The following is a 72,089-nucleotide window of genomic DNA, read 5'->3' on the forward strand; positions in this document are numbered from 1 at the left end:
AAACAGCTTAGAAATACGGGGTAGACCATTTAGGACAGAGATGAGTAGAAACTTCTTCATCCAGAGAGTGGTGGCTGTGTGGAATGCTCTGCCCCACAGGGCAGTGGAGGCCCAGTCTCTGGATTCATTTAAGAAAGAGTTGGATAGAGCTCTCAAGGATAGTGGAATCAAGGGTTATGGAGATAAGGCAGGAAAGGATACTGATTAAGAATGATCAGCCATGATCATAATGAATGGTGGTGCAGGCTAGAAGGGCTGAATGGCCTACTCCTGCACCTATTGTCTATTGTCTATTCTGTTGGTCGAACTGTGATTCCAGTCAGAATCACAAATGTGTCACAAACCACCTTAGGTGTGCTGGCTCTCCACAGAGGTAAATGTGTTTCTCTTTTGGTACCATTCTCCTGCTTTCTCCCTGTAACACTGCACACTTTTACTTTCAACATAAACATCGAATTAGTTTTTTAATAACTAGATTGAAACTGCATCTTTGTCAATGCCAGGCATTGGTTTACAGACCCTAACCACTCCGATATGAAACCATTTCTCCTCATGGACATTTTTCTTATTTTATTAATGACTTTAAATTTCTGCCGATTCGTTCTCGATCCTTTCAGGCGTAGGGAGCATTCCCCCTTCCTTATTCCCTCTGTCCAAACCACTCATCTCTTGGAAAGGTTTAACAAGGCCACCGTTCGTCCTTCCGTTCTCCAAGGAGACCTGTCCCAACTTTCTAAATGACCTTTATTGTTGACATTCCTCATATACCACACCATTCCCATCTACCTCTTCAGCGCTGTTTCCAATCATTTCACGTCCCCACTTCCTCAAGTTTCACACCAAGAACTTTGCAAACATCCAGATATTGGTTGTATTCAGAGTGGGATTGTGTTGGTGAGCATCCTGAAACACTTGTTTCACTTTCACCACATGTGGTACTGTGCCATGCCCACTACAATGACACTTCTGACCCCAAAACTCAACGGTATTTCAAGGGGTGCAACTTAATGATTTACAGCTTTTTATCAAATAGTTGATAGGACGAACGAGCAAAAGTGAAATTAAATAACCAAGGCTCGATGGTGACTTGAAGTCAGGTATTCTCACATGCCAGCATTAACATAAGCTACTAAGCGACGATCATGCCCGAGACATTTCCAACACCAAACCAGCTGAGAGTCGTTCAGGTCCAACTACATCACACTGTGCTCTCGAATTTCTACGCACCAAAGTGTCTCAAGAATATCGCCTTCTCATTCGGTGCTCTTGTTCAGTGGACAGTGCTGTTTATTCCTTACTGGAAATGTGCTGTTGGAAACGCGCAGCAGGTCAGGCAGCATCCAAGGACCAGGAGAATCGACGTTCCGGCATTATTCCTTCTGCTTGGACTAAGTTGTCTCCATCGGCAGAGTATTCGGCTATTTCCCTCCACCTGCAAGCATTGTGAGGAGAGGCAAGCGCAGATACACTCTAAAGCTCGCTCTCATCGGCAGAGCCAGTTACATGAAGTACTGGAAATCAGCCAGTTTGATTAGGAACTTCCTCCAAACATCATTTATCTTGACAGCAATAAAGATGTTGAGCTGGTGGGAAAGACAGAAGTGTACTGCGGATTCTCTGACCTGAGGTAAATTTTTGTGAGGGCATCTTTGTGCAGTCTGTTGGGTGTTCAGAATCCATCTTCACACAATATTCCTGCAGAAAGGTTTTTGTAACAGTGACATCGGTTTCTTTGCTCAATCGGGCAGCAGTGAATACTTGAGCCCCAACTGTCCCACATGAAGACAATCCGAGTGAAATCCTCACTCACTGAGTCATCCCCACGGCCGTGAGATGCGGGGCTGCAGACTGTCTAAGGCAGACGATAATGTTAACAATGAAACATTGTTTAACCATCAGCCACTTTGTCCCAGAGACAGGAAGAGTGGCAGCATCAACGTGTGGCGTTACTCACGGGTCGACAGAAGGTGTTCAGCCCATCGAGTCCATGGCGACTCTCTGTCGCTTGTGGTTATTCATAGTTCGTGATGTATGTCATAATAATGCGAGCTGTGTCTGTATCGTAATGCAGTCTCCAATAAGTTGACCAATTGTCACTCACGGCTTTTCATTTCACGGGGACGACACTGCTGTGTGAAACAATGTGGTGAATAACTGCAAGGCGTCATGCGCAGAGAGCACTCTGCAACTGATATATCTCACATTCTCCAGTTTCTTCCCAGCTCTGGCAAGTTATTTTGCGAATCAGGCCAGAGCAGACCGACAGTGAACAGGAGAAGAGCTTCCAGAACTTCACAAGTGTGTTTTCTCACTTGTGTAAATTTTCCGGGTGTATCAGTACGAAATATTCATTTCAGATACATTAAGTGAAAGGAAGCAGAAAGCGACACACCATGCAATACGTGTAATGGAGCTCTGTTGGAGAGAAACACTGGCGGGGCAGTACACACACTGAAAGTGGGAATGATCAACGAGCAGAAGATGTTTTCAATCCATTAATTTTAGGGCTATCAGCCGAATACTCTCTCCCCTACACCGCAACCCCCCCCCCCCCCCCCCCCCCCCGGGCCGCTCTGTTATCGCTGACCATAGAGGTTTCACATAGGCTTCAGCTTTTCGTCTGGCGTGTGGCATCAACCTCAGAGGATGATTTCAAAAGGTCTTCACTATTACTGCGTGATACTCTCTGGCGCAGATGTATTTTGGCTGTGTCAATATAACCTGTGAGTAACTTCTCACATTCTGTTGGTTTAACTGTGATTTTACTCAGAATCCCAAAACTTGCCACAGTGCAAAGTGAGGCCATGCAGCCCGCCTTCGCTGTGCTGGCATCAAACAATAAGGAAATGTAGCGTGTAGGTTTGCTCGCTGAGCTGTAGGTCTGATATCCAGACCTTTCATTACCTGGCTAGGTAACATCATCAGTGGATACCTCCAAGTGAAGCGAAGCTGTTGTCTCCTGCTTTCTTTTTATATGTTTGCCCTGGATTGCGTTCCTGGGGTTTGTGGTGATTTAATTTCCTGTTCCTTTTCTGAGTGGTTGATACATAGTATCTCGATCTATGCATTTGTTTATGGCGTTGCGGTTGGAGTGCCAGGCCTCGAGGAACTCTCTGCCATGTCTTTGCTTAGCCTGTCCCAGGATAGATGTGCTGTCCCTGTCGAAATTGTGTTTTTCTTTTCATTCGTGTGTAGGGCTGGAAGGGAGAGAGGGTCGTGTCTTTTTGTGGCCAGCTGGTGTTCATGTATCCTGGTGTTTAACTTTCTTCCTGTTTGTCCTACGTAGTGTTTGTGGTAGTCATTGTATTGAATTTTGTAGCTGACGTCAGTTTTGTCCATGGGTTGTACTGAGTCTTTTAACTTTGTTAGTTTTTGTTTGAGAGTGTTGGTGGGTTTCTGTGCGAGTAGGAAATGTCTGTGTGGTTCGACTGATTGACGTTATTTGATTGATTGATTGTCACATGAACCCGAGTACAGTAAAAACCTTTGCTTGCGATTGGTAAAGGCAGATCATAGGAATCAAAGGCATGCAGATCGCACCATGAGAAAAACAAAACTTTGAACAGATTAAGGCTTTCAGTTACTCCGCACAGGACGTGCACTCGGCAAAGTCCACGTTAACAGGATCATCATCATTTGAAGTTAGAGAATCCATTTCTCCGCCGAGTAACGGCCTACAAGAAACTGCTGCTGTGTATCTTTAAGCTTCGGTACCTTGATCTGACCTCGATCTCATCAAAATTATACTTTCTGAATCAAACATGGAACTGGATGCAAAACTCCAGGGCTGAAGTGTAACTTCTCGCACTTACATCACCCACCCGAGGCGATATCACACCCAAGTTCAACAAGCCAGAACCGCAACAGAAGCATGATCCATAAACAAGGTGAATTTGCTTGTTTAAAAAAAACAATTCTGTTGCTTCGGAGTGAAGGTAGCACTTGAGTTTTAATAACAGTTCCTTACCATTCTGAATTCCGATTCCCCGGAGGCAGTGCGAGCCACTTTACCCGCGAGTGGGCCCCCACCAGTGGCAACTGGATGAACTAATCTCTTCTTGGCAATCAGTGTCGTGGGAGAGCAATGTGAGTCCGCTCTTCAGCTTCCTATCAAACACGGGCTTGTGGAGCGCGGGAGGGGGCGAGTGGGAGTGAGAGTTATGGAAATTCTGGAAAGTGGAACAAAATGGAGATCACGCATTCACAGGAGATCATATCCTTTTGGGAACCTTGAGCAAATAACGCCATCGGAGATAAATAGGAATGTGTAGAACTGCAGGGAAAGAGAGAATCTCTCTCAGTCATCGGGAAGAGTTTATGTGTCCTTCTCGAATTCACAGGAGGACTATGCTGTCTGAATCAGCATGGAATGTTACTGCAGAGAGTCCTGTCGCTCAGGCACATTGCACCTGATGTGTATAAGGTTTATCACGTTGCCCCCAGCTCAGAGAGTAGATTTCACAACTCACATCATCCCAGAGTGACAGGAAACAGAACAAGGCGATGCAGACCATCATCTTACCACCTGCTGGGGAGAAAATGGATGTAGTAGAGCAAACTGTCCCGACCAGTGCATGTTCCCAGCATTTACAATCTTGGTCTGTGTGACAACAAAAGGAGGAACCAGGAACTGATTGTCTTGCTTCTGAAAATAGGGGTGAAAATTTGCAGAGCATAGATACATCTACCTGCTGTTAGTGAAATGATGAACAGCAGAGTACAGTGCACGGAGTATGGTCAGCCCTCTGGGTTATGGGCTCAGCACGCTCCAACTATGACCCTCTGCTCACAGGATTTGAGCACAAACAAAGGAATGACTCAGTGACAAAATCTGTTGAAACGGAGTCTGTGAGGAATTGAAAGAGATGGAATGAAAAGCCCCTTGATACAACATTATCTGTGTAGCGATTGTTTTCCAGACTGGAGGAGAGTGCACAGTGCTGTTTCCAAGGATCAATATCAGGATAGATAGACTGAATCAGCGTCGAATGTTATTTTAGGGAGCCCTGTCGCCGAGACCCACTCTTCCGTTTGTACAAGGGTGCAAAAGCACGGACGTTTTGTGTAGAGGGGACAACTTCAAAATCGTTACTGAAGCAAAATGCACAAATGAGCGAAACAATAAAGCAACCACAGGAACTGGTGTGACGTGACGGGGTAAACCTCCTCTGCTAATGTAAACCAACAAGACAGAAATGATTCGCCCCGTGCTGTCTTCTGTTAAAATTCAACAGGCAAAGAACGAACACAATATTCACTACTTAAAGTTAAAAAAATAACAACTTGATTGTTTTTTATTGACAGAGAACAATCAACGTACAACTCATTTCTCTAAACCATATGCTCTATAATACCTTCCCCAACCACGACCCCAATAACGTTTACAAAAACATTCAAATTTAAAAACTTGCTAGCTGTCGAATCTTGTCTTTGTATCGTCCTCTGTATATTTTTTTCTCCAGGTCGGTGTTGATGCTTTTTTTCTATGCAATCTATTCCTCCAGATAGGCACCTCTTGGAGATGTTACTAACATCCTACATCTGTTGGTCTTTTAGCTGCTCTCTTTGCTATTCTTTGCCGATCTTGGGTAATTGTTCAAAATGTCCGATATTTGTCCCACACAACGTTGGATCGTTTCATTGGTTTTAACATTGTAAAAATAAGAAATTCAAACTTGATTGGGGCATAATTTAAACTGATTGTCCAAATTCGAATTTGTTTTTTGTATCCATGTAACACAGCTCTTAGTTGTTTCGAGCAAATGTTATGTTGTTGCCTTGTTCTGGACTCCTTGTGCTAGCCAGACCTTTCAGCACCATTAAACGTACGTTACACCCACAAGTTCGTAACACTGGCATTTGCCAAGACAGTCTATTTCTCTCAACATCACTCTCTAACAGTCTGATGTGCCTGAGATTTGAACAATCTCTGGTGTATGTTAATCAAAACTGCCCTATTCTCATAACCTCAGATTTAACATGCCCCCTTACTTATGTCTAACAATATTAATTGATGTCTCACTGTGTTACCTCAGCACACACTGAGAAGGAATAAAAATGAGAACAGCAGTCACCTGTGTGACTGTGATTTGACCCAATGTTGCTACAGACAACAATTCAGCTGTAAGTGAAATAACCCTCATCTTTCCTGTACCGTTAATGAGATTGCATTGCAAAGTGGTAAGTTTTAATGAGTTGAATTAGACCCAACATCATTTCTCAGAACGACATTTACCGGGATATAAAGACATGATGAAATACACGGGGTTTGGGGGGTTCAATTTGGTTAAGAAGGATATGGTCAGAGTTCCCTTGATACAATATCGTTAGAGACGACGGAAATATGATTTACTGGGAGATAAAGACACGAGAAAAGAAAAGAAAGGGGTTTAATGGGATAGTGGAATAGATGAAGATTCATGCAACATAAATCAGGAATGACTGAGTTGTGACCTAATGGAGGTTTTCTTGCGGATGTGAGGTTGGTAAGGGCAAATAAGAGGGAAATTACCTCGTTCAGGTGAGTGTATAACTAGAGGTTAGAGCTTCAAAACCAGCGAGGAACGACAAAGACGTTTGCAGCAGGTACTTTTTGTCCTGAGTTTTTGAAATCGGTGATGATTTTTCAGAAAGAAAAAAATGCATTTTAGAAGATGATTCCAGCATATTTGAAAGGCCACATGCAGACACACAAGGGGCGAATTTAACCGGGGCAGGGATTCTGGGCTGCCTGGATGGGGAGGCAAAAGTGACACACTCAGGAATTGTTTAGCGTTCATCGGAAAGAAATTGTATAATATCTGCAACTGAACATGTTAAGTATAAGAAGAGCTGGTGGTGTTGAAAGGTGCAGCAGCTGGTTCGACGTGAACTACTACAAATTGTTAATGTACTGAGCTGTTTGTTTTAGCTTTGCATTAAATGGAAGCCGGTTAGCTCAGTCCGCTGGCTAACTGGTTTATGGGATAGAGTGAGACTAACAACATGGGATTAAATGCCACACTGTCTCAGGTTGCCATAAGCATCATCATCTCCACCACTCATGTGATCTGTAAAACAATTGTGACTCTAGTGAGTAGGAATGGACCTGTCGATGTCAAGCAACATTATCTTTGCCATCTGTTGCCTTGAACATTTGGTCACAATGACCAGGAACGGGACTGAGTCCATTTAATATCCACTGATCTCCTGATGAAAAATCCAGCGACAAGACACGTTCTTATTCCTGTTGCAACCCTCTGTTCTGCACAGCAGCAAAAATATTTGTCATGTCTTTACCAGATTCACTGACAACATTCAGTGTACCCAAAGAGATGAATCTACTTCCTTTCGAACGGTTGAATGAGCTGTGTGAGTTTGCAGCAAACAGGATTATAGGAAACGAGTTTAAGACCTTTTCAAGAATGTAATCCAGTCAGAGATTTGAAAAAGGTCATCAAGCTAAAATGTCACCTCGGTTTCTTGATCCACAGATGGACAATCACCTGGGGAATATGTGCAGTTTTACAGTTAATAATTGATATCTTTCCCAAAGACAGAACAATCCCACAAATCAGAAACTGGAGTTTTAGAATAGATGCTAATTTATTCGACATTATTCTTCAACTACCCTTCAGTCTGATGTTCCAATAATTCCTGATCAACGTCAGTAAAACCAGCGTTAGATAAGGATTGAAATTACAACTGTGGCATTTTAACACACTGTTAAGGACCAAGCGCTGATCAGTTGCTCCACTGGAGCCCACCGGCGGCAAGCCGATAACGTGCCCTACTTGTACCTCTGGGACCTTCGACCCGCCTGTTCTAATTTTGCTGTGGTTCTGAAGTTAAAGTTTAGGCAGAGGTGGAGGAACTGACATGGACCTGTGACTTTTCGAGCATCAGGTTCAGAAATGGGACACAGAAAAATGACGCGCAAAATAGACTCGATTGAAAACTGGGTTTCTGTCTATCGCTGCGTTGTTTACAGACAATGTTATATTGTCGCTGTCACAGGGCTTCTCATTCGGTCGGCTTCAATTTAGCACAGGATTCGATTCATCAACACTTCCCGAACTTCCTTCTGCAAGTCCTACGGACAACATGAAACATACTGCACTCATCATCAATCTTCATCATGGCTACATCCAAGGACATGATGCACAGTTTTCATCAATACTGAAGATATAAGAATGTCATGCAAGAGTAAATTGTATTTCAGTTTAAATTGTAAAATGATAAGAATCCAGAGTAAGATATTGAATTTCCCAAATTCATGATTATTACCGTGGCCAGAACTGTAGCCAGGCAAAGGGGAAATCTGTCCCTGAATCCCCAATATCCACACGGCCGTTTGCTCCATGTGCCCAGTTGGAAACCTGTGTGAAGGAGCATGCAGTCTGACAGAGCGCCTGGGAGAATCCTCCACTGTCTGATCTAAAGCTACAACAGGAGCTGTGTATTCCAGCTGTGAGAACAGTGGGATAAAGGGGAAGACCTTGGTATTCCATGGTGTAGATTCACAGGGTCCTCATCATGTTCTTGTTTAAAACCCTCTGTCAGAAACAGCACAGACACAGAGGAATAGGAGGGGGCCATTTCGCTCGCCAGTGCTACCCTGCCATTTCTTATCATCATGGCTGACCGAACACGTCAATGTCTTTTCCCAGCCCATCTACATCAACCTGTCGCCCAAAGGGAAAAAGACAATGAATAAACCGAGAAACTCTGCAGCTGTGGGAGGGAAATGTGTTTAGAAACAGTGAGCTTCTGCAGTGGGTATTGTGAATGTGAAGCCGATTCTGGGCTGATCATGTTTCAAGTGATATGATTCCCTCAAAACTCACCATCCAGAAAGTGAGGAATCTTCTCTGGTCATGGCAGGGAGGAGAAGTCCAGACGATGGGAACTGATGATGAATCAGCAGATCAATCATTCATTCAGCTTACATCTGAACTAAACTCCGATTCTGGTGGGACTCAAACCCACAAACTTTGAATCACAATCTTAACAATGCAGTCGAAGTCCAACACGTCTTTCATTGTGCCACAGAGCTGTACTAGCCTCCATTTTACTGCACCCAAAGTTACTGTGTTCAAGTCTTTCATCAAACATCTGTTTATCCTCGCCCCACTTTCCAGCACATGGTCCTTATCCGTGCATGCTCTAGCTACTCAAGTGTTCGGCTAAATACTCCTGAAGTGTTTTGGTGACCCTTAGCTTTACCACACGTTCAAACAGTGAGTTACAGACAAACAATACCCTCAGGATGTAAACATTCTTCCTAAATCTTCCCTGAACATCCTCTCTCTAGCTTTCTATCTATATCCCTGTTCATTAACCCTTTCCACAAGAAGTTTATTACTGTCGCACATATCTATCCCTTTATGTGCACGTTAATCAATTTCTCTCTCAGCTTTCTCCGCTCTCAGATGAAGAGCCCAAGTCTAGCTCATCTATCTTTGCATTGGCAAGAGTATAGTGCTTTCTAAGCACAACAAGTCAGGCAGCATCCGAGGCGCAAGAAAATCGATGTTTCGGGCATAACCCCTTCATCAGGAATGAGACTTTTGAGTCGGGGTTGAGGGAGGGGAATAGGGTTGGTTGTCAGGTAGCTGGGAAAGCGACAGGTGGATGAAGGTGAGGGAGAATGTGATAGTTCGGTGGGGGGAGATTGATGGCCGGCTCCAGAGAGCATCGCCTAGTTGGAGGCTTTGGACTGGGACAATGTAGGGGTAGGTGAAATGACGAAGCTGTTGAAATACACATTTACCCCCTGTAGTTGGAGAGTCCTAAGGTGGAATATGAGACGTTCTTCCTCCAGGCATCGGCAGATAATGGAATGGCAGTGGCTTGCGCTCAAAGCATCGATTTTCCTGCTCCTCAGATACTATCTGACGTGCTGTGCTTTTCCAGCACTACTGTCTCGACTCTGAGCTCCAGCACCTGCAGCTATCACTTTCGCTTCTCGAATGGTCGAGCTCAGATACCACCTTGGTAAATCTCCTCTGACCACCATCCTGTGCAAACACACTGTCCTGAAGGCTGGCGATCAGAACTGAATAAAGTTATCCAAAGGAAAGCAGAAATAACTGAACAAAACCAGCAGGTCTAGTGCATCTGGGGAGAAGTTTTCGAGCCAAACGATCCGCCTTTGCAATGACTGGTATGGGTAGGTGGGGACGGAACGTGAAAGAAGGTGGACATGGTCTAAAATGATTGAAGTCGATACTGGGTATTGAAGATTGCACGGGGTCTCAGCAGGAAATGACTTACCGCTCTTCCCACTTGCTCTGTGCTCTTCGGGAGCTCTGCAGCAGACCAAACTGAAATGGAGGCATGGGAACACAGTGGGATGTTGCAGTGACAGGAACCTGGAAGTTCAGGGTATTTTTTTGCTTGCAGACAGAATGTAGGTGTACCCACGTTTGTCACCAGTTCTGTTTTTCTCTCCCCAGTCTAGATGAGATCAGATTGTGAGCTGGAAATGCAGTTTACTACATTGAGTGATTAGCAGATAAATCATTGGAACCTTACACAATGAAGAGAGGCATCGTAAGCGAGCAGCATTACACATTCTGGGATTTCGTGGAATGGTGCCAGATTGGGAAATACTGGGGGGGGGGGGGGGGATTCTGGATTAGTAGTGCTGGAAGAGCAGATCAGTTCAGGCAATATCCGAGGAGCAGGAAAATCGACGTTTCGGGCAAAAGCCCTTCATCAGGAATACAGGCACAGAGCCTGAAGGGTGGAGAGATAAGTGAGAGGAGGGTGGGGGTGAGGAGAGAGTAGCATAGAGTACAATGGGTGAGTGGGGGGGGGGGGGCGGGGATGAAGGTGATAGGTCGGGGGGTGGAGTGGATAGGTGGAAAAGAAAATAGGCAATTAGGACAAGACATGGGGACAGTGCTGAGCTGGAAGTTTGGAACTAGGGTGAGGTGGGGGAAGGGGAAATGAGGAAACTGTTGATGTCCACATTGATGCCCTGGGGTTCAAGTGTTCCGAGGCGGTAGATGAGGCATTCTTCCTCCAGGCGTCGGGTGGTGAGGGAGCAGTGGTGAAGGAGGCCCAGGACCTCCATGTCCTCGGCAGAGTGGGAGGGGGAGTTGAAATGTTGGGCCACGGGGCGGTGTGGTTGATTGGTGCGGGTGTCCTGGAGATGTTCCCTAAAGCGCTCTGCTCGGAGGCGCCCAGTCTCCCCAATGTAGAGGAGACCGCATCGGGAGCAACGGATAGAATAAATGATATTGGTGGATGTGCAGGTAAAACTTTGATGGATGTAGAAGGTTCCTTTAGGGCCTTGGATGGAGGTGAGGGAGAAGGTGTGGGCGCAGGTTTTGCAATTCCTGCGGTGGCAAGGGAAAGTGCCAGAATGGGAGGGCGGGTTTTAGGGGGGCGTGGACCTGACCAGGTAGTCACGGAGGGAACGGTCTTTGCTGAAGGGTGGGGAGGGAAATATATCCCTGGTGATGGGGTCTGTTTGGATGTGGCAGAAATGTCGGCAGATGATTTGGTTAATGTGAAGGTCAGTAGGGTAGAACTTGAGCACCGGGGGGCGGGGGGGCGGGGGTTATGTCCTTGGTACGGTTGGAGGGGTGGGGTCTGAGGGCAAAGGTGCGGGATGTGGACGAAATGGGTTGGAGGGCATCTTTAACCATGTAGGAAGGGAAATTGTGTTCTCTAAAGAAGGAATCCATCTGGTGTATTCTGTGGTGGAACTTGTCCTCCTGGGAGCAGATATGGGGGAGGAATTGGGAATACGGGATGGCATTTTTGCAGGAGGTAGTGTGGGAAGAGTTGTAATCCCGGTAGCTGTGGGAGTCGATGGGTTTGTAAAAAATGTCAGTGCCAAGTCGATCATCATTAATGGAGATGTAGTGGTCCAGGAAGGGGAGGGAGGTGTCAGAGATGGTCCAGGTAAATTTAAGGTCAGGTTGGAATGTGTTGGTGAAGTTGATGAATTGCTCAACCTCCTCACGGCAGCATGTGGTGGTGCCAATGCAGTTATCAATGTAGCGGAGGAAGAGGGGGGGAGTGGTGCCGGTGTAATTATGGAAGATTGACTGTTCTACGTAGCCAACGAGGAGACAGGCATAACTGGGGCTCATGCAGGTGCCCATGGCTACTCCTTTGGTCTAGAGGAAGTGGGAGGATTTGAATGAGAAATTGTTAAGGGTGAGGACCAGTTCGGCCAAACGAATGAGAGTGTCAGTGGAAGGGTACTGTTGGGGACGTCGGGACAGGAAGAAATGGAGGGCTTGGAAGCCCTCGTCATGACAGATGGAGGTGTAGAGGGATTGGATATCCATGGTGAAAATGAGGCGTTGGGGGCCAGGGAAACAGAAGTCTTGGAGGAGGTGGAGGGCGTGGGTGGTGTCTTGAACATATGTGGCGAGATCCTGGACAGGGGGGATAGGACATTGTCAAGGTAGGTTGAGATGAGACAATGGGTCGGCTGGGGTGGTCAGGCTTGTTGATCTTGGGAAGGAGTTAGAATCGGGCAGTGCAGGGTTCCCGGACTATGAGGCTGGAAGCTGTGGTCGGCAGAGCTCCTGAGGTGATGAGGCTCTGTATGGTCTGGGAGATGATGGTTTGGTGATAGGGGTGGGGTCATGGTCGAGGGAGCGGAAGGGGGAGTTGCCTTCAAGTTGGCATCTGACTTCAGCATTGTAGCGGCCAGTGTGCCAAACTACCACTGCATCCCCTTTATCTGCTGGTTTGATGGTGAGGCTTGAATTGGAGCAGAGGGAGTGGAGCGCTGTGCGTCACGATGGTGAGAGTTTGGAGTGGGGGAGGGGTAGACAGGTTCAGGTAGTTAATGTCTCAGCGGCAGTTGGAAATGTAGACATCTAGGCCAGGGAATAGGCCAGCACGGGATATCCAGGTGGATGGAGTGTGTTGGAGGCTGGCAAAGGGGTCCTGGGAAGGTGGGCGGGAGTCCTGATTGTAAAAGTGAGCACAGAGGTGGTGGAAGAAGTGTTTGACATCACAGCCTGTATTAAATTCATTGATGTGGAGGGGGATAGACGTGAGGTGCTATTGTCTTGGAGATAATCCTGATAGACAGCCTCCATTCAAAACCATAAACCACAGAGTACTTTTTCCAGTGACACCGACATTTGTAATAATCATTCACAGACGGAATGCACACCTTTCCTTCCACAAGAAAAGGTCAATGATATTCAGCTGGCACAAGACTGAAGATTAGATGTAAGGTTTTGAGACAGCGGGAGATTAGCAAGTATGCCTGCTGACTGCATTGGCTGGAAATATGCAGAACATGCTGCCTGTTATGGTGATGTAAGTAGAGAAGATCAATGATTGATAAAAACAATGAAAACAGGTCTGAGGGAAATGAACTTGCTGAGTGTAGGGGACAGATGGGGCATGAGAATTTGGGATTCTGCTACAGAGAGCCAGCTTGGATTTGATGGGCCTCTTTTTGTGGTATAATGCATTTTATTTGGACTTGCTTGACTTGCTCTGGTCACTTGCCTTCATGGGGTTAAATTATCATTGAGGTAAATCTGCTCAGTGTTCCTTCTCAGACTAATGCAGGCTGTCCTTCCACAGCAGGAGATAATGTTTACTGCTTTATGCTAGCTTGTTGTTTTTTTTTTGGGGGGGGGAGCGGTTAGGATACACCGAACTGAACACCTGCTCCAGGATGGTCTACCCAGGATTGTAAATATCTCAGAACATCTACAGCCACACCAATACCTGAAATGCTTTCTTACAGATTGTGGAAATGAATATTGGTTCCTTCCACCGTCATCAGGGCGATGATATCTATATCCTGGTGCAAGGAATTACTACGTAATGCCTGTTTGGAATCTGCAAATCCATCCCATTTCATAGAGACGTGCCTTGAATGTCCCAATCCTGTGAAGGGCTGGGTCAAAGGATTCAGGCAAAACCACATCCAGCTCTGACAGTCATTCTGTTTATCAGTGTCATAAATTGTAGTGCTGGAAAAGCACAGCCACTCAGGCAGCATGTGAGGTGCAGGAGAATCGATGTTTCAGGCGTAAACCTTTCATCAGGAATGGGGGGGTGGGGGGGGGGGGGGGTTCACGGCCGCTAACAGATCATTGGAACCAAATTATCAAAAGGTTTTCAACAGGAAACAGCAGTATTCAGACTGGGCAGTAACACACCTACATGGTGTGTGTAACTGTCTGCCAGCATTTATCTGAAATGGCAAAACACCAGTGCAGCCACACCAGGGAGAGACTGTGGAAATGTGGGGAATGCCAGAAAGGAAATATTTACCTATCCCACCTGGAAACTGGACAAACCAGTCAGACTGGGGAGAAGCTATTCACCTGCTCTGTGTGTGGGTTAGAGGGATTCCCTCAGGCATCCATCCGGCTGAAACATCAGGGAATTTACTCATAACCACAGGAGACGGATATTCTTTCTCTTCCTCACACCAAGGAGTGAACAATAATTTTGGCAGTTTTAATGATAATAATGTTTTGTATATAGAGAACTAAGTTTTGGAAATGTTCACAACATTGTTGAACATGTACAGATTCACACTGGGTAGAGACTTTTATTTTCCTTTATTCATTCACAGGATGAGGATGTCACTGGCCCGGCAGCATTTACTGCCCATCCCTAATTGCCCAGAGGGTAGGTAAGAGTCAACCACATTACTGTGGGTCTGAGGTCACAATGTTGGCCAGACCAGGTAAGGATGGCAGCTTTCTTCCTGAAAGGGCATTGGTGAACCAAATGGGTTTTTCTGATAACCGATTAATGGTCACCATAAGATTCTGAAATTCCTGAGGTTATTCATTGAATTCAAATTCCCCCACCTGCTGCAGCAGGCTTTGGACCCAGTTCTCCAGAACTTTACCTGGGGCTTTCGATGAACTGTCTAGTGACAATACCACTCGGCCAATCCTTCCCTACATCGCTGTCTATCTGCACAGAGTGAACAGTGATTTTCTGGTTCATCAGGACTGATTAATCATGCATAAGTTTGCTGAATGATTACAGGAGTTTGAATGTTGATGGGCTATTAACATCCATCTCGGAACCGTGTATTCTCGGGTTTGTTTCTGATGATGATTGGAAACACTGTCAGTTTTGTTATCTTTTGTGAATAAAAACAGTTTGAATTAGCTTTCTATTAAATGCATGGCAATCAACTCGATCCCATAACTCTCAGGCAGATGAGTTTCTTTTGAAGGGCTCTTGACCTCCTCCATCCTCACCTCCAACAGTACAATAATCTCACAGACTCCCTTTGTGACTATGAATGAGACAATCTGATCAGCTGCTTCTTTCCCAACTCCTATGTCAAGTTGGCTCTTAATCTCCCCTTACTGCAGTTGTGATCCTGCATCATTGTACAGTGATGCTCTTTCATTTCATTTCTTGGCCTATCAGTGTTCATGATATTGCATGTAGCTTCTTGTATATCGGGCCTACGGTGTAAGGGTTTCATTCTTTACTTCCATCAATAGCAGTAGAATTGTACGCCAACAAAACTTACAGAATCACGGCCCAGCATATTCCCCCAATTTACCTCTTACCATCAAACCAGAGGATCAATCCTCAATCAACTGTGAGAATTCAGGAGGGCATGTCAGTTACAGCAGCATGAAAACCTAAAAATGAGCTGTTAACCTGATGAAGTTACCAAAGAGGACTACTTGTGTTCCAAACAGCATAAGCAGCAAGTGATAGACAGAGCAAAGTAATTCGGGAAACAACAGAATAGATCTAAGATCTCTATCCATCCACATCCAGTTGTGATTGAAGTCAAAGCACAGCTGGAGTTCTGAGGACAGTTCTCTCCAGGATATTAATCAACAAGAATGTCAGACTGGATTAGTTATCATAAAGCTCAAGTCCATTTGATATTCATACAATTACAATCAGTGTTCAATTCACCAGATGTAGCTGAAGGTAAAGATAATCTTAAAGTGATTGCAACAGTGAATACACCTGAATAATTGTTCATCAAATTCAACCCTGTTGTGTTTAGATAGCAATAATTTTAAAGAGATTTTAAGAAGTAAGGTGACTTGAGTATAATGAAAGAAGTTGATTGGTGGGTAGCTGATAATTATGTTTAAACCTGAAGTTAATTTAGGATTAGTTAACAATAAACACATGGTAGGGAATCCCAGTCCCATGGAGTGCACATCCAGTTCCATGCGGGAAAACCAGGATACTTCTTGTGTCAGCGACAACCACAAGAACACGGAGGTGACACTGGAAATGTCAGGAACACTAGTCTGACCACGGCTAAAGTCCTGCACTCACTTCTAGTCCCCACATTCCAGGATTGTTGTGTTCTGACCAGAGAGGGTACAGACGAGATTGATCAGATTGTTACTCAGAATGGACAAATTCTGCTCTGACGAAAGATTGGATAGGCTGGGGGTGGGGAGTGTATCCAAGGAAGATGTGCTGAGATTTAATTGAAGTTATAAAATGCTGAGGAATCCAGGAAAAGTGGAGAGGAAGCAGCCATTCATTAACAGAGCTGTCAGGAACTGAAGGTTTTAGATTGAAGGTAATTCTCAGAAAAAAAGGGGAATGGAGAACTCATTTCCCTCAGAGATGGTGGGGAGCAGGAACTCACTGATGGGCTGATAGAGGCAGTAACATGCATCACATTAGAATAAAAGGATATGGATGTAACTGAAATGCTGGAACATGCAGGGCTATGGACTAAAGTCTGCAGAATGGGATCGATGCGATTTATTTGACATTTCTCCAGAATATTAAACTCCAGTCCAATTTGAGAAGTTAAAGCTCATCTGACCTGAATTCCAAATGTCACAATACAATTATCAGAAAGTTATAGCACAAATCGAGGCCACTTGGCCTATCCTGTATGCGTTGGCTATCAGAGAACTACCCCGGATTTACGGTGTTCTGTACTCACCAATGAGAGCAACAATTTCAGACTGTGAACTCTGCCCTCTATGTTGTTATAATCTATTTTCTCAATGCATTTCTTTGGCAGCTCCACACCTTGTTTCCTTGTTTCTTTCCCAGCTCTAACTCCATTCCCCGTGGCCTTGAGGGACTACCATTTCTGCTGTTCAATCTCTCCTGCCTTCCCCCATGTGACAGACTGTCTTTTTGTCCTTGTCTCACCCTCACTTTACTCACAACCTGTTACATTTCTGATGGTTCCCAGACCTCTGTAACTTACACTGCACCCCCTGGGTCAGTGGCTCGAGTTTTGAATTCTCTTCCTCTAGAGATAATTGGAAATCTTTCTGGTTGCAGTTCCCCCCCGATTGTATTTTGAAAAATACAGCAATTGCATCAGCCAAAAGTATTTGTGCGCCTTCATCCACAATTCCGAGCATTTGGATGTAATCTGTGACCCTCCCACAGATGTGCAGGTTTGCTCTATTAGCCATGCTAACATGGTCTGTAGTGTACAATTTAGGTGGGTTGGGTAAGCCATGGTTAATGTGGAGTTATGGGGGTATGGTTGGACAGTTGGTCGTTGCCGACTCGATGAACCGAATAGCCTGTTTTTGTGCCTAAGGGATTGTGTGACTCGAACTAGCATTGATTGTCGTCACGTTTTCCTCAAGCCAGGTTCATTCAGCTCAGGTACACACGCTGCCTTTGTGTTTCTGTGGGTTTGCACTCATTCCACTCATTCTGTTTTACAGCAATTTCACACTGTACATGAGGGTGAGAATGAATTTGTAAATACAAATACTCCAACCAAAACTCCTAACAGATCAGGACCTGTTTCTGCTGATGGCATCACTCACAAGGATCAGGAAAATAAAGTTTCAGTCACAAATTCTACAGGAACACAGAGGTTATAATCACAAGGAAAGGCTAAACAACGTAAAACAATTTTCCCAAGAAAAGAGAAGGTTGAGAGACAGCCTGGTACAAATAGGAAGCTTTGTGCCTGTGTTTTCAGAGATTTGAGGTTGAAATCATTGACTGGAAACATGTTATATCTTACCCCAGGTCATCAAAGGTGCTATCTAAATGTGTATTCTGCTTTATGTCTATCTAACCGAGTTAACAATCAGATGGATAGGTCAGTCTCTGAGTGGTTTCCCAAATCCCTGATTGAATCTGCCTCCCCCACAATCTCCGGTGCCTCACCACTCACTGGGTCACGGAGAAACTCTGCCGTTACTTTGCTGTCACAGCTTCTCGTACCTGCGTAATCCCCACTTCCCTTCATTAAATCCCAGCTGCCTCTAGTCCACCCACATGGGCATGTTAAAGAGCATGACAGGAGAATGGATTGCAACCAAGAGGTCAATAGCCAGAATAAGAGAGGAAGAAGGAAATAAACGGGCTTTGTGGATCCCAGGGAATACAGACTCCAGCATTAGTCCTTGTGGGCATTCCCGCAGTAATACGAGACAGCATTCCATGATGAGAGTTAAACCCGGGTGGCAGGAGAGGGAGCCACTGAACATTAACAGGTTTAGTTCAAACACAGGAGGTTTGTTCAGTCAGTAACAGTGTGTTAGACATGGAGGGGAAGGGAGCAGTGAGGGGAAATGGTACCACAAGCTGCCGATGGATAACTTTCATCAAAACAGGAAGAGGCCATTTAGCCCCTTAACCCTGCTCTGCCATTCATGATCATCACAGCTGATGTGTGTCCTGACGTACGATTTTCTAAACCCTCCAAATTCATCAATAAACTCCACTGCAACAGACAAGATGAGTACAGGAAAACTAAACATCTGAAAATGCTGGAAAATCAGAAACAAAAACAGAAATTGCTGGAAAGATTCAGCAGGCCTGACAGCATCTGTGGAGAGTGAACCTTTCGGGTCTGGTGACTGGTCAGGTGACCAGCTGCAGCTGAGCATTCTGCCTTTCCTGCAACACTCTCTGGAACAGGTTCTGGTCCGAGCAGAATGAGATTGGGCTCAATTATAATTAGGAATTCACTTACCGCTCCCAGTGGGACATTCACCGACACAGTCACACTGGGGAGAGGCCGTTCACCTGCCCCACGTATGGGAAAGGATTTACTCGATCTTGCAATCTGCTGAGGTACCAGAGAGGGCACAGTGGATTTAGATTCTTCACCTGCTCCATGTGTGACAAAGGATTCATTCAAATCTCTTACTAGCGGAGACATCAGAGCATTCCCACCGGGGAGAGTCCATTCACCTGCTCCGTGTGTAAGAAAGGATTCACTCAGTGACCTGCTGAAACGCCAGCAATTTCACTCTGGGGAAAGGTCATTCACTTGCTGCCAATGTGGGGAGAGATTCACTCAAATGCAGCACCTGCTGAGACCCCAGTGAGCCCACACAGGGCAGAGGCCAATCAGATGGTTAGTGTGTGAGAGGGGATTCAGTGATTCATCCTGACTCCCTGAGACCCCAGTGAGCCCACACAGGGGAGAGGCCATTCAGATGGTCAGGGTGTGAGAGGGGATTCAGTGATTCATCCTGACTCCCTGAGACCCCAGTGAGCCCACACAGGGGAGAGGCCATTCAGATGCTCAGTGTGTGAGAGGGGAATCAGTGATTCATCCTGACCCCCTGAGACCCCAGTGAGCCCCCACAGGGGAGAGGCCATTCAGATGGTCAGTGTGGGAGAGGGGATTCAGTGATTCATCCTGACCCCCTGAGACCCCAGTGAGCCCCCACAGGGGAGAGGCCATTCAGATGGTCAGTGTGGGAGAGGGGATTCAGTGATTCATCGTGCTTCCCTGAGACCCCAGTGAGCCCACACAGGGGAGAGGCCATTCAGATGTTGTGTGTGTGAGAATGGAGTCAGTCACTCATCCTGCACCCTAACACTGGGTAGGAATTGTTTACCTCTCTGTGTGACAAGGGATTTGCACAGTCTTCAACACGACTGAGAGACTAGTAAGTGCACAAAGGGAAGTGGTCATCCACCTGCTGTGGGATAAAGTTCACACATCACTGCAGGGCTCTGATTCTGGAGTTACTGTTCATCAGAGTCAGGACTGGACCTTGTACATGATGACACTGTTGGAGTATTGATGTTGTTGTTAATCACATTAACTGGGCTGGAGGTGACTGAACTTACATTGCCGCTTTATGAACTTCAGGGTGTTTCTCTGGGCAGTAAGTCTCCAACAACAGCAATGTGACAATGAGCAATGATCATCTGTTTTTATTTAAATTATGATCGCTTCACAGCACCAGGTACAAGGTTGGAGTCCAGTTTTGGTCAACACACTGTGTGGAGTTCCCACATTCTCCCCAGGACAGTGTGGGTCCCCTCCAGGTGCTCTGGTTTCCTCCCACAGTCCAAAGTTGTGCAGGTTAGGTGGATCAGTCATGCTGAATTGTCCACAGTGTCCAGGATTGTGCAGACTAGGTGGATCAGCCATGGGAAATGCAGTGTTACAGGGATGGAGTGCTGTGGGCGTGATGTTCTTCGGATGATCGGTGGAGTCTGATGGGCCAATGCTCTCCTACCGCACTGTAGGGATTCTATTCTACGATTGAGGATAAAGGCGACGCAGCAGGGTGTCCTTGGAGAAGGAGCATGTGGTGTATATCAATGCTCTCGATTCCTTGAGATAGAGGTGGGCACAGCAGGGGATACAGTGCTTTATCTCCACCGCTGCCCCCTCACCTCCAACTCGACTTTGATTTAGTCGGTTCCCACTCTGTCACTTGTAATGGTTTGCTTTGCCCATAATGGGCTTTATTTCTAAATATTCAACTGATGACACTGGTGTGCTACTGCTGGTGATTATATGTTAACAAAAAGCAAAATAATGCAATAGTGATGTTGATGCTGGGAAGGTTGCTCAGCTGTGTGAGATAACATTTCTGGGTAAGAGAAATGGGGAATAAGAACGCTTCACAGCTCACAGAACGAGGACTGAAAAGCAGTTAAATCAAACCAAAGGCTCAGACAGGGAGGGAATACTTCACTGGAGTTTGAGTAACTGGAAAGTGGTGGTGTCCAGGAGTAGACAGGATTTTGTTCTCAAGTGAATTTGAAATTTTAAAAGCTGTTATATGCAGATAGTTTCGATTCTTTTCGATGTATTTATTGTGGAATAAACTTGTACATTTGCTTTAAAAAAACAAATTCAAAAACCTTGCTTTAAAGATAAATGTTAAATAAAATCCATCAAATCATCCCTCACTGAAAACTGTTGTGGAAGTGTTATCGCCTGGAGAATCCCTGCCCTGCCTACTTCTTCCTACCCAGGCTCCATGGCTATATACATACCTGGAAGATAGCAGCAGGAGAAGGCCATTTGGCCTTTCGATCCTGCTTCACCATTCAATGGGAAACAGCTGACCATCCCGCTCAGTTTCCTGTTCCTGTTGTATTCCAATCCCCTTTGATGACTTTACCTCGAAGAACTATATCTCAGTCCTCCTTGGACTTCACTGCCTTTTGTTCCAGTGACGTTGCTAAGTTACTGTGTGGGTGTAGGCAGGGGTAATGTGAGGGTGCTGCCTCCTGGAGAATGCACTCAGCGCCCCTCATCATCCTGCAGGAACATCAATTGGGTTTCAGCAACGAGAGATAGAAACCATTTCCAGGATATGGGCATCACTGGCTCAGCCAGCATTTATTCCCCATCTCTAGTTACCCTTGAGAAGATGGTCGTGAACTGTCATCTTGAACCATTCACAGTCCATTTGGCGCAGATAGACCGACAATGCTGTGAGGGGGAGTGTTGCAGGATTTTGGCCGAGTGATTCTCCATCTTTGGTTCTTCAAATGTTGTGTAACTTAATCACTATCTGCACGTGATTTTGAGATTTCAGTCTGCAAATCTTCACCATCTAGCACCCTGGATAAAAGGAATATGTACAGATTAGAAATTCAGAACAGACAATTCTAGTTTCTCTGGAATATCTTTTTACCATTTCTCCCCCCAAAGCTGTAACCCTCCAGCCCACTTACTCTCTCCCAACATTCTGACTCTGCTAACCCCTAATGTACACCCTCCCCATTCTCATGGAGTAACTGATAAACAGATCCATGCCACCACTTCCCGTCCCTGGTTAGACTCTGCACCCTTTCTGGGTTCACTTCCTTTCCCTTCAGTTGCTGCAAGTCAATAATGTAACAGCAGAATGAAACAAAAGGAAACAGAAAGGGAGGTGGCAGATCCTGGACAGAAGAGGAACCTTCAGTCTGGGAGAATGGGTCAGATCCTTCTGTGTTTCCCCTTGGTCGATTCCAAGCATTACAATGAGTTGGGGATGGAACTTGGTCCCACATGGGTGTGATGACACTTTAACGCACCAACAGATCAATACTACAAGCAGATGCATTCCTCCTCCAGCCAATCACAGTGTGAAATACTTTCCGCTATTAACCCCAAAGCACATGCTCCAAAATCGGCCCACAATGTGTACATGTGCAGTGCCGGGTTTCCCCTCACACGTGTAGTCCCTGTCTCAGGGATTGTGTGAGTTGTAGTCGACATGAAGCCACTGGAGCCCTATCTCTGGAAAGTGTGGGCTGGATGTTGTTGTGAAGAGAATCCCCATTCAGACACGCAGGACATATGGGCTGTCATTGGGTTTTGCTCAGACATCTGCTTCCATAACCTGATTTCTGACATAAGCAACATAGATTCGACCAATTTGGGGGTGGGGAGGTTAATGAGGCCAAGTAGATTTGTAGCAGAGGTGGCTCAGTGGATAGCACTGCTGCCTCAGAGCTTCAGGGACCTGGGTTTGGTTCCAGCCATAGGCGAATGTGTGGAGTTTACACGCTCTCCCCATGTCTGCGTGGGTTTCTTCTGGGTGCTCCAGTTTCCTCCCACAGTCCAAAGATGTGCAGGATAGGTGAATTGGCCATACTAAATTGCCATACATTTGCAGGTTAAGCCATTAGCCATTGCAAAAGCAGGGTTACAGGAAAGAGTGGGTCTGAATGGGATGCTCATCATAGGGTTGGTGTGGAATCGATGAACGAATACCCTGTTTCTGCACTATAGGGACTCTATTCTATTCTCATGAGGAAGAATGTACTTGTCTCAATGTGTTGTGAATCTGTGGAATCCCCTATTCAAAATGCGGTGGATGCCAGGGCAATGCGCAAATTTAATGAAGAGATACAGATGTTGAATTTGCAATGAGTTGAAGGGTGAGACAGAGCAGGCGGGAAAATCCAGCTGAGACCGAGGTGAGCTCAATCATTACCGTATTAAATGGTGGAGCTGGTTCGAAGGGCTGCATTGCCTCTCCTGTGCCCAATGCTTATCTTCTTACGGTAATGACTGCAAAACTGAATCCAAAACTCACCATCTTCACTAAAGGAGATTTTCGGAAAATGCAGGATAGTCAGGTGGATTAGCATTCCAAACTTAGATAGTGAGGACGTGTGTAGGAGATAATGATTTTGCAATTTTAAACTGAGGGGAGACAGTGATTTATGGTTTTAGACTGTGTAGTACATTCACGGCATTCAAAATTTTCTGTTGTGAATATCGATTCTATACTTTATTACAAAGCCAAGGTCTCTGACAATGAAAACCAAAACACCCAGGAAACATCGCCTCACCTCGTAATCTGATAAAAGACTTGTGAGAAGCCTGGTTGAATTTAGAACACCGATGGAAAGCGGGAAGATTAAGTCCAATCCCAAGATCCTGTGCTTAAACAAAGTAGACTACAACAGGATGAGGCAGTAATTTTTCAAAGTGCACAGCAAAATTATATATATCAGTGAAAAGGAAGGACTGTAGGAAAAGGAATAATCTGCCATTTGTGTCTAAGGAAATAAGGGAGTCTATCAAATTGAAATAGAAGGCATACAAATTGGCAAAGACCAAGGAGAAACTAGGAGATTAGAAAAACTTCAAAGGTCAACAAAAAGCTTGATGGGATTTTGACTGGGTATACAAATGGCTAGCTATCCCCAGGGCAAGAATAGCAGTTTACACTGCTCGAGGAAACCTATTGCATGGGGAACATATGGCCTATTTAATTGTTGAAGTACTTATCTGAAGAGTCTGTCAGCATAGAGATGCACCTGAAAGTTAAATATTACATCGTGCTTGGAAAGCTAGTGCTTCCTAATAAACCTGTTGGACGATAACCTAGTGTCGTGTGATTTTTAAATTTGTCCACCCCATTCCAAGACCCGCTCCTCCACATGAGAATCCTGACAGACAACCCCAACGAAACTGAAACACCTGTCAAGTACTTGACTGAGCCACGGAGGTGTTGGGGAGGGGTGTGTTGTTTAAACACAAAGTGCTGAATTGAACTAGACTTTTTGAACTGCCGTTGCCACAGAGATAATCCTGACAACCAGCCTCCTTTCAAAGCCACAAAGCACATTAACATGGACTTGGCTGTGTCTCAGTACGTTTTCCAGTCACACTGAGATTTGAAATATTCGCCCACGGACAGAATGTACACCTTTCCTTCCAGATGAAAAGGCCAATGATATTCAGATCGACACAGATCAAGTAAATATCAGATCAGAACATGAAGTTCAATTTGAATTTCTCATCTGCAAATCCACCCTTTCCGTACCCTACAACAGAAAAAAAACAAGTCACCATTTTTAATACAGGATGGAACTCTATAAGACAATGATAGTATTAAATTGTAGTTTCCTTGTTCCCCCAAAGCTTTAAATCTCAATCTCACAATTTCTCTCTCTTGTTAACTGAAATCCAAACCAATCTCGTCCCTCCTTTCCTCCACACCCAGTTCTCACAATCTCTCTCCTCGCCTTGAATTCAGTTTCCGAGTTGCTGTCTGCAGATGAAGAACCAAATCAATGAGTTTGACTTGGAGCCTCCAGGGTGTTGGTGAATCCTCCCCCCATCTCCCAGAACCCCCATTCTCTGATGAGAGCCATTCTGCACACACTGGCCAAATCATATCTGGTTGAACTAAAATTAACCAAATTAGAACTATAATTAGAGGCCCATCCTTGTCATTTTCCATAACAATCCTGACTATTCATAAGAGTTCTGACAACTTGCTGTAAAATGCTCCCCCATTGATACTTTGACCACTCGTCAGGACACCAGGCAAAGGGCTATTCCCCTGGGTCGTGTCCTCAGAAGAAAGAAGGAAGGGAGCTGCTAATGACAGATTAATCCCACACATCCACAGCCTCCCTCCCTGGCACTGACCTGCCCTGCACATACGCCACCAACTGGCCAGCACTGCGCCCGTGCACTGATCTCCTTTCCAATGGAACATGCTCTAGATCACACAGGAGCCTGGAGGATTGAGATCAGCTGCTGCCCAATAGAGTGGAGGGGGCTGGGCTTGAGGACGGGAAATAATGGGATTGTAAACAATGAATGAATGTGGAGGACACTTGGGGATGGACAGGTCAGTGAGGGACAGGAGCAGTGCAGCAGCAGGAGGGGATCCTGGACAAACTGAGCAATGGGAGAGTCTGACAGGATTGATACTACAGGGAGGTTCTGTTTGGAGACTCAGGCAGGGACAGGTGGGAGACAGTATTGCCTGGTGGCTTGGGCATGTTTACTAATCAGCCTCTTCAAAGCCGCTGTTACCAAACTCTGAACCCGATCCTCTTGGTCCAGAGGAAAGGACACTACCACCATTTCATAGTGGGTTGGTGGAAATAAAGGAAGATTTGCTCAACCTCACTCACATGGAAACTCCATGAGCTCCTCGTACTTACTGTCTACGGTGGGGATGGAGGAGACAGAGCAGGTGGGAGGGGGTAGGGATATAGGGACTGCCTTTCAAAAGGAACTCACCTGTGTTGGTGTTATTAACAAGACTCAATACACAGTCACAAACACAAAGCTGGTGTACGTGAACGTTATCCAGAATATTAACTCCTATAACTGGGCGACACAGACCCCAATGTACAGAGTTAAGTCCTGGATATCAATAAAAGCCTTGTGCGTGGGAAATCATGTCTCATGAACTGGACTGAGTTTACTGAAGAAGTAACAAAGCGGATTGATGAGGGCAGAGCGGTGAACATGATCTTCATGGACTTCAGTAAGGCATTCGACAAGGTTCCTCATGGGAGATTGGTTCGTAAGGTTAGATCTCATGGAATACTGGGAGAACTAGCCATTTGAATATAGAACTGGTTCAAAGGTCGAAGACAGAGTGTGGTGGTGGAGTGATGATTTTCAGGCTGGAGGCCTGTGACCAATGGAATGTCACAAAGATCGGTGCTGAATCCACTCCTGTTTGCCATTTATATCAATGTGAACATAAGAGGGATTGTTAGCATGTTTGCAGATGACACCAAAATTGGCAGTGCAGTGGACAGTGAAAAAGATTATCTCAGGGTACAATGGGATCTGGATCAGATGGGCGAATGGGCTGAGGCGTTCAGTTTACAAAAATGTGAGAAGCTGCATTTTAGGAAAGCAAACCTGAGCAGGACTTTTGCAGTTAATAGTAAGTTCCTGGGGTGTGTTGCGAAACAAAGAGACCTTGGAGTGCAGGTTCATAGTTCCTCGAAAGTAGAGTCACAGATGGATAGGTTAGTGAAGAAGGCAGTTGGTATGCTTTCCTTTATTGGTCAGAGAATGTAGTATAGGTGTCGGGATGTCATATTGTGGCTGTACAGGACATTGATTAGGCAACTTTTGAAATATTCCAGCAATTCTGGTCTCCTTCTTATCGGAAGGATGTTCTCAAACTTGAAAGGGGTCAGAAAAGAATTACAAGGATGTTGCCAGCGTTGGATAGGCTGTTTTCCCTGCAGCATCGGAGGCTGAGGGGTGACCTGATAGAGATTTATAAAAACAGCCGGTCATGGGTAGGGCAAATAGACAAGGTCCTTTCCCTGTGGCTGGGGTATACAGAACTAGGGAAGAGGGAGGGGAGAGTAGGCAGAGAGCGTGGGCTGAGGGTGGGGGGAAAGAGACGATGTGGGGATTGAGAGTGTCGCACAGGTGAGGACAGAGATGGGGGCAGGGGAGGGCAGGCAGAGGCAGGGGAGAATCAGAGAACGGGGAGTGGAACAGAGGGGGAGGGAAACAGAGAGGGGGGAACAGAGAGTTATTTTATAGATCTACAACTCAACCCTGTTCCTGTTGTTTCCTCCTCACTTTCAATTCCTCTGAAGAGCTCAGAACTTCATAGCTCCTGGCAAGTCAAGTTTCAGGGAGACTGGGTGCAGAAGACTGCATTTGGGACGCTGACCTTTATTGGTCTGTGCACTCATTAATAAAGGGACCTGAGTTCGATTCCACTCTGTGTTGTGTTTGCACATTCTCCCTCTGTGTGTTTGCATGGGCATCCTCTGGGCGCTCTGGTTTCCTCAAACAATCCAAAGAGGTGCAGGTTAGGTGGATTAACTGTGGGTAATGCTGGGTCACATGGTTCAGGTGGGATGGTATTCCGATGGTTGGTAAGGTCTCATGGGCTGAATGGGCTGCTTCCACACTGTATGGATTCTCTCACTGAGTATAAGAGTTAGGAGGTCACGTTGTGGCTGTACAGGGCATTGGTGAGGCCAGTTTTAGAATACTACATTCAATTCTAGTCTCCCCGATTTCAGGAAGATAGGACTCAGCGCCATAATAACAAGTTCCTGGGAAGTGTTGACGAACAAATACACTGTGCAGAGTGGTTTGATAGTGCCTTGAAAGTGGGGCTGAATGTAGACAGGTCGGTGAAGGTGGTGTTTGATTAGATTAGATTAGATTAGGTTACTTACAGTGTGGAAACAGGCCCATCGGCCCAACAAGTCCACACCGCCCCGCCGAAGCGCAACCAACCCATACCCCTACATCTACCCCTAACCTAACACTACGGGCAATTTAGCATGGCCAATTTACCTGACCTGCACATCTTTGGACTGTGGGAGGAAACCGGAGCACCCGGAGGAAACACACGCAGACACGGGGAGAATGTACAAACTCCACACAGTCAGTGGTATGCTAGCTGTTATTGGGCAGTGCATTGAGTATAGGAGTTGGGAGATCATGGTTCGGTTGTAGAGTTTATAGGCTCAGCCACTTTTGGAATGCCCAGACTGCTTTACATTCTAATATCCCTGCTATCGGAAAGATGTTGGGAAACCTGAAAAAGTCCAGAAAAGATTTACAAGGGTGCTGCCAGTATTGAAACATGTGACCCATAAGGAGGGGCTGGGGACATTTTGCCTGGAGTAGTGGACACTGTGGGATGGCATTATACAACGTCTTCAAAACTGCAATGTTTCCTGCAACTGTCACCATTTCAGATACTGCCAGGCCTGCTGAGGATCTCCAGCAATTTTTTTTTGTTTTTATTTCAGATTTCCAAGATTTTGCTGAGGCACTTAGAGTCATAGACATTTAAAAGGCTTCATATTTTGTTGACGCTCACCCCTGGGATGGCAGGACTGATGGATGAAGAGGACTCAATCCTCGTTTAATTCTCCTTTCCTTTGTCTTTCTGAGCTGTTGCCTGCATCACGAATACTCTATCTCCCGTTCCCTGACCTGAATCTGGCCCATCTAAGCCACTCTTTAGCTCCCAATCCCCTGCCAGACTAGTTACAATCTCACCAATGGAACTGGCAATCACCCAACCAAGAGATTTCTCCCAGCCCTGCCCAGGGGTAACCAATCAGGCTGGTACAAGTCTCACCTAGCCCAGAAACGGTCGCAGTGCCTGGAAAATCTAAACCCTTCTCTGGTACACCATTTCTCCAGCCACACATTCAGCTGATCTATCCTCTTGTTCCTGCTCTCACTAGCACATGGCACTGGGTGTAAGTCTGACATTATTACTTTTCATTTTAATATATCTCTGATTTTCCTTTATACATATTTCAGGCCCTCATCCTTTTGTTTCGCGATGTTGTTGGTATCTGTGTGTTCCACAACCATTGGTTATTTACCCTCCAGCTGCAGAACTCACTGTAGCCACTCCATGCTATTACAGATCCTAGCACCAGGGAGGGAACATGCCATCCTTGATTCATGCCTGTGGCCACAGAAATACCTGCCCTTACTCTGACCATTGATCCCATGTCACTATAGCCCTGCAACTGTCTTTCCTCCTGTTCGGTGCAGCAGAGCTATCTGTGGTGTCATGACCCTGGCTGTTGCTGATTTCCCCAAGAGACCACCCCACCCATTCACCCCCAACAGAATTCCAACCGGTATACAGTATCTGTTTGAGAAGGGGATGATCAATGGGGACTCCTGCATTCCCTTGCTGAGCCTTTAACTTGATGTGATGGTCACCCATTCCCTTTGTGCCTGTGTAACCCTCACCTGCAGTGTGACAAACTCACTAAACGTGCTGTCCATAATATTCTCAGTGTCATAGACGGTCCACAGTGAGTCCACTCACAGCTCCAGGTCTGAAAAGCAGTTTCCCAGTAGCGCAGATGGACACACTTCCTACACACATAGCCGTCAGGGACACTAGAAGCTTCCCTTATTTCCCACATTGTACAAGAGGAGCCCGCCACGGGTCTGAGGGTTCCTGTCTCAATGTCTCTCTAGATTCAGCTCGTTACTCCCATTAAGAGAATTTAAAAGAGCTTTCAACCTTCCTTCACTTCAAACATGTCCATTGTAATCAATAGCCCCAATCTTTACTTAAACTGATATATTATACTTTAAAAACTGTTAACAAATACTCCACAGTGTCGCTTACAAATTGGCTGTTCCCATTGGGACCATGCGAAAATCTGAATGGCTTGAACTAAAACTGAGTTTCAGCTTCACCTTCTCCCTGTCTCATCTCCCTTTGTTTTCACCCAACTCCAAAACATTCTCATTGAGCCAAGCAGCACTCAGCGTCAACATGGCCTTCAGCAATTTCTGGATGAACAGATAATTGTTCAGAATCTGTAAAATTCCACCTGAAAAGTTACTGGAATTTGAGTCCATAAGAAATTTTAATGGGAATTTTACAGGGAATTGAAAGTAAGGAGATCACAGGTTAAAGTCATGAAGTGGTTGACTGGGTCTAAACATGACAGTTCCTGCAAAGAGGCGAGGTGTAGTTTGGATAAATCTATGTTCCCTCTCAGACCAATATCTCCTTCCTGGGCTGCAAGGCCCAGAACAGAGCACATACCCCAAGGGTGATCCAACCATGAATTTGTACATGTTTCTGCTATTTGCTTTACAAAAATATGAGAGTCTGGAATAGGGTGGTTCTGGAAAAGCACAGCAGTTCAGGCAGCATCCGAGAAGCAGTAAAATCGACGTTTCGGGCAAAAGCCCTTCATCGGGAATAGAGACAGGGTGCCTGCAGCGTGGAGAGATAAATGAGAGGAGGGTGGGGGTGGGGAGAACGTAGGAAAGAGTACAATAGGTGAGTGGGGTGATGATGAAGGTGATGGGTCAGAGAGGAGGGTGGAATGGATAGGTGGAAAGGAAGATAGGCAGGTAGGACAAGTCATGGGGACAATACTGAGCTGGAAGTTTGGAACTGGGGTGAGGTGGGGGAAGGGGAAATGAGGAAACTGGTGAAGTCTACGTTGATGCCCTGGGGTTGAAGTGTTCAAAGGCGGAAGATGAGGCGTTCTTCCTCGAGGCGTCGGGTGGTGAGGGAGCGGCAGTGAAGGAGGCCCAGGACCTCCATGTCCTTGCTGAGTGGGAGGGGAGTTGAAATGTTGGGCCACAGGACATTGTTTTTACCTAAAAATATGAGCTACTTTTCAACAGACAGAACAGACAAACCTTTCTCGTTCCACAGTTAAATGCCAATGATATTCAGATCTTGATGACTCCGCTGACTGTAGAAACATGCTTTTGAGATCCCGGTCTCAATTATTCTCAATTAATATCTCATAAAAAACAATTCACAAGACAAAGCTCACAGTCAGTGCAAGATGAAGATTAAAGACAAATATTTCCCTGGTGTGTGTCTGATGTGTAAATGCTCCTCTTCAAATCGCCCCGCCCCCACCCAGGATTAGGACATGTCCATGCGCCTCGCTGTACCTTGCCCCCAATAAAGGTGGTGGCCATAACCCAGGTCCTATCATTGCCTGAGGTTCGCAGACATTTTCCCATTTGCTGCAAACGTGGGAGCAGGAGTTTCTAATTCAGGACTAGCGACCTGTACAGAGTGTAATTAAACCCCTCCCAGTCTAAACTGATACATTTCATTCGGTTTCCGCTGCCACTTCCCGTTTCCCGTTTCCACCTCCTTCACACACCAAGGGTCATTCTGGTACCTGTGACCCTTCCTTAGATCCGATTGTAGGAATTCTAAATTTTCCCAGCTCCCATGTGGAAACAGGGCCATCAGCCAAACAAGCTCACACCCAGCCTCCGATGATTATCCCACCCAAACCCATTGCACGACCCTATTACTCTACATTTCCCCTGACTAATGCACCTAAACTATGCATCCCAGAACACTCCGGGAAATGTAGCTTGGCCAATTTACCGAACCTGCATATCTTTGGACTGCAGGAGATAGGGGATAAAGAGTAAATAATAGGTTGAGATGGAGTGCAAAGAGAGACAGAAACATTTGGAAATACAAAGGAGTGGAGAATGATCTTGCTGGGAGGGTGCATCGCTGTTAATGGAGGGGACAGGAACCTGTGTCTGGCAGCATCTCAGTGGACGTGGTGGAAATGGTGGCTGATGATCTACGTTCTGCTGCAAAAAAGACCCTGAGCTTCCAGTTGCCTGCTCTTTAACACATAAGACTGTTCCCTGGCCAACATCTCTGTCTCATGCTTACTGCAGTGTTCCAGTGAAACTTGATGCAAGCTGGCAGAACCCTCTAGAACATACCAAATTGCCTCCTCTTTCAAGCATTCACAATTTCCCCTCCCATGTGGTCAACAATGCCCTCCAGTGCATCTCCTCCACTTCCTGCACCTCTACTCTTGTACCCCACACCTCCAACCACAACAAGGATAGAACCCCCCAGTCCTCACCTTCCACCCAGATACAATACATCATCCTCTGCCAGTTCCACCACCTACAATCAGACCGCATCATCAGAGATATATTTCCCTTCCCACCCATTTCAGCATTCCACAAAGACCATTTCCTCTGCGACAATCCACCCTCCACTCCCAGCACCTTTGACAGCCAGTTCAAGAGGTGTAAAACCTATGCCCACACCTTCCCCTCATGTCAATCATGGCACCAAAGGATCCTCCCACATCCAGCAGAGATTTCCCTGCACGTCCAGACACCTCACCTATTTTATCCTTTGCTCTCGATGTTGTCTCCTCTACATTGGGGAGTCAGGACGCCACCTTGATTCAGAGAACATTTCTGGAACACATGCACCAAACAACTCCACCACCCTGTGGCCGACCACTTCAACGCCCTCTCCCACTCCACCAAGGAGATGCAGGTTCTGGGCTGCCTCCATTGCCAAATCCCAGCCGCTCGACGCCTGGAAGAATAACACCTTATCTTCCATCTTGTGACCCTTCAACCACACGGTATCAAGGTTTGCCCATCTCCCCTCCCCCCACCTTCTCTCAGATCCAACCCTCCAACTCGACACTGGTCTCTTGAACTGTCCCACCTGTCCATCTTCCTTCCCAATTATCCACCCCACCCTCTCCCCATTACCTCCCATCTACATCTACCTATTGCCTTCCGAGTTCCCATCCCACCAACCCCACACACCCCTCTTCTTTACCTTTCAGCCCTCTTACCTTTGGAGAGCTGATGAGTTAAGCAGCCTCCTTTCTGCATTAACAATTCTGTGAACATTTTATTCTGAGCCCTCTAAGGGAATATCAGGGCAGGGTTTGTAAAGAGGTCAGATTGAATGAGGGTCTCAGTGAACAAAAGTGAGACACAGATACAGAGAGGTTTTGGGATGGATTGAAACAAATGTTATCAATTTGCACGGTTGCCAACATTACAGAAGTTACAAAGGGGAGTGATCAAGAGAGTGGAATTAGAGCAGCAAATAAATCTTAAACATTTATGCAGCTAAAGGTGATGCTGGGTAAAGATATCACAGTTAGTACTTATTTCATTCCAGACACACCAGCCAGGGCACACATCCTTGCTGTGTCTACCATATTGATCTCTTTAAGATTTTTGTTCATTTGAAGTGTTTCATGTTTAGATAGTCCAGAGAAGACAGCTTCATTCTCCTCAATCTCTCCTGCCAAGGCAATGCTGCTGTTAGAATTCAAGTCACTATGGCGTGTTACTGGCTGCTTCAAGGACTGGAACTGGCAATTGAGACTGAAAGGTTACTGTATAAAATATCTCCAATTGTATTGCCAGATTGCCAGACACATGAGGGGTTTAAGAAAAAGAACTTAAATGATGGGCACTGAGTGTCAGAGTGCCTACTGTTGTGGGGACATTCTGTTCAGATACAATCTATTGGTAATTATTAGAATTGACTTATCCTGGCTCCAAAGAAGTGGGCAGAGCATTATAACGGTCATCGAAGATAGTAACAAATTTCCCATGGGTTACAAATCGTAAATGACAGAGTAGGCATGAGTTCTGCTGGTAAAGTGTATAAATTTATTCAAAATGGCTCCAATTTACTTTCAGAAACAAATGAGTGCAAAACACATTCCTGAGGTCTTTGCATTCGTCTAAATTTAGACATTCAGGAGAGCTGAAGGGAGAGCTGGTGTTGGCATTTGTAGTAATGATAGGGAAAAACTTGTTTCACAGACAGAGAGCGTTCACAGATGGAAAACTCAGCTTTAACATCACATCAACTGCAGAGTCGTCCAATTCTGCAGGTCCTGATCCTTATCAGTAATATAAAAAGGGGAAAGCAGCATTCCTAGCTCAGAGAAATCATTCCCATGTTCGGCAGCTGGTCGAATATTTAACCGGTCATGTGATCTGGGAAGACACCAATGTAACGGGACCAGGGCGAAGCTGTGTAAATGTGAAGAAATTTACTTACCCCTCCCAGTGGGACACTCACTGACACAGTCACACTGGGAGAGGCTGTTCACCTGCCTCACGTATGGGAAGGGATTTACTCGATCTTACAATCTGCTGAGGCACCAGAGCGGGCACAATGGATTTAGATCCTTCACCTGCTCCATGTGTGGGAAAGGATTCACTCAGTCCTCTGATCTGCTGAAACACCAGCGAGCTCACTCTGGAGAATGACCATTCACTTGCTCCCAATGTGGGGAAGAGATTCACTCAAATGCACCACCTGCTGAGACCCCAGTGAGCCCACACAGGGGAGAGGCCATTCAGATGGTCAGGGTGTGAGAAGGGATTCAGTGATTCATCCTGACTCCCTGAGACCCCAGTGAGCCCACACAGGGGAGAGGCCAATAAGATGGTCAGGGTGTGAGAGGGGATTCAGTGATTCATCCTGACTCCCTGAGACACCAGCGGGTTCACACTGGGTAGGAGCTGTTTCCCTCTCTGTGTGACAAGGGATTTGCTGAGACTCAACACGACTGAGACACCAGTGAGTGCACACAGGGAAGTGGTCATCCCCCTGCTCCGTGTGGTGTAGAGTTCACACATCACTGCAGGACTCTGATTCTGCAGTTACTGTCCATCAGAGTCAGGAGTGGAACTTGTAGAAGAAGGTGGTTAGCACACTTACCTTCATTGCTCAGACCACTGAGTACCGGAGTTGGGAATTTAGGTTGAGGCTGTACAGGATGTTGGGGAGGCCTCTTCTGGAATACTGTGTCCAGTTCTGGTTGTGCTGTTATAGGAAGGATATTATTAAATTGGAGCGGATTCAGAAGAGACTAACCGGGATGTTGCCATGAATGGAGGGATTGTGTCACAAGGAGAAACTGGATAGGCTGGGTTGCTTTTTCACTAGAGCGTAGGAGGTTGATGGATGAACTTAGAGGTTTATAAAACCATGAAGCGTGTAGACAAGGTGAATGGCCGGGGGTGGGGTGGGGGGGGGAGTTTTTCAAGACCTGGGTGCATACAATTTGAAAATAGATGTGAAAGGTTTAAAAAGTAAATTGGGGATTTGTTTTTACTTTTACATGTGTGAAGTGAACTCCCAGAAAAAGAGGCAGCTGTGAATACAATTACAATGTTTAAAAGACATTTAGACAAGTACATAAATAGGAAATGTTTGGATGAATGTGGACCAAGCGGAGGGAGGGGCGATTAGATTAGTTGGGAATTATGGTCGACACGGAATGGTTTAACCACAGGGTCTGTCTCTGTTCTGTATCACTTTATGACTTTAACTCTCACTATCTTTGTGAATTCCTCCATGCTCACAACTCCCCAGATCACTGTCATCTCATCCAGGCTAAACTCTTCCTTATCTCTAGAAATCCTCTCTAGCCTCAGAACCATCGCTATCTCTGGTATCACAAACATCTCAATCTCTGTAACGTCCTCCAATCTCCTCCTGTCTCATCACCCTCACGATCTCTAATCTTGACAACCCCCACAAATCTCTCCTTCTCCACAGTAAACACTGATGCCACACGTTTAGTATCCCCCCCAAAACCCCATCTCCTGCATCTTCACACATAGGCTGCCTTGTTGATCTTTGAGGTGGCCTATTCTCTCTCTAGTGACCCATTTGCTCTTAATGTATTTCTAAAAACCCTTTCCCTATTCGCCAAAGCGGTCTCCTGTCCCCTTTTTGCATTACTGATTTTACTCTTAAGTATATACCACTTGCCTTTATACTCAAAGGATGTTTGTGATTTTTGGATTGGAATAAATGCGAAATATTACATCTTGATAAAACAAACGAAGGCTGGACTTAGACTGATTAAAAGTTGGGCCTCGGATAGTGATATGGAACAAAGAGACCGAGGGGTTCAGATCTTTGAACTATGTGTCACATGCAGACAGGGTGGTTCAGAAGCAGTTTAGCACATTTGCCTTCATTGCTCAGATCTTTGAATATAGGAGTTAGGACGTTATGTTGAGGTTGTACAGGATGTTGGGGAGGCCTCTTCTGGAATACTGTGTCTAGTTCTGGTTGTGCTGTTATAGGAAGGATGTTATTAAATTGGAGCAGGTTCAGAATAGATTTACCAGGATGGTGATGGGAATGGATGGTTTGAGTTATAAGCAGAGTCTGGATAGGCTGGGTCCTTTTTCACTGGAGCACAGGAGGCTGAGGGGTGACCTTATTAGAGGTTTATAAAATCTTGAAGAGTTTCGGTAATGCGAACAGCAGGTGCCCTTTCCAGGAGGGGGCACGATTCAAGATTGGGGACATACGTTTCTCACGTTAAAAAGTAAAGCTTAAAAAAGAAGTTCCGGATTTTATTTTTTGTTTCTGCACTGAGAGTGGTTCACATGTGGAATAAACTTGCAGAGGACATGGTAGATGTGAATGCAATTACAATTTCAGGGTGGCACAGTGGCTCAACGGTTAGCACTGATAACTCTCAGCGCCAGGGACACAGGCTCAATTCCTGTATTGGGTGACTGTCCATGTGGAGTTTGCATATTCTTCTCCATGACAGCGTGGGTTCCTCCAGGTGCTCCCGTTTCCTCCCACAATCCACAGATGTACGGGGAGGTGAACTGGCCGTGCTCAATTGCCCATAGTGTTCAGGGATGATTGGGTTGAGTGAATTAGTCAGGTGTAAATATAGAGCAAAAGGGTAGGGGAATGGAATTCTAATAGGGAAAAAAAAACATTTGGACCCGTATATCAATAGGGAATGCTCGGATGGACTTGGATCAAGTGGAGGCAGGTGTGATTAGTTCAGTTCGAATTTATGGTCGACACGGACTGGTTGGACCACAGGGTCTGTGTCGATGCTGTGTAACTTTATGACTCGTTATCTCTATAAATTCCTCTATGTTTGGAACTCTGCCTATCAGTGCCACCTCATCCAGCCTTTCAAATCCTCCTCATCTCTATAATTCCACTCCAGCCTCAATATCCAAAAACCTCTATCACAAAATATCTCTATCTCTGTAACATCCTCCATCCTCACAATCCTTTCCAACTTGCAACTCCTCCAGCTTCATTATCCTCCCCATGTCTAATCCCCTCCAGTCTCTAAAAGCTCTGCTATATGTGCCTTTCGTTATTTCCAGCTTTCAGGATGCCCAATGTTTATTTCTCACTTGATAATGGCCCTTTACAATTCCTGCGCTGAGCTTCTGAATTTCCTCTTAAACCTCTGCGTCTCACTTTCCTCCCAAGAAAATCGACCAATCACATGTCATCTATTCTAGTATTACCTTTTCTGACCTGATGTCCAAAGGAGCCTGTCATATTCTTATAATATACATCTCAGCGGTAAACAGAACAGAAAAACGCTCTGGTGGTCCATCGAGTCTGTGAGAAAGAAAACTACCACCGAACTATCCTCATCTATTTTCCAGTACTTGTGGAAAAGTGTCATCTATCATGGCATAGCAAGTGCACACTAAATACATCTCAAATGTTTTGGGGATTTGTGTCTCCCACCCTCACAGACAGTGAGGTTTAGTGCAACTGTTGCTCAATGATGACATCACCCACAGGAACACAGAGCAGCTGGGTCTGTGCAAACCAGAGATCGCCCACACATTGGAAAGGATGGCAGGGTCCCTGAGAGGGGGCACAGGAGAGTTACCAGGATGGTTCAAGGAATGGGGGATTTTAGTTGCAGGGACATGGGTGTTGTTCATACATATCAAGAATATCCATCTATAATAGATGGACTCTCATTCTCAACCTCTCCCCTTGCTTGGGCTGTGGTAACCTTCAGGTTAAACCACCACCAGACATCTCTCCCTAATAAGAGAGCAGCCCTATGGTCTGGTAGGACAATACTGACTTTACCTTTTAGACAGTGATGCCACTGTGCATCGGGGGTGGAGAGAGGGAATGCTGAAGGTGGTGGATGGGGCACCACTCAGGCACAGTGCTTTGTCCTGGAGGATGTTCGCTTTCTTTAATACTGTTGAGGGCTGCACTGATGCAGGCAAGTGGAGAATGTTCCAACACGATCCTGATGTGTGCCTTACAGAGAGCAAACAAACACTGGGGAATCAGGGGTTTGTGGAAACTGAGATTGTTCTCCTTGTAGCAAAGGAAATTGAGGGGAGCTGAGAGGCAAGTGCTTACAAAACATATACATCAGGATGTTAAACCTTACACTCATCAATTCATCATAAATGGATTACTGGACATATATTGAAGATTTCGGGGAGATCGATTGACAGGGTGGTTTGATTCAAAGGAGAATTTTTATGCAGAAAATGGAATTGAGCTGGAACAAAATACTCACACACAGTGCAAATATCCAGGTCCTGATGAATGGAGTAATTCAATCAGAGTTTGGCGTTACAATTACTGAGATTCCTATCTGAATATCCACCTGTAGTATCCTGTAATACAAGTTTATAAAATCTGTCACTGTCAGGTCAGGTTAGAAACTCACACCATCCCCTCCTCCTGGGCCAGGATGACTGTACACATCACCCCTTGTGGAGACCAGCAGTCAGTTCAGGGGGAAATCTGTGTGGGTTTCTATGTGTTTCCACCTTGGGACTTCATGTGACTGAACAGGGCAGATCTTTGACACATGGAAGAGAATGTTCCAAGAGTCAGTGAGATACGGACAGCAGGATTTTCTTCCTTTTCTTTCCTTCCGTGCTGCCGCTGTGCCTCATCAATAAGACATGGGGGGTGAAAGTCTCATGCAGCTTGATGGGCAAGTTCTGACCAATGGGCAGCAAGATCCTCCCAATCATTCCAAAGAGTCTCTCTGAAAAGACAGCAACTCAGCATGCTTCCCACTGGCCGGTGCTCCCTGGAAAGGTTGAGAAGAATGAGGGGGGAATCTCCGAGAAAATTCAGACCAGTTTACTTCCAAAAGGATTATAAACTGTTTACAGAGAGGGATTCGTTGGAGACGTGGACACCAAGTTGGCAAATGGAGCATAACTTGGGATAATGTGAAGTTGTTCATTTTGGAGGAGTTAATAAAAGAACAATGGACTATTTAAATGGTAGAAACTGTAGAAAACTGCAACACAAAAGAGACCAGGAGGTAATCGTGCAGGAAACACAGAAAGCCAGCACACAGTTACAACAGGTCATCAGGAAGGGAGATGAAACGTTGTTCCTTGTTTGAAGGGATTTGCAGTATAAGAGTTTGGAGTATATACCTGAGAGCAACTTTATAAAGTGAGACTACATATGGAGTAATGAGAGACGTTTTGGACCCTTTATATAAGGAAAGACATCACTTCATCGGAGGCATTTAGAGAAGATTGACTGGGATGATCCCTGGTTTGCAGGGACTCTCTTTTACGAAAAGGCTGAAGAAGTTGGGACTCGACTCATTGGATTTGGGGGAGAATGAGAGGGGATCTTATTGAAACACATTGGCTTATTAAGGGGTATGACAGGGTAAATACTGACAGGATGTGTCCCATCATGAGGGAACCTGGAACCAGACTCTGGGTCAGTTGCAGAATCAAGGGTTCTGTTTTAGATTTGTCAACTTTAATGCAACACAGACATGGGTAAGGGGTTTCAATAGCAATGGAGCTGGGGTGAGGTGGAGAAAAACAACATTTTAGAGATTGGAGTTCCTGGTGTTTGCGATTGTGTAGATGTCTGATCAGAAGATCACCTTGGGGTCAGAATATGAGAGCAATATTGTGAAGAGTGTAGTTCTGCCTCAGGCATTTCCCAGTGAGAGGGAGGGGCTCAGCAGTAAGGGAAGGGAATTTGTAATAGCAACTGAAGGCAATGGGTTTAACCATTGCAGTGTTTCATTGGAGAAAATTGCAGCCAATCGAGTTGTAGGCGTGTGGTAAGCAGTTTGATGAATGAGTAACAGTGGAGCAATGGAGAGGGATGATAGGGAGAGAGAGCTGGGCATTGTCAGTGTACATGGGAAACCAATACGATGTCACCTCCTGGCAGTATGTAGGTGAGATACAGGAGGGGACAAAGATAGATCCTGGATGGACACCACATATGAGGAATTCAGAAAGGAAAGGGAGAGTGGAGATGGAGCAGGATTTTCCAACAACCTTGAGGTCAAATATTCGTTTTTAGCAGAATTGGAGAGAAGGTCATAACCAGAAAAGACAGACAGAACAACGAACAATATTTGTGAATGGGTGAGGGGGAGTGATGAGGAGAAACCAGACTCCAAAACTGCTATTTCTACATCAGTGACATCACCCAACTCCACCCTAGTCTCAGCTCATTTACTGAAATACTCGTCCATCCCTGTGTTATCTCCAGACTTCATTATCCAAACACACTCCTGGCCAGCCTCCCACATTCAACTTACATATAATCTCAAGAGTATCTAAAACCCTACTGCCCAAGTGCTCACTTGTACCAAAACTTGTTGATTCATCAAAAGGCTCCTATTAACAAGCAACAATTTAAAATTCTCACCCTTGATGTAATTCCTGGCTGTGAACATCTCTGTCTCCCTGCACCACACAACCTGAGAGACCTCGACAACTCAATTTCTTTCAGACTCCCAAAGATGCATTTATTCATTGCTTCACCAGTCTGGCTGTTTCGACAGGGTCATGGGAACACAGTCTGGAATTCGCACCCTAACCCTCTCAGACTTGCTTTCCTCAAAACCTGCTTATTTGACAATATTTTTGATCACCTGACCTAATATCCCCATCTGTGGCCTTATGTCAGAAATTCTCAATTTCTGTGAAATTATAAAAATGATAAAAATACAAACTATTGCTGATTTGCATACACATTGTCAACTCTTCACTGTCGCTGAGTGAATAATCTGTAACATCTCTTACCCAAGAACATTGTGGGAGCACCTTCACCACACGAACTGCAGCTGTACAAGGAAGTCAAACATCACCCTCTCCACAGGCAATGGGACTCTGGCATTAATCACTGGTGGCTGTGGACAGAGAAACAGTTGATATTTCAGGGAGTGCTAAATGCATTACAGGAAGTAAGAATGTTGCAGAATTTGATGGTCAGAAATGGAAGGAAAATGCACTCTTTTGTTGAAAAAAAAAAGATTTATTCACTGGCAAAGATACTGTGGAAAATTTAGTCCGTTTAGAGAGCAGCACATTGTCAGGGGTTGGGCAGTAGAGGAAAATTAACTTACAAAAGGTCTGTGAAAGTAACAGTAAAACACTAAACAAGCCAAACAGCCTGTGTCCAAAGACTTTAACTCCCCTTCCTGCTCCACCAAGAACATGCAGGTCCTGGGCCTCCTCCACCGCCAAATGCCAGGCATCTGATGCCTGGACGAAGAACGCCTCATCTTCTGTGTTCGGATCCTCCAACCAGATGGGATCAATGTGGATTTCACCAGTTTCCTCATTTCCACTCCCCCTACCTTATCCCAGATCCAGCCTTCCAACTCAGCACCGCCCTCTTGACCCGTCCTACATGTCCATCTTCCTTCCCACTGATCGGTTGCTGCCTGACCTGCTGTGTTTTTCCAGCATCACACTTTTTGACATTGAAAACATCCTGACTCTGACACTGCGTAAATCCTGCCCTCTCACTTCCTGCCAGGGAAGGCTGCGCATGCGTCCCCCTGCAGCTTGCCCCTTACAAAGTCGACGGCTACACACGTGTCCCGTGGATCACTGCCCCCAAGAAGGATGGCGTGATCACTCACAATTTCACCATTTTCCGGTTTGCCACAAACACGGGCCTGGGATTTTCAAATTTGTGTTTTCCGATGTGCACTAAGTTCTGTAAAACGTCTCAGCCCATTCCATTAAAATTTCCTTCTCTTCCTGGTCAATAGGTCATTCCATAACCGTGCCCTGCACCTTCACACATTTCCAATGGCTTGGTCCCAACAACACTGTGCTGCCAGTGAAGCTTATCACGTGGTTGAGTATAGCCACGCCCCTCATTCACTCAGATTTGTTGGAGGACCAACTGGCACTGCCTGGTCTTCCAGTCCCGTCTCCATCATCTTATTCGTCCTGCACTGAGATCAATCACCAGAGGCCCATTATGGGCTGGAGCATGCTCAGTGCTTCCTGCTTTTGCTGCTGTTCATCAGGTATAAGAGAGAGAGGGCTCATTCCTGTTTCTCCTGATGTCAGACAATAACAACAACTACCTGCATTGTATGGAGCCTTTCACATTGACAAATCCCGAAAAGTGTTTCACGAATGCTGGAAACGTTGATTAAAGAGAAAAACTTTAAGATACATCTTTGAGGAGTTCAGAGGGTGTTAGGAAGGATATTGAAGAAGTTTTATTTTTTATGATTAGATTACTTAGACAAACCGCCTAAAGAGCAACCCACTCAGACCCATTCCCCAACATCTAACACTGTGGCAATTTAGCATGGCCAATTCACCTAACCCGCACGTTTTTGGAATGTGGGAGGAAACCGGAGCACCCGGAGGAAACCCACGCAGATACGGGGAGAATGAGCAAACTCCGCACAGACAGTTGCCTGAGGCGGGGATAGAACCCGGGTCTCTGGCACTGTGAGGCAGCAGTGCTAACCACTGTGCCACTATGCCGCCCATCTGCAGCTCTGTCCTCTGCAGCTCCAATCATACAGTGATGTCTGTGGGAAACAGCTTACAACGGAGACAGTTAGTGGCAAACCATAGTTTAGCAACCTCATGTCCTAGCCCCCCCCCTACCCACACCCCAGTCCTTGTTCTCACAGCCTGCCATTACACACTACCTATGGTTAGCCACTAACAGTCTCCATTAACAGCTAGTTTCCCTCCCCCAGCCAGATCGTTGTCCACTCCTTTATCCAACCCTTCTTCTCACTCTATCCCCACCTATCCTTTACTCCTTACATCGTCCCCTAAACCCTACCTGCTGCATATAAACTGATCTTTTTTTCTCAGTATCTGTTCTGAGGAAGGGACACTGGGTCTGAAACTTTAACTCTGATTTCTCTTCACAGATACTGCCAGACCTGCTGAACTTTTCCAGAACCTCCTGGTTGTTGTTTCTGATTTACATCTTCCTCAGTTCTTTTGGTTTTAATTTCCCAGGAGTTTGTAATTCAGGTCCAACAGCCTCTGTCCCAGTCTCTGCTGTCTCTCCCAACCCCAAACAGTGACACTGCACCTGCACAGCTCATGGACAGGTGTTGTCTTGCTGGCCACACCCCTCATTCATTCCCATTGGTTGCAGGACCACACAGCCTCTCCTCCCATTGGTCTGGAGCTGCCGTCAATCAGCGAGGCCCCATTGTGATGAGAGTGGAGGGCTAATCCCTCTCTCTGCCCTGGGATGAGCTTCATCATTCACAGTGAATGGGGCTGTATCACAGAGCACAGGGCCTGGGGGCTATTCAGCCCATTGGGGCTGTACTCACTCCCTCTGGAGATGCTGCAAATCTGTCCCAAGTCCCCTTCTATTTGCCCACAGTCCCCCAAATCTTTCCTTAAAAATTAAAATTCCAATTCTGTTTCAGAATACCTGCTGAATCTGTGTCGTTCAGACTGTTCCAAATGCTCAGAACTTACTGAATACAATAATGTTCATATTTTCACTTTGTATTATTTGCCAATTACTTGACAGTAGTTACTAAACGTTATGACAGTGTTAACAATTCCTCTCTCTAGACAAATTCAAGACCTTGGAACCAAATCTGCACCTGGTCAAAATCACTGCTGCACCTTCTCAGCTCCAAGGACAATTTACTGTGCTGCAGCTTGCTTTCCACAAAAGAGGAACGCATCTTAGTTTATTAACGTCATAGACATATACAGCACAGAATCAGAACTTCGGTCCAATTCATCCATGCCAACTAGGAATCCTAAACTACTGGAGTCCCATTTGCCAGCTATCCATCAAAACCCTTCCTGTTCACGTACCCAATCGGATGCCTTTTAAATGTTGTGATTTTTCAGCCTCCACTACTTCATCTGGCAGCTCATTCCATACACACACCACACTCAGCTTGAAAACGTTGCCCTTAGAGCAACGATTTAAAAGTAATCTATCAACCATGTGCTCTAGTTTTGGACCCACCTAACCTCAGGAAAAAGAACCCCAGCTGCTCACCTTATCTATGCCCCTCGTGATTTTATAAATCTCCATGAAGTCACCTCTCAGTCTTGGACTCACCAGGGAAATTAACCCCAGCCTATTCAGCCTCTCCCTGTAGCCCAAGTCCTCCAAACCTGGCAACGTTTTTCTAAATCTTATCCGAACCTTTTCACGTTTCACAACATCCTTCCCAGAACAGGGAAATTCAAACTGAAAATAGAATACGAGAAGTGGCTTAATCAATGTCTTTTAAATGTTGTAATTGTACTAGCCTCCACCCCATCCCTTGGCAGCTCACTCCAAACATGCACTGCCCTTAAACTGTCCAACTCTGGCAAAGTCCTTGCAAACATTTCCTGAAAAGTTTCAAGTTTCACAACATCATTCCTGGAACAGGGAGATTGGAACTGAAAACAGAATTCCAGAAGAGCCTTAATCAATGTCCTGTACAACTACAACATGACAGAGACCATAACAAACGCTGCATTCACTCCCTTGCCCATCTGTGACTCTACTTTCAAGGAACTATGAACCTGCACTCCAAGGTCTCTTTGTTCAGCAAGACTCTCCAGGACCTTACCAGTAAGTGTATAAGTCCTGCCCTGATTTGCCTTTCCAAAATCCAACAGCTAACATTTATCTAAATTGAACTCTATCTGCCATTCCTTGCTCCACTGGCCCATCTGATCAAGATCCTGTTGTATTCTGAACTAACCTTCTTCGCTGTCCACTACACCTCCAATTTTGGTGTCTTGTGTAAAGCTACGAACCATACTTCATATTCACATCCAAGTCATTTATTTAAGGATCCAATATCGATCCTTGTAGCACACTGCTGCTCACAGTCCTCCAGTCCACAAAGCAAATCTCCATCATCACCCTCTGTCTCCTACCATCAAGCCAGTTTCGTACCCAAATGGCTTGTTCTCCCTTCATTCCATGTTATGTAACCTTGCTAACCAATCTGATTTGTGGAACCTTGTTGAATGTCCATATAAACAACGTTCACAGCCTGGTTTAATCAATTTTCTTTGTCACTTCAAAACATTCAGTCAAGTTAGTGAGACACGATTGTGCACGTACAAAGCCACATTGACAACAGGAGAAAGGAGGACTGCAGATGCTGGAGATCAGAGCTGAAAACGTGTTGCTGGAAAAGTGAAGCAGGTCAGGCAGCATCCAAGGAACAGGAGAATTGACGTTTTGAGAAGGGCTGATGCCCGAAACGTCGATTCTCCTGTTCTTTGGATGCTGCCTGACCTGCTGCGCTTTTCCAGCAACACATTTTCAGCTCCACATTGACAACAGTCAATGATTATTCCTTACTTTTCCAAATAGATGGATATCCTGTCCCTCAGAATCCCTTCCAACAACTTGCCTGCCACTGACTTCAGGCTCACTGTTTTCTTGTTCCATGGCCTCTCCTTACCACCTTTTTAAAATAATGGCACCTCACCTGTAACTATCAATGATACAAATACCTCAGGAGAGGCCCAACAGTCACTTCCCTAGATTTCCAGAAAGTTCCGGGATACATCTGATCAGGTCCCAGGGCTTTATCCAACTTGATGCGATTCAAGACATCCAGTAACACCTCCACTGTAACATGGATACTTTTCAAGTTCTCTCTGTTTATTTCTACAACCTCTCGAGCTTCCATATCTTTCTCCAGTAAAAAGGACGTGAAATATTTGCATATCTTCCCCACACCCCGGTGGTTCCATAAGCAGCCTCGTTAATCTTTAAGGGGTCCTATTCTATGGTCCAGTTCATCTTTTGTCTGTGATATATTTGTTTAATCTCTTTGGATTCTACTTAAACCATTTCCTGAAGCTATTTCATGTCAAACAGCATCAGCAGCAAGCAACAGAGCTAAACGATCCCACAACCAATAGATCAGATCGGAGCTCTGCAGTTCTGCCACTACCAGTTGTGAATGGTGATGGACAATTAAACAACTCACTGGAGGAAGCATCACAGATATCCCCACCCTTACTGATGGAGGGGCCTCACACACCCATGCACCAGATAAGATGATAGCATTTGCTGCAATCTTCAGCCGGAAGTGCAAAGTGGGATGATCCATCTTAACCAGTGGTTTCTAACATCACAGATGTGAGTTTTAAGCCAGTTTGATTCAGTTTGAATAACATCAAGAAATGGTTAAGTAGTGCAAAGGCTACGTGCCCTGCCAATATTCAGGCAATAATACTGATGGTTTGTGCTCCAGAACTTGCCACCCACCAAACCAAGTACCGCTCCAGCACTGGCATCTACCGACAATGTGGAACATTGCCCAGGGATGTTCAACACAAAAACACAGGGCAACCCAACCCAGGCAATTTCCATCTATCAGTCCACACTCGATCAGCAGTAAAGTGATGGAAGATGTCATCAACAGGGCTACCAAGCAGCAGCTGCTTAGCAACAGCCAGCTGAGCGACACTCATTTTAGGCTCCACCAGGGCCACTCAGCTCCCAATTGTGTTACCGTCCTGATTCACAACCTGACAACTAACTGAATCCCAGAGGCGAGGTGAGGGTGACAGACTAGTCCCACTCCAAGATCACTATTTCTAGCTGATTCTACCCTTGTCTCAGCTCATATACTCTCATCCACCTTGTGTTATCTCCAGACTTCAGTATCCAAACACACTCCTGGCCAGCTTCCCACATTCAATCTCCCTGAAATCTTAAGAAAAACTAAATCTCTGCTGCCCAAGTGCTCCCTCGTACCAAAACTTGTTGATGCATCAAAAGGTTCCTATTCATAATCAACAACATAAAGCCACAGAGATGTACAGCATGGAAACAGACCCTTCAATCCAACCCATCCATGCTGACCAGATATTCCAATCCAATCTCGTCTCACCTGCCAGCATCCGGCCCACATCCATCAATTTAAAATTCTCACCCTTGTTTTAATTCCTGGTTGTGATCATCCCTAGCTCGCTGCATCACACATCCTTGAAGAACTCGACAACCCATTCTGTTTGAGACTCCCAATGATCTGTTAATTCATTACCTCACCTGCGTGGCTACTTTTACAGTTGTCAAAGCAACATTTTCTGAAATTCGCAGCCAAAACCTCACAGGTCTGCTTTCCCCCTTTAAGACATTCCTCAAAGCCTGCTGATTTGGCAATGCTTTTGGTCACCTGACCTAATATCATCAGTCTCTGACCTTATGTCTAAAGTTCCCAATAATATTTTGGTGAAATTATAAGCATGATGATAAAACTACAAACTGTTCTTGATTTGGACATTACCTTCAAATCATCACTATTGCTGTAATGAATACTCTGTAATGTCTCTTACCCAACCACATTGTGGGAGCACCTTCACCACACAAACTGCAGCTGTACAAGAAAGTCAAACATCACCCTCTCCACAGGCAACAGGGCTTTGGCATTAATCACTGGTTTCTGTGGAAGGAGAAACACAGTTGATGTGTCAGGAAGTGCAAAACAGATTACAGGGAATGAAAATGGTGCAGAATTTGATAGCCAGAAATGGAAGGAAAATACACTTGCTTATTGGAAAAATAATTCTTGACTGTTAAAGATTTTTCAGAAAAAAATTAATAAGCAGCACATGGTCGGGGCTGGGCGGCAGTGAAAAATTAACTTCCAAAAATGCCTGTAAAAGTAATCGTAAAATACTAAACAGATCACAAATACACCCATTGTCAATATCTAGCTTGCTCAGAATCGAACAAAGTGCTCATAAGGGAGCCCAGGGATGAAGCAGAGTTGTATAAGCTGTTATGATCCCACAGTCATAGAGATGTATAGCACCGACACAGACCCTTCGGTTTAACTCATCCATGCCAACCAGGTATCCGTACCTAATCTATTCCCATTTGCCAACACTTGCCCCATATCCCTGTAAACGCTTCCTAATCAGATCATGTGTCTATTTAGATGCCTTTAACATGTTTTAATTGTACTAGCCTCCACCACTTTCTCTGGCAGCTCATTCCACCCACTGCATGAAAGTGTTTTCCTTTAGGCCCCTTTGAATTTTTGCCCCGTTCACCCTAAGGCAATGTCCTCTACTTTTGGACACCACTACTCCAGGGAAAACACCTTGTTCATTTACCCTGTTCATACTCCTCATGATTGTATAAACCTCCATAACATCACCGCTCAGCCTATGGCACTCCAGGGAAAACAGCCCCAGCCTTTTATGCCTCATCCTGTAGCTCAAATCCTCCAACCCTAACAACATCCTTGTAAGTCTTTTATGAAACCTTTCAAGTTTCACAGCACCCTTCTGATAGGAGGCAGGCCAGAACTGCACACAATATTCCAAAAGTGGCCTAACGAATGTCCTGTACAGCAACATGACCTCCCACATCCTATATTCAATGCTCTAGCCAATAAAGGAAAATACACTGAACACCTTCTTCATCATCCTATCTACCTGCAACTTGACTTGCAAGGACTATGAATCTGCAGTCCAAGGTCTCTTTGTTCTGCAAACGTTTCCAGGGCCTTGCCATTCAGTGTATAAGTCCTGGGCTAAAAAACGTGTTTCTGGAAAAGCACAGCAGGTCAGGCAGCATCCAAAGATCAGGAGAATCGACATTTCGGACATGAGCCCTTCTTCAGGAATCCTGAAGAAGGGCTCATGCCCGAAATGTCGATTCTCTTGATCTTTGGATGCTGCTTGACCTGCTGTGATTTTCCAGCAACACATTTTTCAGCTCTGATCTCCAGCATCTGCAGTCTTCACTTTCCCCTAGTGTATAAGTCCTGCCCTGACTTGCTTTTCCAAAATACAGCATCTCACATTTATCTAAATTAATCCGTATCTGATCAATACCTCACTGTAACCTGAGGTAACCTTCTTCACTATGCACAACACCTCCAATTTTGAATGACCTGCAAACTCAGTTACGATAGCAAGCCATTTAAATGAATGACGAAACAAATCCAGAAATAAACATCCATTTCTCTGAGTTTGAATGTGCTCTGTGTAAATCCTGCCCAATGACTCTGTACCAGAGAAAGGCTGCACATGCGCCTGGCTGCACCTTGCCCCCTACAAAGATGGCGGCTGCGCACGTGTCCAGTGAATCGTTGCCCCGAATAAAGATGGCGGTGCTCACTCAGGCCTGCAGCCGCGCTGAGGCAATTTCCCGTTGACTACAAACACGGGACTGGGACGTTCAAATTTGTGTTTTCCGACGAGCACAATTTATTTGTAAAACCTCTCCGCTCATAGCAACACAGTTTTTCTCCCGTTTCCCCCGGTTTATTTATTTCTTTCCTTACCGTATCCTTTCGCTCCATAACTTCCTGAGTATTCATTACAGCGACTCGCCGCTGTGGGCGAGGGTGATCACGTGGTTTGTCTAGTTCTGCCCCTAGTTCACTTTGATTGGTTGGAGGACCAACCTTCCGCCGGGTCCTCCAGTTCCGCCCACCGTCCTTTCATTGGTCCGGTGCTGACATCAATCACCCCTGGTCCCTTTGTTGGCTCGAGCATGCACTGTGCGTCCTGCTTTCGCTGATATGTTGGATAATGTGATGGGAGAGTTCACTGAGGGGAAGGATCACTTTGTGTGAGCTCTGCAGTAGATTTCCTTTATTCATGGAGGGAATTCCCTTCCTACTCATGACTGCATAGCTGTGATTGATGAATCAATGCCATCTGAACCAGTACATAAACACACCATTTTCACAACATCTGAGATCTTCAGCACATTGTATCACACTCTTCTTTGGAGATAAAAAAAGCATGAAATGGAGCCTCAAGGAATCAGAACAGGAATAGGGCATTCATTCCCTTCGACTTGTTCCCCCATTCTATCAGATCATGGCTGGGCCAACCCAGACCTCAACATCTCTTTTATGCTTGATCCGCATATCCCTCAACTGCTCAATATTTCAAAAATCTATCTGGCCTCTTTTAGAATAATTTGAGACAGAATCATAAATTCCCTACTGTGTGGAAACAGGCCCTTCAGCCCAACAAGTCACACTGACCCTCTGATGACTAACCCAACCAGATCCATTCCCCTTCCACATTTAACTTTCACAATTTTTTGGGCTAGAAAATTCTAGCCATTCACTGAGAGAAAAAAAATTCTTTACATTTTTTACAAAATGAATGTTCCCTTATGTAATGTTTAGTTTGAGACTTCATTGGTGCTAGAAGATCGAGTCAACATCTACCCTGTCAAGCTCCTCAGAACCTTGTTTCCATAAGATCACCCCTTATATTATGTGGGTGGCACAGTGGTTAGCACTGATATCTCACAATGCCAAAGACCTGGGTTTAATTCCTGCCTCAGGTGACTCTCTGTGTGGAGTTTGCACGTTGTCTACGTGGGTTTCCTCCGGGTGCTCCGGTATCCTCCCACAATCCAAAAAAAGTGCAGGTTAGGTGAATTGGCAATGCTAAATTGCCTGTAGTGTTAGGTGAAGGGGTGAATGTTGGGGAATGGATCTGGGTGGGTTGTGCTTCGTCAGATCGGTGTGGACTTGTTGGGCCAAAGTGCCTGTTTCCACACTGTATGTAATCTGTTTGTCGAGATTCTATTGAATAATGACCTAACCTGTTTAGCTATTCTTGATAGGTCAACCTTTTCATCCTTGAAGCGGCTAGCTGAATTTTTTTTGAATTGTCTCCAATACTGGTTTATCCCTTATTAAATATGGGAACTAACATTGTGTACAGTACTCCAAGTGAGGTCTCAGCAACAGCCAGTGTGGTTAACCAATCCTCACTCCATGCAAATAGGTTACCCCTGACACAGTGAGCTCCTGTATTATGCAATTAACTTTTCTATAGCACCTTATCATATGCATTTTTTAAAACCCAAATACAGAACATCATTGGATTGCCCTTTATCAGCCCTGCTTGTTATCTCCTAAATGAACTGTTGCAAATTTGTCATAGTGTCTCTTTCACAAAACCCAGTCTACAATGTTAAATGATAAGCTTTTCTAAATGTCCTGCTATTTATTACTTTAATATTCGACTCTGCCATATTACAAACACAGACATTAAACTAACTATAGTTTCCTGATTTCTGTCTCCCTTCCCTTCTTGAACAGGCGCTTCAATCCACTGGATTTTTCCTGTATCCCCTGATTCTGGAATATTCCAATTGATGCCTTGAATATCTCTGCAGTCAGTTGCCCTAAAAGTGTTTGATCCAGGCCATTAGGTCCTGTCTGCCATTAGTCCTATTAGTTGGTCAATACTTTGTCCCTTGTGACAAAGACTGATATAACATTTTTCTCCCCATGATTAACTTGCTTATTTGCTCCCTTTAGGATGATAACGGTATCCTCCTTCCTGAAGATCAATGTAAAATATCGGTTTAAATTATCTGCTGTTTCCTTGTACCCATTGTCAATTCCACACTCAGAACCTCCAAGGGTTCGATGCTGACGTTAGATACTCAATTTTTATATACCTGTACAACTCTTGTCATTCATTTTTGTTTCTTGTCAATTTAATTACATGATCAGTTTTCTCCCTTTTTAGTCATCCGCGGCAATGTCATTCTTTTCCTTGTGGGTACTGCTCTTGACTGCCTTTGTTACCCACGGGCGGTTCACCTTTCTCTTCGCGTTCTCCTTTTTGCTTCAAATTAACTTTTGCTAAGAATTATGTAAAACAAAACTCATCATATTACAGTGACTGAGCATGTGATTTTTTTTAAACATTGGATGCCTTAATGTTCTCATTGGGTTTTGCTGTTTCAAAGAAGATCTGAGATCAGCTGCAAAGGAAGTGACAGCTGATTCGCTGTTAATTTCCAAAATTAATTTGAATACTTGCAAAAAGAAATTGTTTGTATTACTGTGAGAGCAGGGATCTAGCCAAATACCTATTTTAAAAAGGTAGCACAGTTGTGATGGTTTGAAGAGGGGCCTCCGATTTCAAAAGCACAATGTGATCCAAGTTGTCTTCTAATCTGTGCTGTACTAATTCTTTCTGATTGAGATGACTGGGTTGGCATGTGCGCAGGTTGTAGCAGGATCTCTGACTGCCACAAACCGATCTGGGGGAACAGCTCCTGTGTCAGTGACAGTGCTGTTGGACTAATAGAGGCAACAACATTCAGACTTCACGAAGCAACTGCGAACCAGGGCTGCAAACCCACAATTCAAAGAACTGCAGGTTAGGTGAATTGGTTATGCTAAATTGCCATAGTGTCCAGCGATGCACAGTTTCAGCGCATTAATCAGGGGTAAACATTGAGGAATAGGTTTGGTTGGGATACTCTTTGCAGGGTTGGTGTGGATTTGTTGGGCTGAAGGGCGTGTTTCCACAACGTAGGGATTCCTTGCTATGAGTAATTTTGGGGATCTAACAGAATCCTGGAATTCAGAGGGTTCATTGTTAGTTAAAATAGTATTGTGCACTCAGCTTATGCTACCTTCTGAAGCAGTTTGAGGTAGACTGCTCTGTGCAATTTTACAGAACAGATGCTCTGGAACCAATCATGGAACAGCTATTTTAGATCTGATAATATGATTGATTAATGAGCTCAAAGTAAAAGACCCTTTTGGTAAGATGCAATGCAGCATGATAGAATTTAGCTTTAGGGTGAGGAATTTGACTCTTCAACTAGTATCTAAACGTAAAGGCAGTGACAAGGGGATAAGGTAGTAGTTCGCTAAACTGGAATGGGACTCTAGTTAGAATGTCAAAGCAGAAGAATATATTCAGTTATTTTATTATTCTCAACAATATATATTAACTTGTAAAAGAAATGCACGATGAACAGCGGTGCATAGCTGAGGGAATTATGAGTGACATCAAATTGAAAGAAAAGATGTACAAAACTGCAAAGATGATGGTAGACAAGAAAGTTTAAAAATTTCAAACTATCGAAGGATGAACAAAACAACAGATGGAAGATATTTTGTCCCTTGTCAGAGAGACTGTTGTAACATCTTTGCTCCCCTTAATACCTTGCTTATTTCGCAGCATTAGGATGGTAACAGCATCTTCCGGATTAGTAAAATAATTGGGCAAATTAACCCACCAGTCTCTCAGCCTAAAACACAGTGCTCTTGTGATTCTGTGGTAGTGTCTCCAACTTTGAGCCAGAAGGCCTGGAACTGTCCCACCTCCAGAGGTGTCATAATGCATTGAAATAGTTTGATTGGGAAAGCAATACTGTGACAAACTTCAGTAATTGAATGGACAATCTTGATGGTCTCTGAAAAATCCAAACTTGACTGATTTGTATCCTCACCTGAGGCCTGATCTCAATTAATCTGCCTCATTTAAATGGAATTGCCTTTTCTTGTGTTGAATATAATTGAAGTTTGCCCTGTCTGCATGCCCCCTTGTGCAAAACATGTTGCAATCTGTCAAAGAATAAGATTGAAAACTCAGATCAGCTGATAACCTGTTCAAGGGCTTAAACCAGTGGCCTTTTCCACTGGGACAGTAGGCGCTACAAAATTGATCCCATTTCCCATTAAACTGAGACAGGTGGTGGTGAGCTTCCTGGAATGTCTTTCACTGAAACATTTTTGAATTAAAATAAATTACTTTGGTTGCGGTGCAATTGAATTTAGAGATTTAGTGGGGAGTATCGACTGTCATTTCTTCATTTCATCGCAGAAGGAATGAGAGCAGCCCAACGCCAGCCGAAACTGCCAGATATTAAAATGCGTAACTCCACCTCATTAGCCAGTCTGACTGAGTCATACAGACTCAAACATCATGACTGGAGGTGGGCTTTTTGTGTTCACTGTGGATGCTTTTACAGAGTTCAAAATTAATGCAGAACATATTTCTTGAGAACTGAAAACAACAAATAATGAATATCACAGGAGGGAGCTGATGGCCGAGTGGTATTACTGCGAGGTAAAAACATTGACTGCAGATGCTGAAAACCAAATACTAGATTAGTGGTGCTGGAAGAGCACAGCAGTTCAGGCAGCATCCAACGAGCAGCGAAATCGACATTTTGGACAAATGCTCTTCATCGGGAATAAAGGCAGTGAACCTGAAGCGTGGAGAGATAAACTAGAGGAGGGTGGGGGTGGGGAGAGAGTAGCACAGAGTACAATGGGTGAGTGGGAGAGGAGATGAAGGTGATAGGTCAAGGAGGAGGGGATGGAGTGGTTAGGTGGAAAAGAAGATAGGCAGGTAGGACAAGTCCGGGCAAGTCAAGGGGACAGTTACTGAGCTAGAAGTTTAGAACTAAGGTGAGGTGGGGGAAGGGGAAATGAGGAAACTGTTGAAGTTCACATTGATGCCCTGGGGTTGAAGTGTTCCGAGGCGGAAGATGAGGCATTCTTCCTCCAGGCGTCTGGTGGTGAGGGAGCGGCGGTGAAGGAGGCCCAGGACCTCAATGTCCTCAGCAGAGTGGGAGGGAGAGTTGAAATGTTGGGCCACGGGGCGGTTTGGTTGATTGGTGCGGGTGTCCTGGAGATGTTCCCTAAAGCGCTCTGCTAGGAGGCGCCCAGTCTCCCCAATGTAGAGGAGACCGCATCGGGAGCAACGGATACAATAAATCATATTAGTGGATGTGCAAGTAAAACTTTCATGGATGTGGAAGGCTCCTTTAAGGCCTTGCATGGAGGTGAGGGAGGAGGTGTGGGAGTAGGTTTTACAGTTCCTGCGGTAGCAGGGGTAAGTGCCAGGATTGGAGGGTGGGTTGATTGGGGGCGTGGACCTGACGAGGTAGTTGCAGAGGGAACGGTTTTTTGCGGAAAGGGGTGGGGAGGGAAATATATCCCTGGTAGTGGGGTCTGTTTGGAGGTGGCAGAAATGTCGGTGGATGATTTGGTTTATGCGAAGGTTGTTAGGGTGGAAGGTGAGCACCAGGGGCGTTCTGTCCTTGTTACGGTTGGAGGGGTGGGGTCTGAGGGCAGAGGTGCGGGATGTGGATGCGATGCATTGGAGGGCATCTTTAACCACGTGGGAAGGGAAATTGCGGTCTCAAAAGAAGGAGGCCATCTGGTGTGTTCTGTGGTGGAACTGGTCCTCCTGGGAACAGATTCGGCGGAGGCGGAGGAATTGGGAATACGGGATGGCATTTTTGCAAGAGGTAGGGTGGGAAGAGGTGTAATCCAGGTAGCTGTGGGAGTCGGTGGGTTTGTAAAAAATGTCAGTGTCAAGTCAGTCGTCATTAATGGAGATGGAGAGGTCCAGGAAGGGGAGAGAGGTGTCAGAGATGGTCCAGGTAACTTTAATTTCAGGGTGGAATGTGTTGGTGAAGTTGATGAATTGCTCAACCTCCTCGCGGGAGCACAAGGTGGCGCCAATGCAGTCATCAATGTAGCGGAGGAAGAGGTGGGGAGTGGTGCCGGTGTAATTACGGAAGATCAACTGCTCTACGTAGCCAACAAAGTGACAGGCATAGTTGGAACCCATACGTGTGCCCATGGCTACCTCTTTGGTCTGGAGGAAGTGGGAGGATTCAAAGGAGAAATTGTTAAGGATGAGGACCAATTCAGCCAAACGAATGAGAGTATCGGTTGAAGGTTACTGTTGGGGACGTCTGGAGAGGAACAAACAGAGGGCTTGGAGGCCCAAGTCATGGCGGATGGAGGTGCACAGGGATTGGATATCCATGGTTAAGATAAGGCGTTGGGGGCCAGGAAAACGGAAGTCTTTGAGATGGTGTAGGGCGTGGGTGGTGTCTCGAACGTATGTGAGGAGTTCCTGGACTGGAGGGATAGGATAGTGTCGAGGTAGGTAGAGATGAGTTCAGTGGGGCAGGAGCATGCTGAGACAATGAGTCGGCCAGGGTGGTCAGGCTTGTGGATCTTGGGAAGGAGGTAGAACTGGGCAGTGCAGAGTTCCCGGACTATGAAGTTGGAAGCTGTGGGTGTGATATGTCCTGAGGTGATGAGGTTCTGTATGGTCTGGGAGTGGGGACACTGCTGGGCAAGGAACAGCTATATTCGAGGCTTCAATCCCACTATCTTGTGAGGACATTTCTTTCCCCTCTGATGTATGGTCCTCACTGAGACAACCCAGGTGGTCCCAGGTATCAATCTTGACCCATGCTGTATTAGTGATCCCTGTAATATCCTCCATTCCCGATCATCTTTCCTCTGTTTGGAATCTCTTCTAGTCCCCACAATGCTCTCTATCTCTGTCAGGTTCTCCAATCCCTAACAACATAATCCCTATACATCTCCAGTAGAAACTAAATTCCTTCATCCTGGTTAACCCCGAGAGTCCTGTTTATCCCTGTAAGCCCCTCCTACCAATACTGCCCTCCATGTAAATGTATTTGCCTTTAACCTCTCCATCCTTTCCTGTCTGGGTAAACGTCTCCAGCTCCTCCAAGTCTTCCTTGTCTGTGAAAAATTATTCACTCCATTGAGCTGTCCCGATCTGTGTAATCCCTTCCAGATCTAAATGCCTCCCTGTCTTTGAAACTATGTCAGGCTCCTACCTGAGAATCTCACTATCCGTGTAATCTCCCAAGGAACCCCTGACTTCAGGAACCCCTCCACCTGATAATATTCTCCACGTCTGTAGAAATCTTCCAGTTCAACCGTCCCTATCATGGAACTTTGTCTCTATAATCCTAATGATGATGATAAACTCTTCCTCTCTAAAGCGCACTCAATCTCTGTAAACTCTGCTGGTCCCTGCTCCCCTCCTTGTGCATGTAATCTGCTTCAGTCACTACATATCTTTATATCTTTAACGTCCTCCCCATGTGACTACACTATTTATTTCCGTTACCTTCATGAGCTTCCGTAATTCTCACCGACTCTCACCATGTCCCATCCCTATATCCCTCCGTTTTTCTGAAAAGTCCTCCTGATTCATAAAACCCTCCCTAAATTTGTCTCCTGTTCCAGCCTCCACATCTCTCCCTGGAGCAGTCAAAGCTGCTCCAATAACCTCAAAGCCTCCTGGTGTTTCTAACTCCCTTTAGTTGTGAAACTCTCCCCATGTCTGTAATATATCCTGCAGTGTCAAAAGCTCTCCCTATATTTGTATGGTCCTCCAATCCCTACAATTGCCCCTGTTTTTGTAACATTATCCTGCACCTTGAAACCTCCTGATTGCCGAACCTTCTTCAGGCTCTGCACTTTCTCTATTTCTGCTATTTTCTCCTGCTCTTAGAACACTCTCTCTCTGTATGATCCCCTGCAGTCTCTGTAGCCATCCGTATCTCAAACCACAAGCTGCCTCCACAACCTTCCCCACATCTTTTCCTGCTTCCAGTCCCTTCAGCACCTTCTATAACTGCAAACTGCCCGTTTGCCAAGGCTACTCCAGTTCCTACAATGTCTGTCAGAATCTGATGCCCACACTCTCTCTAATCTGCAAGTCTCTCTGTAATCTGTTAATATCTGCAGCCACCACTACTGTCCGTAACTTTCTTCGGTCTTCCAGTCCCATTAAGCTTCCCATTCTTGCATTAACTAAAGCCTGTGTATCTTAGTACTGCCTAAAAACGTGCATGTCTATGTAAACTGTTCCAACCCCTCACTATCTCCATAAACACCTGCTACCCCTAAATCCATCTCTATTTGTATTCCCTCTTCTAGTCCTGTCAAAACCCCCAATCTATGGAGCCCATTTGATCTTCCCTTGTTGGGTAATCTCTTGAAGTTCCAGGTGATTTCCCAATTTTAGCAGTTTCCCCAATCTTTATGACTCTCCAATTCCGATCAGACTCACTTTCAATGCCAGTTTATCTAGTATCAAAACCTACCTATAATCTGCTTATTCATCTCCAATTCTTAGAAATTAATCTCTTTACATTTCACCCTAGTTCTCCCCCAACCCTCCCAACCACAGGAACCTCTTTCAGTTTGAGCAACCCTCCCCATCTGTGTCATTGTCTCTAACCCAGTAACCTGGCATTCTCCATTGCCTTCCTATCTATGAGCCTTCAGAACCTAGAAGCCTTCGAATATCTGTAAACATCTTCCGTCACTACAACCTTCCATACCTCTCTCAGGACTCTTCTCTTGGAAACACCCCCTGTCTGTCCCTCTCAGTCTGCCTGCCTCACCCTACACCCATCCCAATCCCTATCTCCAGAATTAAATCCAGCTCCCTCTATCTCTGTAAATTCCTCAAATCCCCAAACACCTTTGTCCCGCTGACATTCTTGATCAGATGTACTCTGTTTAACTCTAACATCCTTGTGTCCCTGTAAGCCTCCCTATCTCTGTAACCTTTATCCATCTGTTCAAACCCCCACTACTGAGGAATGACTCCCTGTATTCGCCATAAGGGAGAAGGAAAGACAGTGAACAAATATGATGGAACTGTCATTCCGGAGATGTAGCTGCAGAATCACCATCGCTGGGAAGGGAATATTGAAGGGTTGTTGGGATCTATACAAAAAGGCAACAAGTTGTGAAGAAAGGATGAGGTTAATGCATTAATGAGACAGTCATATGGATCTGAAGATCAAATGTTGGAGTCTGTTTGGGTGGAGCAAGCAGCAACAACCGTTAGCAGGAATTATTTTATGGGCACCAGAAAATGATGGTAATGTCAAGATGGTTATGATCAGGACACTGAATATACTTGGAGCAAGGGCAGTATAGTTACTGTGGGTGACGGTGGTCTCCATCCCGACTGGATAACTAATGAATTTCAGGGCTATAATGGATGGAATCCTGGATTGATTACGAGATGGTTTTCTCTAACATCATATCAAGGAGCCATCAACAAAATTGTCTATTGTAGATCAAATACTGTGTAATAATAAATATCTAAAAATCCTAATCTAAAGGTGTTTTTTTTGAGCAGAGACCCACAATGTTGTAATGTAGATGCTCAGTTTGAGCTAGGACCATGAGAAGTAGGAGTGAAATTAGACCATTTGGCCCATTGAGGATGCTCTGCCTTTCAATCTGATCATGGCTGACCTGATACTCTTCAACTCTACTTTCCGGCCTTTTCCCCAAGCCCTTGTTTCCCTGATTCATTAACATCTGACCATCTCTGCTGTAAATATTCTTAATGACCCAGCCTCGACAGCCCCCTCCAGTCAGGAATTCCCACAGAGTCACTAACCTCTGAGTGAAGACATTCCTCCTCATCTCCATCTTAAATAGGTGAGCCCTTGATGGGATTTTAGGGTCTCTGGTTCCAGATTCTCACACAACTGAAACGAAGGGAAATGACAAAGATAATTATTGGAGGTGAAATGAAAATTGGTGGAGATGGGGTTAACGAACAAGAATGTCCAAGGTTGCAGAGCTTTACAGATCAGTTGGAAAGATGTGCAGAGAAATGGCAAATTGAGTTTAATCTGGACAAGTGTGAGGTGATGTCAGATTCAAGCGGAAATTAAGGACACTGAGGGAAGTTGATAAATAGAAAGATCTTGGTGCAAGACATTAACTCCCTGAAAATGGCAATAGAAGTGTTTCAGACAGGAAAGAAAACAAATAGAACACTGGCCTTCATCGGTCACAACATTGGGTATAGTGGTTTGCATCTGATGTTGTAATTGTATGAAACTTCTGCTTGGCCACATTTGCAGTACTGTGTGCAGTTCTCATCTCCACACAATAGGAAGAATGTGGAGGCTTTGGAGAGGGTACAAAAGGGGTTTATCAGCACATTGCCTGTGTTAGGGTTTTCATGATGTGTTAGGTGAAAGAGGAAATTAAACAAAGTTGGATTGTTTTGCGAGAATATCAGAGGCTGACAGGAGACCAGGTACAAGAATATAACATACGGAGAGGGATAGATAATGTGTATAGTCGGAATCTCTTTTCCAATGTGGAGGTTTCAAATACATAGGCTAAAGGTGAGAAAGAGGGCATTTAAACGAGATGTGTGTGACAAGTTTTTTTTAATATAGAGAGTGGAGGTTACCGAGGGAGAACGTAGCAACAGAATGTAAATAAAGTTTCAAAGGGGCATTTAGACAGAAACATGAACAGGGATACGGGATATGGACCATGTGCAGGCAGATGATATGAGTTAGAATAGTACCTTGGACAGCATAGACGTGGTGGGCCGAAGGGCCTGTTGCTGTGCTCTACTGTTCTATTTTCTAACTTCACAGCATTTGCCCGATCAGAGCCCCTCAGAATCTTGGATGGTTCATTCCATTTCTCTCTCATTATCGAAACTTCAATGGGTTCAACCTCAATCTATTCCACCTCTTCTCACTCGAAAATCCCTCCATTCCCAGAATCAGCTGAGTGACCCTTCTCTGACCTGCCTCCAATGCGACAGTGTCTTTCCTTCGGGCACTTAAACTTTTCATAATATTCTAGGTGTTGTCTGACTTGAACCTTGCCTAATTTTAGCTCGCTCTGCCTATTTTTAGACTCCATTCCCTTTGTAATAATTGCCAGCATTTGATTTGACTTCTCTATTACCTGCTGAGCTTGGAAGATAACCTTTTTAGATTGATGAACAAGAACTCCCATAACCCTTTCTCCTGCCAGTCAGAAACCAAATAGTGTTAGCCTGACATTAAGTCGGGAGCATACTAAAATTGTTAGAAAATTTGTTTTTGAGCCTGTTGGATTTAATTTGTTTGTGTGAATATAAATGGCTGAATTGAGTGGGTATAGAAGGGGTGCAGTGGTACGGGGGAAATTGTGTCTTTGAATTATCAGAAGCCTTTACACAAATTTCAATAAGGGCTAATGAGTAACTTGGTAGAGAATAGGGCCTCTGAAATATGAATAAGTTCACCTATGTGTGGAACCAGAGGAGGTGGGTGAGATATTAGACAAAATAGTGTTGTCAGTATTTACTGTGGTGAAAGACATGGAAGCTTGGGAAAATGGGGAAGTAAATTGTGATGTCTTAGAAAGAATCCTCAACAGAGAAGAGAAAGTCCTGGAATCTTAAAACAAATAAAGTTAGATAAATCCTCAGTAGCTCATTAGGTGTATCTTAGAATATTGTGGAAATCTAGGGAAGAGATTGCACTGCCCCTAACAGAAATATTTATATTATCAACAGATGCAGTGTGGTGCCGGAAGACTGGAGGGAGGATAATGCTGTTCCATCACTTAAGGGCTGCAGGGAAAAGCCAGGAAATTACAGCCCAGTGAGCCCAGTGGTGGGGAAGTTGTTGGAGGAGATTATGAGAAAAAGGTACCACATATATTAACAAAGGCAAGGGCTGATTAGAGACAGTCAGCATGGCTTTGTGAGTGGAAAACAGTATTTCACAAACCGGATTGACTCTTCGAGGAGTTGGCCAAGAGAGACATGAAGGCAGACCAGTGAACATTGTCCACATGGACAGCGAAGCATTTAACAATGTTTGAAGGGATTTCGAACATCTAGTCAAGAGGAAGAAGGAAGTTTATTTAAGGTTGAGGAAGCAAGTGTCAGAAAGCTTTTTCGAGGGTACCATAGAGCAGCACGATGGCTCAATGGTTAGCACTGCTACCTCATAGCACCATCGACTACATTTTGATTCCAGCCTCAGGCGACTGTCTGTGTGGAGTTTGCACATTCTCCCCATGTCTGCGTGGGTTTCCTCCAGGTGCTCCGGTTTCCCCCCACATCCCAAGGATGTGCATGTCAGGTGCCTCAGCCAAGATAAATTACCCATAGTGTTCACGGCTGTGTAGGTTGGCGCATTAGTCAGGGCAATTGGAGAGCAGTAGGGTGGGGGAATGAGTCTGGGTGGGATACTGTTTGCAGCGTTGATATGGAGGTGTTGGGCCAAATGGCCTGTTTCCACACTGTAGGGATTCTCTGAAAGTACCAGGAAGGAACTGAGGAGTGGACTTAGGAAAGCTAGAAGGGGGCATGAAAAATCATTGTTGGGAAGTATTAAGGAAAACCGTAAGGCAGTCTCCACTTAAGTGAGGAACAAGAGGATGGCCAGAGTGAGAGTAGGGCCTGTCAGGGATAATGGAGGGAACTAGTGCCTGAAGTCGGAGGAGGTAGGGAAGGACCTCAATGAATCCTATGCCTCAGTATTCACTGCTGAGAGGGACATTTGTGAGGACAGCCTGAAACAGGCTTATATACATGAACAGGTTGATGTTAAGAATGAGGATATGCTGAGAATTTTGTAAAAGATAAGGATAGATAAGTCTGCTGAACCAGTTGGGATGTACACAAAGTTACTGCACGAAGCGAGGGAAGAGATTGTTGCACTTTGACGGTGACCTTTGCACCCTCACTGTTCAATGGAGTTGGACCAGATGATTGGAGAGTTGCAAACATTATTCCCTTGTTCAGCAAATGGAATAGGGATAATCCTGGGAATTACAGACCTGTCAGCCTTATGTCTGTGGTGTGCAGATTATTGGAGAGGTCTCTGGGAGACAGGATTTATGATTCCTTGGCAAACCATAGTTTGATTACAGATAGTCAGCATGGCTTTGTAAGGGGCTGATCATGCCTTATAAATCTTATTGAATCTTTTGAGAATGTGACAAAACACCTTTTAGGCTCAATTCAGAAAGTACAGAGACATGGGTTGCTGAGAAACCTGTCTGTCTGGACATCGAATTAATGGCCCCCAGAAGACAGAGGGTGATGATAGATGAAAAGCATTCATCCTGGAGCTCAGTGACCAGTGTTTTTCTGCAGGGAGAGGTTCCAGGACCTCTGCTCTTTGTGAGTTTATGAATGACTTGCATGTGTGAGTGGAAGAGTGGGTTAGTAAGTTTGCCAATGACACAAGCGTTGGTGGAGTGGTGAATAGTGTGGAGGACTGTTGTAGTTTGCAACGTGGCAATGACAGGATGCAGAGCTGGGCTGACAATTGGCAGATGGAAATCAATCTGGAAAAGTGTGAAGTCATTCATTTTGTAAGATTGAATTTGAATGCAGAATGCAGGGTTAAAGACAGGATCGTTGGCACTGTGGAGGAACAGAAGGATCGTGGGTAACAGGTCCAGAGATCCCTCAAATTTTGCCACCCAAGATGATAGGCTTGTTAAGAAGGAATATATTGTGTTGGATTTCATTAGCTGGGGGATCGAGTTTTAAAGCCGTGAGGTTATGCTGTAGCTCTATAGAGCCCTGGCTGGACCCCACTGGTAATATTGTGTTCAGTTCTGGTCTCTTTATTACAGGATGGATGTGGAAGCTTTAGAGAGGGTAAAGAGGAGCTTTACCAGGATGCCGTCTGTTCTGGAGAGCATGTCTTATGAAGAAAGGTTGACGGAGCTAAGGCTTTTCTCATTGGGGTGAAGACGTGTGAGGGTGACTTGGCAGAGGTGAGCAAGCTGATGAGAGGCACAGAAAGAGTGAATAGTGATAGACAATTTTTTACCCTGACATAAATAGCTATTACAAGGGGGTGTAATTTTATGGTGATTAGCGAGTGGTTAAGGGGAGATTTCAGAGGTAGGTTCGTTACATACAGAGTGGTGGATGTGGAATGCACTGCCAGTGTTGGCAATAAAGTTAGATGCATTAGGGACATTTAATATACTTCTGGATAGGCACATGGATAATAAAATGAAGGGTGTGTATTTTAGTTTGATCTTACGTTCGGATAAAATCTTGGCTTGGCATCATGGCCGAAGGGTCTGGTGCTGCACTGTCCTGTGTTCTTTGTTCCATATGGTAAAGTGGGTAATGAGCTCAGATCAATGTAAAAGGATATGTAAAAGGAGGAGTGAGGGAACTGGATACAAAACTGGGCTTGATGGTAGGAGACAGAGGATGATGAGAGACATATTGTTTTTCTGACTGGATGCATGTGACCAGCGGTGAAGTGGGTCCCCTGTTATTTGTCATTTGGACTAATGGTTTGGATGGGAATATTGGTATCCTGGAAAGTAAGATTTTATTTTTGAGTTATACTGAAATTGGTGGCAAAGTGGACAGTGAAGAGGATTATGTGTGATTCTCCAGGATGAACAGTACTGCCGAGATAGTGGGCTGAAGAATAGCAGATGAAGTTTAATTAGATAAATGTGAAGTGTTCCATTTTGGTGAAACAAGTCAGGGTGGGATTTGTACAGTTAATGCTCGGGCCCTGGGTGGTGTGGTCAATCAGAGACCCAGGGATGTAGGTACACAGTTCTTTGAAAGTAGTGTCACAGGTAGACAGGCTGATGAAGCAGGCGTTTGGGATGGTTACCCTCATTGGGCAGAGCATTGAGAGTAAGAGTTGGGATGTCATGTTGAATCTGTACAAAACATCGGTGAGGCCACCATAACAACTTTGTTGATCAGTAGGAAGAACTCATCTGGTTCACTTACCTGCTTTAGGGAAGGACACCTGACATTCTAACCTTGTCTGGCCTACATGTGACTCCAGACCCACAGCAATATGGCTGACTCTAAGCTGCCCTCTATGTAATTACCAGTGGGGGCAAAGAATGCTAGTCCAGGCAGTGACACCCACTTCCCATGAATAAATAAATAAAAATACACATGGCGCTCCCTACCTCTGCAAACCCCTCCAGCTGCAGCAATCCGTACTGACTTTGTAACACCGTTCAGACCCTGACCACTCTCTGTAACACTCTCACCACCTCCATCCCCTTCATCTCTCCCTGTTCCTTTTGTGACAATAAACCCTGACAATGGTACCCCTTCCATCTGACCTCCTCCTGCTAGCATACCCTTTGTAATTCCTTTAAAACTTACTCCTAAACACTCCCTTACTGCAGAATTTTAAGTAACATTTGGTGATCTTCTCAGCCTGATAATCTAATATGATCCATTCTGTCTTGAGTGAGGGACCAGTGGGAATTTCTTGCTGAGGTTTTGTCTGTTTCATGGAGTGTCCTTTTGTTGAGTGTTTTACACTGTTCCTTCAAATGTTTTCCACTGTTCATTTACAGACACGTGTTTCAGTCTGTTTAGCCTGTTTACCTTGGTCACTTCTCCGCTCAAACTCAAGTAACTGGCTATTTTCATTTCTAGTTGTAACTTGTCCTTTCTGTGAGTCTCTTTACAACATTATATTTCTTGAAACTGCACTTAGCACAATTTCCTAGAGGATCTCTTAAGGTGATATGACTCATTCACTAAGTTTCATCACACAACGGTCAATGTGAGATAGTTACGTTCCTAGCCAGTTGCCCCATGTCTTATTCAAAGAAACACTGAAAAAAAAAATCTTGGAACTCCTCTTCCAATATCGCAGTTGTACGTCTGACTGTCCCAGGTTATGCAAAAATAGAAGATTCCCAAAATTATCACAATGCCTTAGTTAAAAATTCCAATGAGTTCCTGTGTAATGCAGTGATGAGAAATGATATACTGTTCGGTGGCTAAAAAATGTTCTGCTGCTTGTGTCCTTTGCAAGTAGTAGCCAGAATTTACATTCAGACACGCTCTACTTCATGATCTGCGGCCAAATGCTTTCTCTGTAATGCCTTTGGTATCTATTATCGTTAGCATTACCAATTTTGCCCGAGTTTCTGCAAGTTTGTGAACCATTGAATAATTATGTTCCACCTTTTGTTCGCCCTGTAACGACGTCTCCCTGGTGTCTAAATCTCTTCTTATCACTGCATCACAAATCCATCGACCTTATTGATGAGACTTGGTCCATTCCAAAAAACGTCATAATTTACTCTTTCCCACAATTTCCTGTCACAAACCGATTCCCTGATGTACAGTTTTAGTTAAATTTTGTCCCATCCTGTTCCTTTCTGTTTGTCTTCAGCCACATTCCCATGCTGTTCCGATGCTTCACCTTTTCTTTTTGGATTTGGAAAGCTCCTTTCGCCTGAACCCTGTCCCTGTATCCTCTCTGTCAGTTTAAAGCCCTGTCCATAAACCTACCAATATGATTGGCCAGGAAACTGCTCCCAGCACAGTTCCAGTGGGGCCATCCTAATGGATTATTTTTTTAAGCCAGGTATGGGCTGTGGGTGTCTCTGGCTGACCAGCCTTTCTTGCTCAGCCCTAGCTGCCCTTGAGCTGAGTAACTTGCTCGGCCATTTCAGAGGGTAATTGAGAGACAAACACTTTGCAGTGGATATGTCGTGCAGACCACGTCAGGATGGGCAGATGTCCTTATCTAAGGGACGTGTTTGGGTTTTTTGTACATCAGCAATGGTTTCATACTTATTTATGGATTGTTACTTCCTATTTTTTAAATTATTGATTTGAAATTCCACTATTTCTGATGGTGGGATTCAATTCTGTCTCCCCTAAACATTAGGTGTGGTTTGGGATACATGCTCTAGCAATAATAACACTAGGGCATCACTTCACCTGCTCACTGTTTGATCATCCCTGGAACCAGTGCATCATGAAGCTAAACCCATGATTCTGTCATCCCGACACCTCCCAGCACTCTGGTGATATCACTCTCTCTCTCTCTCTCCATGTGGTATCCCTCACTGTGTGGGTCTAATTGCAGTTTCTGTCAGTGCCTCTCGCTCTTGCAGTTACTCTAGATCCTGGGTCAACAGAATTATACCTCCAGGAAGACACAGCAACACAGAGCAGGGATGAAGTTTGGGATTTTCCAGATCTCTGTGAGAATCAGTGCCATTCGCCTTGTTTAACCCTCACTGCATTAGTCTAATGTCCCATTCCGTCTATTTCTCTGTCTCCTGTAGGTACTTGGGAAGTTCCTGGCTCAATAGACTTCCCAACTGCTTGGTGTCTCGTCTGTCACCACATTGAAGATGTTTGGTCAGCCAAAGTGACAAAGGGAAGGGAGATCTGGAGCCTTCAATAAATCCTGCAGTGAGGTAAGATCACTCTCAGCGCACAAAGCAGAGAGCGATGAGAGGGTTCCAAACATCGGCTAACAAGACATGACATGGATACAGTGCTGGAGGGGGAGCATTGTACACACACACCCCAGGCTCAATCATCACGTCTATTTTAACTTATGTTGTGAGACAGCACCGGGAGTTCAGAGTTATCAATCCAGGCCTCTGCTGTCTAAGCGAGCATCAGTACAACAGAGGTTAAAGTAGGCCTCCCACAAGATGTCGGGAATGCTGCCTGGGATCTTTCTCTTCTGTGTTCTCCCTCTAACACTGCACTAAGACTCAGTACCTGTAACACTGTGTCTATGGCATGGCTTATGCACCAGAGTCTTCAATAATTTGTAACTCTTATAACAGTTCCTGTCCCTGTAACGTCCCACCTTCCTTGTACTTCCTCCACATATTTGAAAGGTACTGCATTCTCGATTACCATCCCAATTGCTGTAAATTTCTTTCGTGTTTACAACATGCTTTATTTCAGTACTGTAATCCTCTTTAACTGGATACAGAGTCATAGAGCACGGAAAGAGAACCTGTGGTCCAACTCCTCAACGCTGCCCAGGTTTCCTATACCGAACGAGTCTCATTTGCCTGCATTTGGCCCTTTTCTCTTCAAACCTTCTCCTCTCCATGTACCTCTCCATGTTCCTGCCCAAACGTCTTTTCCATGTTGTAATTATTCTTGTTTCTCCCATGTCCCTCTGGCAGTCCATTCCGTGTATGCACCATCCTCCATAGATAATGTTCCCCCTCAGCTCCCTCTTTAAATCTTTCCTCGCTTACCTCCCGTTTATAGCCTCTAGTTTTGGACTCACTTCCCCTTGGCTATTCCCCATTCTTAGGAACCGTATGGTTTTGTAAAACTTTATAAGGTCACCGTGTAGCCTCCTCTGCCCAAGAGAACTATTTAGGACAATGTTACAAATATCTCCAACGTATCTAACAAAGCACTGGACAATGACGGCAAGTGTCCTAAATGCCACTTTCGCCACCCTGTAACTGTACCCCTTGGTCTCTCTCTGTTCGACAACACTGGCTGGGGCATTCCCATTAACTGTGTCATTCATCCCTGGTTTGTCTTAACAAAATCCAAAACCTGAATTAAACTCCATCTTTCATTCCCTGGCCCACTGGCCCAGTTGGTCAATGTATTCACTGTATTCGATAACTGTATTCACTGCCGACTACACCATTAATTTGATCAACTACAAACTTACTAACAATGACTCCTATATTCTCAACCAAATCGTTTGTGTAGGTGATGCATATCAGTGGACCCAGCCCTGAACCTTATGACATACCGCTGGTCACAGGCTTCCAGTCTGAACAACAACCTTTTCCCAAAGCCCTCTGTCTCCTATTGTCAAGCCAATTTTGTATCCAGTTGGCGAGTTCCCCCTGATCCCATGTGAACTAATCTTACGAGCCAGTATATCTTGCTAAGTCCTGTCAAAGACCCTGCTGACTTTAGTGTAGACAATGTATGGTCACCACTTCAACAAAAGTATCAAGTTAATGAGACCTGACTTTGTACGCACAAAGTCGTGCTGACTATCTTTCATCAATCCTTGCCTTTTCCAAATGAATGTGACTCCTGTCTGGCAGAATCACTTCTACAGCTTACCCACCATTAGGCTAATTGGTCTTGAGTTCCCTGGTTTTCTCTTGCAGCCTTTCTTAAATAATGGAATGAAACCATATCCTTGTCATAGAGTCATAAAGAATGGAAACTGACCCTTCACTTGATACCCATCATAATCTCAAACTAAACTCATCCCAGCTGCCTGTTGCTGGCCCAAATCCCTCCAAACTATTCCTGTTCATATACTCATGCAAATGTTTCTTAAACGTTGTAATTGTACCCACATGCACCCCTTCCTCAGGAAGTTCATTCCACACTCAAACCACCCTCTGTGTAACAATTTGCCCCCATGTCTTATTTTTTAAAATCTCTCTCTTCTAACTTTAAAAATGTGGTCTCTCCTCTTGAGAATCCCCCACCCTGAGGAAAAGGCAACTACCATTAAATTGATCTATTTATCTCCTTTTTTTTTTCATTAAAAGGACTCAGCCTATCCAGCCATTATTCAATCTCAAGCCTTCCATACCCAGCAACATCCTGGTTAATCTCGTCTGAGCCCCTGCAGCTTAATAATATCCTCCCTGTTAACTGGGCGGCCACAACTGGATGGAGTATTGCCGAAGAGGCCTCACCAATGTCCATACAATCTCAACATGACGTCCCAAATCCTCCACTCAATAGACTGAGCAATAGTCAGGCCTACAAAGCACTGTCTTATCCAACCTGTGATGCAAACTTCAAGGAATATTTAACGGAACCTGGAGGTCTCTCTGCTCTAAAACACTAACTGAGGCCCGAACATTAATTGTATAAGCTCTACCCTTGTTTGTTGTATTAAATGTATTCATTGCATTTATTCAGATTGAATATCATCTACGGTTTTTCAGCCCATTCACACATATTATCAGTGTCCCTTTGTAATCTTAGTAAGCCTCCTTCACTGTCCATGATGCCACCCTCCAGCCTTCCAGCACTTCACACTTGGCTGTCAATGGTACAAATACCTTTGCTAAGGGCTCCACCATGTTTTGCCTAGCATCCTACAACGTCCTGTGATACACTTAATGAGGTCCTAGGGCTTTCCATACCTTTGTGTTTTAAAACCTCCAGCACCACCTCTTCTAAAACATACACTCTTTTCAAGTCATAGATATGGACAGCATGGAAACAGAGCCTTTGGTCTAACTCATCCATGCTGACCAGGAGATCGAACACATCCATCCCATTTATCAGCATTTGGCCCACATACCTCAAAACTCTTGTTATTCATATTCCCATCCAGATACCTTATAAATGTTGTCACAATATCAGTCTCTGTTACTTTCTCTCTCAGCTCATTCCATACACGCATCACCATGTGCATGAAAAAGCTGTCACTTCAGTGCCGTTTAAACCTTTCCCCTCTAACCTTAAACCTATGCCCTCTAGTTTTGGACTCCCCAACCCCTGGGAAAAGACCTTGAATGTTTACTCAATCCATACCCCTCATGGTTATATAAACCTCTGTCAGGTCACCCCTCAGTCTCCGATGCTCCAGGGAAAATAACCGCAGTTTATTCAGCAACAATCCTGGCAACATCTTGTCAATCTGTGAAAAGCACTTTCCAGTATCACAACAGGGAGCAGGGAGACTGGAATTGCAGAAAACTCCAATTGTGGTCGAACCTATTACTCTTGTTCGCAGAGTTCCCCAGTCTTGGTCCACAGTAACTTCTGGACTGAAAAATGTGTTTAGGGTCTTAGTAAATATCCTGCAGTTCCACACATTGATGACCTCATTGATATTTAAGGGCCCCAATTTTGGCCTGAGGTACACGTTTGCTTTTAATATTTTATACAATCACTTTTGGATTCTCCTTATCCTTCTCTGCCGAGTCTTTTTCATGTATCTTTTCTGCATTACTGATTTCTACCCAAAGTGTATTCCTAAAGCCCCTGTGATCCTCAATGATTCCCTTGATCCAGCTGGCTATACCTGACATTTGCTCCCTTTTCCGTGACCACACCCTCAATATACAGCCAGCATTTCCAAATGCTGTCAGCATTGACCTACACACAAACAGGAACATATTGGTGCTGAATGCTCAAATTATCTCACTTCTAATATATTCTCACTTGCCAGGCTTCCCTTTCCCTGCAAATACACTCCCCAGTCACCTTTTGAAAGTTCCTGGATAATACAATCAAGATTGGGCTGGCCCCGTTTTATAAACTGAACTCGTGGATCAGGCCTGTCCTTTTCCAGAGATATTTGTAAACTAGTAGAACTGTGGTCACTTTAGCAAAATGCGTTCCCACTAACACCTCAGTCCCTTTCCCGATATTGTTTCCCAAGGAGTGGTCAGGTTTTGTCCCTTTCTTTTTTCAGGCCGTTTACATATTGATTGGGAGTTTTCTGGAACACAATTACCAAATTCTTCCCTTGCAATTACTGAACACTGGCAGTCCCAGTCTAAGTTTGGAAAGTTTAAAAAAAATCCCTAAAATTACAGCCCTATTATTATGATTGAAATTTTAGATCTCGCGACATATTTGTTCCTCAATCTGCCACTGGTTATTCGTGGTTAGTAGGACAATCGTATCAAAGTGATGATACGTTCTTATTTCAGAGTCCAACATAGCTTCATTGGGCGATCCCACTGGAATATCCTCTCTAAGTAGTGCTGTGATAATGCATGCAATCAAAACACACCACCACCACGCGTCCTCTCTTGCCTCCCCTTCGATGCTTCCTGTAGCATCTCTACCTTGAAACAATGAACTGCCAGTCCTGCCCCTCCCTCAGCTGTGTTTCTGTAATAAGTATAATATCCCAGTTCCATGTTGCAATCCATGTCCTGAGTTCATCTTCCTTAGCTGTCTGGCCCCTTGCAATGAAATAAATGCAGTTTAATCATCAGTTTCCCCCCATTCCCTGTTATGTTCTTGCCTGCCTTGTCTTTTGAAATCACTCTCTTTAACTTGTGTACCAGCCTCAATCTTCATTCTGACCTTACAACTGTTTAAGTTCCAATACCCTGCCAAAATAGTTTATATCCTCTCAATCAGCTCTCGTAATTTACCCCATCAGGATATGGGTCTCCCTCCCGCTCCCAGTTCAGGTGTCTTCCCCACCCTGTCTACCTGTGCTGACCCCTTCAGGGATCAATGGACTTATCCAACAAGGTCACTGTGTTCCTCAGTACGCCGCAAGGACTGACCATTTATGTCTGTCCGTTGCTTATCATACCTCCCACAAGTTATTACCTCACATTGATCAGAAATAAGCTCTGCTCAGATTATCATCTGATTGACATCGGACTGCAGCCTGAGACCATCCCCCTCACTGTGGACAACACCCACACCTTTCATGGCATCTGGAAAACCGACTAATGACACCTTCCGCTTTCACATCCAAGTCATTAATGTAAATAATAAACAACAGTGGTTCCTGCACAGATCCCTGTGGTACACCTGCTGGTGAAAGAATTTCAAACACAAAGACGTCTATCCGCTACTTTTACATCCAATTTGTAAACCTGCCTTGGATCCCAATGGCTCTTTACCTTTGGATCAGCCTTCCATGACGGACCTTGTCAAAGGCCTTATTCAGGTCCATGTAACCCACATCATCTGCACTGTCCTCATCAATATTCTTAGACACCACTTCAAAATCTGAATTCCTCAGACGTATCTTCCTGTACGCAATCCGTGATGACGAAGCTGAGTTGATCATTGCCTTTTCAAGTGTTGATTCATTCTCAGAATTGTTTCCAATAATCTCCCTCCCCCTGCTATCAGACACCCTGCTCTGTAATTACCTGGCCTATCCCTGCTGCCTTTCCTGAATAAAGGAACCACATTAGCGATCCTCCAGTCATTCGGCACTTCACCTGTGGCCTGCAAACTATTAAATATATCCACTAGGGCCCCCAGCAATCTTCTCCCTTACCTCCCATAGCAGCCTGGGATACATTTCATTGGGCTCTGGGGACTATTTCCAACAGTACACCAAATAACACATTTAATATCTCCTCGTTATTGATTATACCATGTTATAGAACCTCACCATCCAAAATGAAGTCCGTGGCTACAATGTCTTTCTCCTGTGTGAATACAGATGGGAAGTATTCATTGAAGACCTCAACTACTTCCTCTGGCT

At 45.0% G+C, this 72,089-nt stretch overlaps 1 long non-coding RNA gene across 5 annotated transcripts; it reads right to left on the bottom strand.

Moving 5' to 3' along the window:
• Window positions 1–20,082: 20,082 nt before the first annotated feature.
• LOC140483973 (uncharacterized) lies at window positions 20,083–49,105 on the bottom strand. Of its 5 annotated transcripts, none has more exons than XR_011962125.1 (7): window positions 49,039–49,105; window positions 47,078–47,184; window positions 40,553–40,659; window positions 38,041–38,140; window positions 34,419–34,523; window positions 23,473–24,453; window positions 20,083–21,748 (listed from the first exon to the last, which is right to left on the bottom strand). It is a non-coding gene; the product is annotated as an uncharacterized lncRNA (long non-coding RNA). The 5 variants fall into 5 exon arrangements; XR_011962121.1 differs by having other exon boundaries at window positions 23,473–30,672; XR_011962122.1 differs by having other exon boundaries at window positions 23,473–32,252.
• Window positions 49,106–72,089: the final 22,984 nt, after the last annotated feature.

The sequence above is a fragment of the Chiloscyllium punctatum genome, chromosome 12, assembly GCF_047496795.1.
Source record: "Chiloscyllium punctatum isolate Juve2018m chromosome 12, sChiPun1.3, whole genome shotgun sequence".
NCBI classification, from domain to species: domain Eukaryota; kingdom Metazoa; phylum Chordata; class Chondrichthyes; order Orectolobiformes; family Hemiscylliidae; genus Chiloscyllium; species Chiloscyllium punctatum.